Below are 72089 nucleotides of genomic sequence, written 5' to 3' on the forward strand. Positions count from 1 at the left end.
GAAAAAATCTGGTTCACTGTGTCACCTCTGCTCTATTCAAAGCATGTTGAGGGTGTGTTGAAATTTCCTGCCTTTGTGAACAGTGGGGACTGCTCTCCATCCCTGGGAACCGGGCCCAGAATACATTCACAGCTCAGGGGTCCCTGCCATAATAAAGACACACACACATGGGGTGGGCCATTCACATGGTGACTGATACCCAAAATCAAGACATCCATATTGTGGCAATGCCCCTCTTTCAAAAGCAGGAATATGCAGGAAAGAGATTCTATCTAATCTCTACCCTGCAAGAGCATATTTTAAGTGTATTCTGACCACAAAAGGGAGAGTAGAACTTATGCACATTACTTCTAAAGAGATGGTACACATTACTATGTTTGCCATTTTTTCGGAGCAACCGTTACACACATCCACTCATCAATTCACTTGACTGTTTCTAAGGACTCAGAAGGAGGAGGATGCTGACATGCCACCTGGGTGGAATGATCCCCGTGACCCTGCCATTCACTGAATAGTATACTATTTTGATTTAATTCTAAATATATTGAATTGCAATAATCTTTCATTCATGTTAGTTCTCCTGTATTTGTTTGTTGGGCACAGCCGTGTTAACATCTGCCTGACCCTCTCTGTGAAACAGGAAATACCACGTCAACTCACTTTAGATGAGTTAGATAAGGTGGGAGAGTCAAGTGAAGTGATTTAGGTTGACAGTCTCTATCCATAATACGTGGAGTGCAAGGTCATCATGGGCACTGGTATCCAGCCAGCTGATAGGGGTAGAGAGAAAGTGAAGAAGGGATACACACTTATTCAGCACCCACACTGGGTCCCAGGTTTGATTCCGGTCAAGGGTATGTACTTCGGTTGCAGGCTTCTCCCTGGCCCAGGCCCTGGTCTGTGAGTGTGCAGGAGGCAGCTAATCAATGTGTTTCTCTCACATCGATATTTCTCTCTGTCTCTCCCTCTCTCTTCCACTCTCTCTAAAAGTCAATGGAAAAATATGCTTGGGTGAGGCTAAAAAAACAACAACAATGAATTTGTACAGAAATGACATGACAAAGGAAAATGGTTTTAGGTTCCAAGGAGGCGGGTAGGGGAGGGGGGACTGGGAAGGTAAACAAACGGGAGGAAAACTAATGGAGCAAGGTTTGCAGATTCCTCTGGAGCCTTCTCTGGGCTAAGAGTCTGGAGCAGTCTCCATCCAGTAAAGGAAATACCTGCCTTTAGACAGAAAGGCAGATAGAGAGCTCTTCCTGCTTTTGCTGCTTCTGAATTGCTTTCAGCTCAAAAACATTCTTACGTCAAAGTTGCATACTTTGGGGTGATATATTCTGGTTTCCTTCACCAGTGAGGTTGTTTTCCAGGGCTTTAACATTTCGTACCATATAAACTTTACTATTCTGAGGCGAGGGTGTTAATAAGGTCTACGGTATGGAAAGCTTTTAGAAGAAGAAGCTCTGTGCTTCTCAGGGCTGTTTGATACCATATGTACGTATATACAATTATAGTTATGTCTTATTTTTTAATATGTTTTTATTGGTTTTCGAGAGAGAGAGGAAGAGAGAGGAACAGCATTGGCTGCCTCCCACTTGCCCTCTACTGGGGATGGAGCAGAAACCTGGACATGTGCCCTGGCCGGGAATCTAATCAGGGACCTCTGGGTGGCTGGGATGACGCTTAACCACACTGCCAGAGCTATCTACCTGTTTTAAATACATACACGTATACATACTTATTTTAAACAACAAAATACCTATTGCCATTATAGTCACACAATTCTTTTAATTGTGTGAAAAATGATGAGTCAATTCGATTACCTAAGGCAGTGGTCGGCAAACTCATTAGTCAACAGAGCCAAATATCAACAGTACAACGATTGAAATTTCTTTTGAGAGCCAAATTTTTTTAAAAAAATATATTTTATTGCTTTTTTACAGAGAGGAAGGGAGAGGGATAGAGAGTTAGAAACATCGATGAGAGAGAAACATCGATCAGCTTCCTCCTGCACACCTCCTGCTGGGGATGTGCCCGCAACCAAGGTACAAGCCCTTGACCGGAATCGAACCGGGGACCCTTCAGTCCGCAGGCCGACGCTCTATCCACTGAGCCAAACCGGTTAGGGCGAGAGCCAAATTTTTTAAACTTAAACTTCTTCTAACGCCACTTCTTCAAAATAGACTCGCCCAGGCAGTGGTATTTTGTGGAAGAGCCACACTCAAGGGGCCAAAGAGCCGCATGTGGCTCGCGAGCCGCAGTTTGCTGATCACAGACTTAAGGGAATTACATAGGCAACAGAAAGATATGATGAATGGGTGAATTCCATTTGATGTCATAATTCCCCTGCCTCAGGGAGGGTTTTTAAAATCAGGTGAATCTAGTGGAGCAGGCAAAGAGAAATGCAAGGGGAGAAAAGGCCAGGGAAGAGTGGTTTTCAGAACACACAAACCACCGGCTAGTGTGGCTAAAGAGTTGACCGTTGACCCATGAACCCAGGTTCAATTCCCGGTTAGGGCACATGCCCGGGTTGCAGCTCAATCTTTGGTTGGGGGCAGGCAGGAGACAGCTGATCCATGCCTCCCTCATGGAGGTTTCTATCTCTCTCTCCCTCTCCCTTCCCCTCTCTCTACAAAAATCAATAAAGACATATTTAAAATTGATAATTAAAAAAACACACAAACCTAGGTAGAGATGTACAATGAATCACCATGAACGACAGCTTTTGTGATTTCTACGTTTATTTTTCAATTACAATTGACAACTGACATTCAATATTATTTTATATTAGTTGCAGGCGTACAGCATAGTGGTTAGACACTTAATTTACAAAGTGACCCTCTCCGATTATTCTAATAGCCACCTGCCACCATACACAGTTATGAGCTCTTGTGATATTTTTTCTTTTTGTTGATTCTTTTCCAGCTTTTGTGATTTTTAAAAAGCCTTAATTTGAAGCTTCTGGGTTATTCAATATGGTGCTCACTCCCCCCACAGCCACAATGATCTCCTGAAATAGGAGTCTGTTCATATTCCTACACTCTCCTCACGACCAAAAACCAAACCAAATCAAAAACAAAAACACAGCCCGACTAGCATGGCTCAGTGGTTGAGTGTCGACCTATGAACCAGGAGGTCACGGTTCAATTCCCAGTCAGGGCACGTGCCCAGGTTGAGAGCTCTATCCGTGTGGCTGCAGGAGGCAGCCAATCAATGATTCTCTCTCATCATTGATGTTTCTCTCTCTTTCTCCCTCTCCCTTCCTCTCGGAAATCAATAAAATATACATATATATATAAAGCACAGAAAACACCACACACCGAAGACTCTTAGCAGGGCTACGCTGATATGGTGTCTTTGTCACCTCTCCGTTCCCTGCCTACACTTGAGTGCTTCTCTTTAGTTCCAGAAAAACAGGCACGTTCACACTCTGCATTTTCTCCTGTTTCTTTGGCCTGGAATGCTAGTCTCACCTTTCTTTGCCTGGAGAACAATCATTTACTTTCAAAAACTCTAATATCTGTCAGGAAACCTTCCCCGGTTCTTCATCAGAGCCTCTTATCTCTCTGCATATTTCTATTTTTAAAAATCATCTCCAATCTATTTAATATTCCACACAATTTTATTTTATTTTGAACGTCTGTTTTCTTAAACCTCATAGGACTAATCTTTGTATCCTGTCCCCTAGCAGGGTGGGGCACCCAAGAAATGTTTATGCAGCTGAAAAGAACCCATGTTTGGTCGCCAATGACCCAGTGACCCAATGACCTCCACCCTGGGCTCAGAATCCCTAAACTATCCTTCAGACTCTCCATGCTTGTAAGTGCCTGCAGGACACAAATCCCTATCGCAGGGTTTGACATGTATGAAGTCACCATGACTCATGTTACTTAGGTCATGGCTCCAAGCTGGGGCTAACCCTGATCAGTGAGAGGGGAAAGGGAAATGTAATTTTCAGGAAACCAATAGTCCAAGCCTGCGCAGGTTTAAGACAGAACCATGGGAGGCACACGAGGCCGGCCATCCAAACGAGAGCTCAGCCGCACCCTACTCCTACCTGCCCCACACTCTAGGTTTTCATGGGGACACCATCCAGGTGGGTGTCACGTCTGAGGCGCGTGGCCTGGCCAAGCCCTCACCCAGCCCTTATCCTGGAGCCAGCGGCAAGAGCAGGAGCAGGAGCTGGAGCAGCAGCGCGGCGGGATGGGGTGGGTGTCAGCGCGGGGGCTCCCCTCTCCCCAGCGGCGCGGGCGAGGCACCTGGGAGGGGAAGCCCAGGTGTTCCAGGCCTGGTACCCCGGAAACCCCGAGGGAAGGAGGGGGCGGGAGGAGATCAGTTTCTCCGGAGTTGTGCAACCGCCGAGCAGAGAGCCGGACATTTCCGCCCGCGTCCCCCGCGCAGCCCTCCCGCCTGCGCCGACCCCGCCGCATCCGAATCAAAAGTGAAAGGAGCCGCGTCTCCGGAGTGGCGTCGGCGGGGAGGTCCGCGCGCTTCCAGTTCGGCGGGGCCAACACTTTGTGACTTCACCCGCTTCGCAACAAGCCCGGGCCCCTGGCGCCCCACCCACCCCGGCCCGCGCTCGGCCGCCCGCAGCCTCCTCCGCTCTCCGCGCTTCCCTTCCCTCCGGCCTGGCCTGCCTCCCCGACGCGGAGTCTCCCATCGCGCCGCCCGTGGCCGTCCGCACCGCAAGGTGGCCGCCGCCTGGACGGCTGGCACGTGGCGCCCCCGCCCCCGGAGCAGCCCGACGCCTGGCCCCGCCGAGCGCAGCGCACCCCAGGCGGCGCGATGCCGCGCTTCCTGAAGGGAATGGCCTTCGTCCCCTTCCTCCTGGTGACCTGGTCATCCGCCGCCTTCATCATCTCCTACGTGGTCGCTGTGCTCTCCGGGCACGTCAACCCCTTCCTCCCCTACATCAGGTAGGATGGGCGGAGGGTGGACCGGGCAGAGGCGCCGCGGGGTGCCACTGATGCAGAGGCTGGGACCCGGACCCAGCGGGGCGTCTTTCCGCACCTAATGAATGGGATCTGACTAGGAGGAGAGGAGAGGCTGCCCCCTGGCAGATGTGTGAGACAGGGGGCGCGCAGCTGAGCATCAGGAGGGGTTCGGGATAGACAGAACTACACAGAACTTTCAGACTGGGGATGGGACAGAAATCTCAGGAAGACGCTTTTTTGGGCAACGATGGATGCCGTTTATTGAGTGCAAGTTGGAGATCCAGGTGTGAGCTAAAACAGCTCGCATATTTCACTTCTGCTTCCCAGCATCCTCGTGAACTGGATGTCTGGTTCATGTTTTCAAGAAAGGAAACTAAGTTTAAGCAGATGTTGAAATACCATCAGTGTGACACTGATGTCACAGCTAGGAAATGGTGGAAGCAGAATTCACACCCAAATTACGTCCCATGCCCAAAGCAACACTCCAGGTCTTTGGGAGTTGGCTTAAGCTCTCCTGGATGGAGCTGGCCGAGACCCTCCCCCCTCCCCTGGGTTCTGTGCCCCCAGAGTCAGAGCCCTCAAGCTATCAACAACTTGTGACACCTCCTGTGTTGTCATTATGCTGTTCCATTTTTCTTGAGTTTTGGGCTCCACCTTTTTAAGGTCACTTCTTCATTGCCCAGGACACAGGTCCCGATTCTCTTCCTGTGACTCCCAACTCTGTGTCTTGTCCACAGCAGTCTTTATTAGAACGATTCATCTCTATCCTAGAGGTGTGGCTTCTCTGGGTCTGTATTGGCTGGTGAGGGGATAATAAAGTTGGTGACACCAAAGTTTGTAGAGATGATACAGATTATAGGGGCTTTCCCTCCTGCAGCCTTCTGCCTCGTGCGAAATATTCTGTAATATATTCTTTGTGGGTGAGGAAGGGGAAATGAAGGTGAGATAAGAGGAGACTAGGGTTTAGAGGTGCAAGAAAGAGAGCATTCAGGAGATAGGGTAAATCTGCAGTCATTGGAGGGGTGGGGGTGTTTTCCATACAGAAAGAGGCTCCATGCATCAAGCAAACTTTCCCATCTGGCTTTGTGCCCCTGAAGAAACCTGGACTTGGTGTCTCATGGCACATCTCAGTCCCAAGTGCCATTGTCTTGCTCCTTAAAAAAAGAAAGAAGTTTATTGATTTCAGAGAGAGGTAGGGTGAGAGAGATAACATCAGGGATGAGAGAGAATCATTGATCAGCTTCGTCCTGCATGCCCCACACTGGGGATCCAGCTGCAACCCGGGAATCAAATTGTAAACTTCTGGTTCATAGGTTGCCACTCAACCACTGAGCTGTGTGCCAGACTGTCTAATTCCTCTTGATTCTGAAGCAGGATAGCTCTTCTTAGACCTGTGTTAAAAGCTTTTCTCATTGCAATGGTTTGAGTGTGTGTGCTTTTTAAAATATTTTAATAGGAATTATTTGAGTCTAACTGAAGACATACATGCTTGGGAGCAAGATCTCAAATGCTCCCCTCCCTGAAGTGCTGTGTGTGTCCCGGACCTGAAGGTCAGGGACAGATACACATCAGAAATGGGGAAATGAGCTGACAAGACGAACCACTTGTGAGATGCTTAAATCATAGACGTGCCAGGAAAGAGGTTGTACATTTAATAAGGAAAAGAAGCCTTTAGGAAAAGCAGAATGACTGGAGAAAAAGGCATGAGATTGTTCCGTTGTTGCCAGGAATCATCAGCCTACACACACACAGCAAACATGTGGATTGTTTGCCCACATGTGCCTGGGGCTTTTGGTTGTCTGAGCTCTCTGCCTCCTAGAAAACCAAGTCATTGATGAAAGGGCAAGGTGTAGGTAAGAACTAGACATCAGGGCCTGATTGGGCATGCCTGAATGATCAGTTTTGTCCAGAAATGTTCAGCTTTGTCTTCTGTGATTCATCTCTGCTGTCAATACCTCTTACTCTTCATTACCCCCACTCCCTCCATTTCCTCCAACCGCACTGGCTTCCTTCCTGTGTCTTAAATGTGCCAGGCCTCCCCGTATCTAGTCATATTATTCACCACAGCACCTATCACCTTCTAACAAACTAGGTGATTTATTTATTATGTTGGTCACCTGTCTTCCCTCTGGAGTATCTATATCTATATCTATATCTATATCTATATCTATATCTATATCTATATCTATATCATCTATATCTATATCTATCTATCTATATAAAAGGCTAATATGCTAAGTGTCTGTCCGACTGGTAGCTATGACGTGCACTGACCACCAGGGGGCAGATGCTCAATGCAAGAGCTGCCGTGATGCGCACTGGCCATTTACAGAGAAACTGCATCGCAGACCTGGCGCCCACAAAGCAACACTTGGCTTCCCCAAAGTGGGACACAGGCCCCACCACCACCCCGGAGCGACAGCCCACCAAATCACAGCCGACGTTGCCAAGAACCCATGGTGCAAAATGCAGTCCACAGCCCAGCCCTGCCCAGAAATGGTGGCTGTGAGCGCCAGGTAATGATGTCACATAGCAACGCCCGGCTTCCTCTCCCTAGCGACTAGCCTCCTTGCAGTTTCTTCAGCCCAGGAACACAACTTGCTTTATAGCCAGGTGGAAACATTTTACACTTTAACCAAATGTCTGTGAAGTGTTTTCCCATGCCTCATCTCATTTGATCCTCACAGAAGTCCTGGAGTAGGTAGATAGGAGACTCGGTAGAATCCTATTTTCTTTCATTAGCTGGAAAATGGAGATTTAGAAAGCCTAGAAACTTGACCTAACTGAAAAGAAGTAAGAAATTGTGGAACTTGAAAATAACTTCAGGTTTTCTCACTGTGCAGAATGTAGTCAAACACTGCTGCAGTTAAATATTTTATCCTTTGTTCTCCCTGTGTGATCTACAGTAATAATCTGCTTTGTGTTGATATTTACTGCTGGGTTGCTGACAATCACCTGAAAGAGAAGTTAGGGTGTTTCACTGGGCTGGAAAGTTTAGCCAAATCAGAAAGCAGGTCTAATTAAGCAAGTTTATTCTATATATATAAAAGGCTAAGTTGACTCGTGTGTGTGTGTGTGTGTGTGTGTGTGTGTGTGTGTGTATGTGTGTGTGTGATAGATATAAAGCTCTTGCTGGTGCCAATTGCATGCATATGTTTCGATCTGTCATTGTCTATCATGAATTTGACATTTCTATTATAGAGAAAGGGTGAATAGTGATATTAAAATATTTCTTCTAATTCATTTCCTTTCAATGTGAATGAATTTGTGCACCAGGCCACTAGTAAGATTCATGAAGGCTCTCAATTTTAGTTGAATTAATATTTCTCAGACACCCACTATGGATATTGTTATTCTTCCTCTGGGACAGGACAGATAGCTTTAGGGGAGGCTTGATCAGGTAGGTAGGTTATTGGTGGTTGGGTTGCAGATAGTCCTTGATTGTGGGGTTATGTCTTGATAATCTATCTTAAGTTGAAAATACCGACATAAAAAATGTTCAAACCTGTAGAGACTTTTATTTTTTTTTAATTTTTATCTTAAAATTTTTTTTATTGTTTTTTCTTGTGTTGTAGAGAATTTTAATGAGTTTATTTGAGCCAAACTGATGACATGTGCGGGGAGCAAGATCTCACTGCTCCTGAGAATAACAGTTTTGCACTTTCTTTTATGCATTTGAAATTAAGGAATTTAGAAAGATTACATGGAGGTGGAAGGAAGTAACTCAGAGATTGGACAGTTAATAAGATTATGTGCTCTCTTGAGGGTTGATGCCCCTTCAAGATGCATTGCTTCTGGTATTTCAATGGTGTGTTAACCTAGATGTGCAATGGACAGGGCTGGTTTAAAACCTTTTATTAAAGGAGTTCTATGCCTGGGGCATGACTGCCCACCATGACCTGCTCATTTAGGAATTTATGATCAGATCAGCTTGTGAGATTACTTTCCATAGAATTCCCCTTTTTTTTGGTCCAAAATATCTTAAGTTGGAAATGCATTTAGTACACCTAACTTGCTGAACACAACAGCTTAGTCTAGCCTACCATAAATATGCTCAGAACACATACATTAACCTGTAGTTGGACAAAACCATATAAAGTGTTGAATAGCTCATGTACTTTATTTAATACTGTACTGAAAGTGACAAACAATGGTTGTATGGGAACTCTCCATTGACCGTTAACACAGCTGAAAGCACCCTGGGCCTGAAGAATGTTTGAAGCATTGACCTAAAACAAAGAATAATGGCCACATGGTACACTGCAGAGTGCTGGTTGTTTACCCTCACGATCCTGTGCCTGATGGGGAGCTGGGGCCCACCGCTGCTGTCCAGCATCACCAGAATATCCTACTGAATGTTGCTAGCCTGGGAAAAGATAAAAATTTAAAATTTGAAGTACGTTTCCTGTTGAATGTCTATTGCTTTCACACCACGGTAAAGTAAAAAAAATAAATACATTTAAAAAATCACAAATAGAACCACCATAAGCCGGGCACTAGCTGTATTTAAGATAGTCCTTTCACGTGATGACCAATGGATGTTCTGATTTTCTTCTTAACAATGTTAAACACTTTGTTCAGCCAATTGGATGTCTGATTTTTTTTTTTAAACAATGTTGAACACTGAGTAAGACCCATTGCATTTTTAAACAAATATATTTTTATTGATTTCAAAGAGGAAGGGAGAGGGGGAGAGAGATAGCAACATTAATGATGAGAGAGAATAATTGATTGGCTGCCTCCTGCAAGTCCCACACTGGGGATTGAACTATCAACTGGGTCATGTGTCCTGACTGGGAGTTAAACAGTGACCTCCTGGTTCATAGGTTGATACTCAACCATGCCAGCTGGGCAAGCAATTGCATTTTAATTAAGAGCCAGAACCCTGGGAGGACCCCTATCCAGTATGACATTCAAACTGAGTTTCCTGATCATATATTATCTTATTACATTGTTCTTCTTCAGTATGTTGGATAAGTGGACAAATAGGTCTTAGACATGTAGAAAGATGCTCAATCTCATGAATCAAATTAAAACTCACTGATACAATTTTTCATCTACTAGATGGGCAGAAACCCAAATGTGTGACACACTCTATTGGTGAGACTTTGGGGAAACAGACTCTCACACTTTGCAGGTAGGAATGTAAATTGATTAAATCTCTAGAGAGGTACGTTGGCATTATTTATCAAAATGACAAAAATAGCATTACTCATAGCATTTCTTTTAATAACAAAAGGTTGGAAACCATACAAATAACCATGAGTAGAGGACTGGCTAAATAAATATACTTTATCCAAAGAAGATTTCAAGAAAAACTCTCTATATAGAATACTCTTTAATACATTGATATAGAAAAATCTCTGATACATTGTTACATAGAAAAAGCAGGATGCAAAACAAAATATGCTACCAATTAGGAGAGGTGGTGGGGCTTGAGGGGTAAAGGGCGAGGGTAATACACATGTATATTTGCTTGCATATAGAAACTAATGAAATGGTTTATCTGTGTATGATGGGTAGAGTAGGTCATGGTCAAGAAGACCTTAGCATATAAGAAATAAGGTGGAAACAATCCTTTTTTCTTTTTACACAATTAAACTTTTTACTTTGCAATAATTGTTGATTTACATGCAGCTATATAAAGTAATAGAGAAAGATCTTATATATCTTTTACCCAGTTTATCTCAAAGGTAACGTCTTGCAAATGTGGAACACCTTTTTGTATGTAGTTATTTTTTAGCCAAATGGATGGGTTTCTGGTCAGAAAATTAAAATAGAAATATGGGATTCAAACATCTACTAAATTTAACAAGTTGCAATAGTACAGTGTGATATTTCTGGATTATGAGGCCATTAATGCAAGGATGTCAAAACCAAGGGCAAACCAAGGTCAACATAAAAGGATTGGTTTAGATTTTCACAAGGTTACACCCACATTCTTGAGCACCATCAAGGTTAATTTGTTACAGTTTCTTATATTTCCTCTGTGACCAAATCCCTCAGGTTATCGTGGATCACTAGTTACTTATCAACTCCTCTTAGCTTATAAGCTACTCTCTTTTACAACTTCTTTGGCTGTGTCTCATGCTTCCAGAATGTTCTGTGGCCCTTGGTTTTGCCAATTCTGCATCCTGGTTGCATCCTTTTTTAGCCTGCTCTCACTTTTTGTCAAGTGCTGTTTGCTGTACCAAATGTGGTCTTTGGTCACTCCCATTGTTCTTCCTCAGGACCACAAACACTGCTCAGTGATTGATGGCAGAAAACTGGGTCAACTAAAATTAAACCACTTAAAAGGGGGAACAAAATGATACAGTAAACAAAGTAAAAGAGGTTGAGCCTTTCACTTAGTTAACAAAATGTAGGTTATAATCACAGTGTGCTAATTCTTATAATGTACAAAATTCATTATAATGAACGCTTCTGATAATGAACAAAAAAATGAAAATGCAAAATTCTTAAAATGAACAAAAATCTGAAAATAATTCAGGTGCTGATTTTTAAGGGAGGAGCACCTAGTTTTCCAATACTGTTTTATGGTTGCACGATCCAAAGTCCTTGATTTCACATTTGTTTTTTGAAGGGGGATAGGAAGAGGGTCATTTCTGCAGAAGTGTTTTAACTTCAGTTTTCCCAATGATAATTGTTACTCTTTGTTTAAGGATATTGATCTTGTTTATTGTCTGTCTCTCACACAAAAGTTCCATGAGGGTAGAGATATAGGGTCTCATCACTGCTGCCTCCCCAGCATTTACGACAGTGCTAGAAACATAGGGGATGCTTAGTAAATATTGACTGAACCCTAAGATCACTTACAACAGAAGGGCCAGTTTTATTTATGCCCATTTTATTAACCTTGTCAGCTTCTCTTCAATTGTTAACTGATTCTGCCAGCATTCACTGTTGATTAACTTTGGTTGTGTTTCTCTCTCTTCTTCGACCCCATTTCTACTGACGTCATGAAATTCTCCATATTTTACAAGGTTAGCAACTTTGTAATCATTCTGATTATTTATTTATCAACTCCTCCAGATGATAAGCCACTCTCTTTTATATCCTCTCCTTGGGCTGTGTCTCATGCTTCCAGAATATTCTGAGTCCCTTGACTTTTAAAGTTTTGCCAATTCTGCATTCTGCGTAGCCTAGTCTCACTTTTTGTCAAGTTCTGTTTGCTGGATTGAGTGTGGTCTTTAGTCACTCCCGTTGCTCCTCCTCATGACCACAAGCCCTGCTCGGTGATTGGTGGCAGAAAACTGGCTCGCCTAGTAAATATTCACATTTGGTAATCATACTGAGAGGGAATAATACAGTGTGTTGGACAAAGGAACAACTTTAGAGCAGACAGCTTTGGTTAGAATACAAGTCTATCATGTGCCCCATCTATGGGACTTTGGACAAGTTACTTCTTTCTGCTTCCCTATGGTTTAAGAATAGCACCGCCCTCATGAGTTAACACATGAACCCACTTAGAACTCATTAACACCCTGGGCCAAGGACATAATAAATTCTCTGTAAGCAATTGCTATTAGTATTATCAAGAGACAAGTCCACATTGGTCTGGATAGGTGCTAGTGTTAAGTAGGAAGGGATATTTGGTTGAGGGCTAAGTTTTATAAGTGATCGGTGTATTTGTGCACATAACAGAAACGTTCTCAACCAAACTCAACTTAATGAATTTGCTGGTTTAACTGATAACCTCATTCTCTGAGCAGTACATTGACTAAAGCCAGTGGACCCTGAAAACCGCACCCAGTGATGGCCACTCAGAGCTGCTTGCTTGCTGCTTTCACCTCTTTCTTTGTACCCTTATCAAATGCCAGCTGTGTTTGTTCCCAAAAGTGTTTACGCCAGTTGTGTTTTTTTATTGTAATGGTGTGCTTAAACTCAATATAAATAAACTGTTGGTCTGTAAATGCAAAAAAAGAATTGTAGTTTCTAAGAAAACTCGGTTGAGTGTTTTGGAAAGTTCCAAAAGAGACTGTAGTTTGCTCAGTAGTGTTTATGACAAATGTAAGGATTTATAAAAACTGTAAAAAAAAACCACACTAAACTCGGCCGGTGTTGCTCAGTGGTTGAGTGTTGACGTATGAACCAGGAGGTCAGGAGGTCAGGAGGTCACGGTTAATTCCCCGTCAGGGCTCATGCGTGGATTGCCGGCTCAAGATCCCTAGTTAGTGAGTGTATAGGAGGCAGCCGATCAATGATTCTTTCTCATCATTGATGTTTCTATCTCTCTCCCTCTCCCTTTTTCTCTGGAATCAATTAAAAAAACAAAAAAATAAAAACCACGGAAAGGATTTTGCACTCAAATTGCTTCAAAAATGTCTTGAGATTTTTCTTCACTTTAAAGAAACCCAAACAAAATGAGATGATGGGGAGTAGGTATGGTGTATATATCAGCCACCCAAACATTGGATTTATACTCATGTAACAGTCTTGGCCTACGTCAACAAATAGGCAAGTGAATGTATAATTCTATGTTTGTGTTAGGTATGTATCCATATACTTTTTGATGACTTCCTGCTTAAACCAACTTTTTGATTACTAACTACAATGAATTTCAGGCAACAGTGACCTTCACTTTCCTGTTCAACCGTAGCAATGGGGTCTGGATAATAAATACCCAGAGAATGAGGTTTGGGTACAGAGACCCATGTATTCTGATGTGATGTTAATGCCATACAGTGCAGTGATCATTATCCCCTAGTGTTTCTAAGCCACAATGTCATGAGGACAAAAAGGCAGGCATGCCATTTAAAACATTTAGCTAAGGAAAGTATCATCCTTAAATGATAATTTATAGTTTATTATTTTCTTAAAGAAAACATAAACCAAATTATTTAATTCTAAGAAAAGTATAGCCTGGCCAGCATGGCTCAGTGGTTGAGTGTTGACCTATGAACCAGGAGGTCACAGTTCTATTTCCATTCAGGGCACATGCCCAGGTTTTGGGCTCCATCTTAAGTAGGGGGCACGCAGGAGGCAGCCGACCAATGATTCTCTGTCATCATTGAGTTTCTCTCTCTTTCCCTCTCCCTTCCTCTCTCTGAAATCAATAAAAATGTATATATACATTTTAAAAAGAAAAGTATAATAACAAAATTGAAGATCCCAAACTTCTACAGCTTGAAAATTAATGGAGGTGATGGATGCAGTATTTGGCTTCTAAACAAGCCAACAGTAAATTTATCCTCTGTTCACTTTTTAAATTTTCCATTGTCATTTGATTACATTTCAGTTTCCCCTCACTACATTAAGTAGAATTGTGAACATTTTTTTTTCTGTTATTCCGACTTTTAAAAAGGCATTAGGGTATTGCTTCAAAAGTCTTGACTAATTCGAGCTGAAAAATTTAAATATAATGCCACAAATTTAACTTTAAAAAAAGTGTCCACTTAATAGTCCTTTTAACCTGACAGTAATTGCATTTCGCTCCATCAAGAACATGCATCGTACAATTATTGCACGCGAGAACAACTTACTAATGGCTCCAAAAGGAAGAGCTGATGCCAAGCTGGTTGTAAATATATAATGCTATAAACTCATATGGAAATACCCTATCTAATAAAAGAGTAATATGCAAATTAACCATCACTCTGCTACACCCACAAACCACGCCCACCAGCCAATCAGGAGCGAGTATGCAAATTAACCCCAACCAAGATGGCTGTGGCCACGGAGTGAGTAGGAGGCTTGGGCTTCCCCGGCAATGGAGGAAGCCAAGCTTTCCACACACCATGGCGGGCCCAGGCCTCCACTCAAGGCTACAAAGTTTCAATTATAGAAGATAAATAAATCCCAGATACCAGGGCCTCTGCTTGGGTCGCCAGGGGGCATGGCCAGCCTGCAAACCACCACAGGCCCCTTGCCCAGGCTGCCCCATGCCCCAAGGGAACCCCCACCCTGATCCGGGACACCCTTCAGGGCAAACCAGCTGAACCCCACCCGTGCACCAGGCCTCTATCCTATCTAATAAAAGAGTAATATGCAAGTTGACCATCACTCCAACACACAAGATGGCTGCCCCCATGTGGTCAAAGATGGCTTCCCCCATGTGGACACAAGATGGCCACCACAAGATGGCCAGCAGGGGAGGGCAGTTGGGAGGAAACCAGGCCTGCAAGGGAGGGCAGTGGTGGGTGATCAGGCCAGCAGGGAAGGGCAGTTGGGGGGGACCCAGGCCTGCAGGGGAGTGCAGTTAGGGGCAAACAGGCTGGCAAGGGAGCAGTTAGGCATCAATCAGGCTGGTAGGGGAGTGGTTAGGGGGTGATCAGGCTGGCAGGCAGAAGCAGTTAGGGGCAATCAGGAAGGCAGGCAGCTGAGCAGTTGGGAGCCAGGAGTCCTGGATTGTGAGAGGGATGTCCGACTGCCCATTTAGACCTGATCCTACTGGGATTGGGTCTAAACGGGCAGTGGGAAATCCCTCGAGGGGTCCCTGATTGGAGAGGGTGCAGGCTGGGCTGAGGGACACCCCCCCTCCCCGGTGCACGAATTTTGTTTACCGGACCTCTAGTGAACATTATAAAAAGAAATGGAATAGGGCATGGCAGAGAAGAGTTCCTAAGTTGTGTCCATTGAAAGTAGACAGCTCTCGATGCATGGCCTGGCTTCCCCATTACCTACAAGTATCAGTGTAACCTTGAGCGAGTTACTCTTCTAATAATAAGTACTTTCCTTGTAATGCTGTAAAGGCTAGATGAGATGTGCCTGGCTGAGTGTAAGCACCGAGGAAGTGTTAATTGTTTTTTCTTTTTTTGCTATTAGCAGCTGTAGTCCAAGGAGGATGAGTTTCTAGAGACTTCCCTCAAAACACTTCACAAATTACCACCTTCCTCTTCATCACCACCCTGATCCCAGCCACTATCATCTCTTTACAAATTCTTACTCAAATCCAGTGAAATATATTTATGCACCATCTTCCATATCTCCATCATAAAAACCCCGTGGTCATGATGCCACCATGGCGGAATGACCAAAGACTGGTCACCAGGAGGCTGAGTGCACAGGCGCAGGCGGGGACTTGATGCAGGTCAGGTGGGCGGGGCTGTGAGTATGGCAGGGGGCGGGCTGGTGGGCGGGGCACGTGCAGGTGGGTGAGGCTGCGAGCAGGGTGAGGTGGGGTGGGTGGGTGGGGCCTAATGAATTCACATGCTGGGCTTCTAGTATATATATATGACTCTGTGCTGGGATTTGTGTGTAATAGCTATAATAATGAAAGCGTAATATGCTAATTAGACCAGACATTCTGCTAGATGCAGCTGGGGCTGCGAGGGAAGCCCGGGTCCAGGGTGCCAGAGCGAAGCCAGTGCCAGCAGTCGGGGGAAGGAAGGCCTACTCTTGCATGAATTTCGTGCATCGGGCCTCTAGTCAACTTAAAGGAGATATAATAAACAGTTCATAATGGCTGTTCAGAGGCAAAAAAGTAAAATAAAGGGTGGTTCCTCAAGCTTGCTCATTTATCATTCAGTCAGGTTACCCCATCCTCATCAGGTAACATGATGGCACTCCCTAATGGTCTCCCTGGTCTACTAGTACACTTGCCTCTCTATAGTCTTTTCGTTACATCCTTTAAAAACATCAACTTTGTAATCACTTCCCAGCTCTCAGCCCTCAACAGCTGCCCCGCATGCTGAGAATAGCATTCAGAGTCCTTACCACGACCACAACCCACGGCGGCTGTCTGTGACCCCTATTTGCACATATGTGTCCTTGCTCACTTCCCTCCAGCCACAGCCACTTCCTTGCAGTTCCTCTAACATGTTGCCACCTGAAGGCCTTTGACTTTGCTGCTCTCTCTGCTTTTAATTTTCCTGGCCCCGTAGTCCTCTTCATTCAGACCACTATTCAAGTACCCTTCCAGAATACCCAGTCTTAGTAGATGACTCACCCATCACCCTCTGTCTTCTTATCCAGTTTTCTTTTCTTCACACTATTCCTCACTCTGAGACTATTTTTATTGCCCGCCCCCCCTCCCCCAAGAGTATAAGTTCCACGGAAGAGCAGCTTTTTTTTCTGTTTCATTTACAATTTTATTCTTCGTGCCTACAAAATGGTGCTAATGTAGAAAGCAATCAGTAACTATGTATTGGATCCAAGAGCCTTTGAATTTTTTGTTAGATACTAAGTTTCTTGAAGATAGTAAATTATCTTTTCATCTTTGTAGCCCCATCAACTGGCACAGTTCCCAACACTTAGGTAGTGCTTAACAATTTTTACAAAATGTTGTATGAGTGAACCCAGAGGAAACTCAGATTGCTAGAAGGAAAATCGTATGTGGTCAGTGTGAGGAAAGAGCGAATGGTTTGCATTGATGAGTAGGAAGTTCTTTTTACATTTAAAAATAGTTGGTATGGCTTTAGGGTGCCTCCCACTCTAGAATAATCATCTCCAAGTGAAGCTGCCAAAAAGTTAGCCCTAATAATAGGAAGTATTTAATAAAATGTAATGCCTTTTATTATCATACTAACTCCTTTTAAATAATTTACTTATTGTGAAGATAAAGGAAGCAATGGTCCCCTTTTCAGGTGGTATATTAAGTGTTTTTAGGTTCTAAGTCCTGATTAATCTGCCAAGCAACAGGCCTAACTAATCTCCCAAGCAAAACACCTCAGTCTGGGCATGCAGATAATTTTGCATCTTGTCATTTCAGTCTCCCCTAATAAACCATGACTCAAGCTTTGGAGTAATGGATCCCATGTGTCCAATGATTAAAAGAACAGCATTTGACCAGGCTTATAGTGTCATACATGTTTTCTTTGTATTGTTTTTATTCCATTGCCCCCATCAAGTGATTATGCACTGGCTTAACACCATAAATTAGTTTGGAGAAGGATGTTAAACAAATAACTTGGAATTTTCCATGATGAACTTAACTTGTAGAAATGTAAACAAAGGAAATACAGAAGAAAACTAATTTCCTAGGCACAACTTACCGTAGAAACTACTGTGTACACATGACACCCTCAAAAGCTGCTAAGCCACATGCAAATGAACAATAAGTTCCTAGCCCCGTTTTAATGTTCAGGAAGTGCCTCATTTGCAAGATGACAAGTGAGGAGGTGGGTGGGGCAGGGACAGGGCTGGAAACCATATTGCCTAAAGCCACAATGAGGGTGCAGCATGCTTTGCAGGCCGGCACCTCTGGTGAACCGAAACTGGTACTCAGATGCCATCATGCCTGCCCAGGCATTAACGAAGGGCTGCCAGGACATTGCCATGGAGTTCATCTCCAACCTGGACATTGATGTGATCCTGGGTGGAGGCTGCAAGTATACATTTCCCAAGGGGACCCCAGACCTTGAATATCCTGGTGATGCCAGACAGCACAGAGTCAGGCTGGACAGACAGAACCTGGGTCAGGAGTGTCAGGCCAAGCACCAGGGTGCTGGGTGTGTGTGGAACCGAAGGGTGCTCATTGAGATATCACAGGACCCCTCTGTAACACACCTCTTGGACCTCTTTGAGCCGGAGGACATGAAATATGAGGTCCACCGAGACCCAAGCTGGACCCAACCCTGATGGAGATGACAGAGGCAGCCTGAGTCTGCTGGGCCTGAACCCCTGTGGCCTCTACCTGTTCCTGGAGGGGGAGCCCACATCGGCCATGGCCATCATGAGAGCAGAGCTTACCTGGCCCTGACTGAGACCATCAGTTTCTTCTCGTTTCTTTATTCTTCTTCTTTTTTTTTTAATTTCAGAGAGGGAGAGGGAGAGATAGATAGAAAACATCAATGATGAGAGAGAATCATTGATCAGCTGCCTCTTGCACGCCCCTCACTGGGGATCGAGCCCGCAACCCAGGCTTGTGCCCTGACCGGGAATCAACCGTAACTTTCTGGTTCATAGGTTGACAGCCACACTCGCCAGGCATGAGACCATCAGTTTCAATGATGCCATGGACAGTGCCAGTCAGCTCACAAGTGAGGACACACTGATCCTTGTCACCAGTGACCACTCCCACATCTTCACTGTTGGTAGCCCGAGGTAGATGCCCTTCTGAGCACGACAGGGTGCTTAGTGGGTGTGAGGAGGGGACAGGAACCAGTAATGAGAAGAAGGCAGTGACAGCTCTATCTTTGGGCATAACTTTTGCTAGAAAATTCATTCTCACAGAGAAGTCAAGCCTCCCGACCCAACTCCCTCCCGCAACTCCCGGCTTTCTTGGCCCAGTTCATCACGGAGGTGACCTCATTACCATGTGTTGGTTGTACTGGTTATCGGGCTGCCCCACTCACACCAGTGGTCTTGTAGTTGGTCTTGACCCCACACAGGTAGGCTGTGGCAGTGTCTGCACTATCTGGCACGTGTTTGTTCATGCTGCATGTCTTGGCCGGCGCCATGTGTGGGAACTGATCCATGGCCAGGGGTTATCCAAGGTCCTAGCTTGCCATTCATCTGTTCCTTTGGGATCTGAGCTGCTGTCACCGTGGACACCCCAATTCCGTCCCCCAAGAAGATAATGAGGTTTTTGGCAGCCATCTAGTGGGCTGCAGCTTCTCGATGATGTCCAGGGTCTGGGCTGCGTGGTGGTTCCAGAAGGCTGGGTCTTCCTCCTCAAGGGGAGGATGCCCAGGAGAGCCGTAGCCTCAGGCCCAGCAGCAGCAGCCAGGCTCCTGTATGCCTGTGGGACCGTGGGAAGGTGGCGGAGCTGGGACTCCAGAGGGGCTGGGACCTGGTGAGGCTGGGCCTTGGGCAAGGCTGAGACACCAGAGTGCCAGCTGCAGAGCAAGCTCTATTCAAATATTGAGTGTTTACAAAGGCTTCTGCTTTCCGCACACACAGGCTTCTTGTGGAGTTCTTCAAACACTTTGAAGTGTGTCTTTTCAATGTGATCTGTCTTTCAATCCTTAATTTCAGAGTTGTTTTAAAACATGGGGACACTCAAGATGGGTACGAGTTGTTTCATGTTGGGAGTTCTTTTCCCATCAGTTTTCAACTGTTGCTTTACGTGGGCAGCTTGACAGTGTAAAAATGCAAACCTTGGCATTGATCAGTAGAAAACAGAACCTTTTACCCAGCTGGTGTGGCTCAGTGGTTGAGTGTTGACCCATGAACCAGGAGGTCACAGTTTGATTCCTGGTCAGGAGATGTGCAGGAGGCAGCTGATCAGTGATTCTCTCTCATCATTGATGTTCCTCTCTCTGAAATAAATAAAAACAAATAAAAAGAAAAATAGAACCTGTTGCCCACGTTTGTCTTCCCTGTCAGGTGTACATCTCCTAAACTCTAACAGTTCCCACAGGACTTGCAACCAGGGGAGCAATGGGCAGCAGCAGCTTGTCCCGATCTAACCCCCTGAGCCTGTCTCCAAGGCCCCCTTTTCTCTGACTCTCCAGTGAGCGGACAGCAGTCCCACCTCGGCTCACTTCTTTCCCCTTGGTTTCTAGAGAGCCAAAGCAGCCCCGCCTCGGCTCTCTCCTGTTGCTTCTTTTATCCTAAGCCTGTCCTTGCTTCACTGTCCCTAGCTTCAATACATGTGCTCTCAAAATCACCCGGAAAAAAGAAAAAAGAAAACAATTGCCAAACACTACTTTCCAGCTCATTTAATTACTGAATTGGTAGACTGCACCTGAAAAGTGTTTTATAGAGATAATTTTCTTATTAAAATAATTTACCACAATTACTATACACCCTCAGTACACTATTGTTTTCATAAAGTAGTGATAGGTATTAATAATATTGCTCAGCTTTTCATCATATTTTCAGCACTGTAAATTTGTGCATAAATCAAATTGTTAAAAAATGTAATGTGTTAATGTGTATTTAATATCCCAATGGTAGATATTTCAAATGTGATTTTAGACCATCATACCCACCCCTCCAAAATAGTTACATTCAGTTCTTCACTAAGAATGGACACATATCCATCAAGTTTATCGAGCTGGATTATTTTGGAAATACTACCACCATTCACTTTAAGTATCTCCTACCTTTTACAATTAAAACAAATGGTAGAAAAAAAGATTTTTAGATTTTTTCAGAGCCAAAATTAAAACACTTTAGAACAAAATCAGGACAAATCTTTGCAATTCAAAGTGACTAAAGACCCAAAAGAAGCACATTATGAAACCTGCCAGATCATGCCTATCCAGAGGTCTGAACTGAATTCCTTTTTAATAATTTGGATATTCCTTCTCTTTCTCAGTGATACAGGAACAACACCTCCAGAGAGTGGTATTTTTGGATTCATGATAAACTTCTCTGCGTTTCTTGGTAAGTACACAAAAATTATTATAAATAAATGAAAAATTCGCAGTCTCATGTGAAGGAAAATACGTTATTTACAATGTGTGTGTATATAATTTTTATTGTTATTTTAAAACAGACTTTTTATTTTTAGAACAGTTTTAGGCTCACAGCAAAATTAATCCAAAGGTGGAGATATCCCATATAGTGCCTGCTCCCAGTCTCCCCCATTACCAATTATTTGATGAACCTACATTGACACAAAGTCCATAGTTTATATCAGGTTCATTCTTCGTATGTATCATTTTTTAAAAGTACTGTACCATCTTTTTGCCTGGCCGCAGTGGCTTGGTGGTTGAGCATCGACCTATGAGCCAGGGGGCACAGTTTGATTCCTGGTTGGGGCACATGACCAGGTTACAGGCTCTGTCTCCGGTGTGGGGCATGCAGGAGGCAGCGGATCAATGATTCTCTCTCATCATTGATGTTTCTATCTCTCTCTCCCTCTTGCTTCCTCTCTGAAATCAATAAAACTATATTTAAAAAAAGAAAAGCATTAAAAATAAATAAAAGTAAAACTGTTTTGCCTGTCCCTCTCTATTGGTCCAAGCAACTGGAATTTTGCTCTACTTTGAAAATCTAATATGACTTGAACTCCAAAGTTATTTATGACCTCATAGAACTATTCTTCAACTTTCCTGGCAGTTTACCATGAGATTATGAAATGAATTTTAAATTTAATTTGATTTTTAAAATTGTGATTTATATACAATACATTTGTGTAAGCCAAAGACACCTAATACATAAACTAATGTTTCTCAGAGCATGTTCCGAAGGCAGCTTCCATGAAAAGCAGCTGGGGTGTTGGTTAAAATGCAGTTTCCAGGGCCACACCACAGATGGACTCCATCAGCACCTCTGGGAGAACCAGCAGTTTAGGGGATTTGGAGACTCCCTAAAGCTTGGGAACCACTGACTAAGGTGTTGTCTCACCTGTTAGAGAGAGGGGGAAGGGGAAGCAGGGCAGTTTGTCTCCAACTCAGGCATGATTTTCCTTTTCAGTTCCACAAGTCCCCCTGAGGGACAGGTGATAGGATACAACCCTCTCATGAGTAATTAATGTAATAACGGAAAAGCTCACTACTAGGGAGTGATCCTGGTCTGCAGATGTAACATAGAGAGCTCTCTCTCTTAGTCCTTTTAGAAGCCCTACGGAACGAGCAGGTGTTTGCCAGGGACACTCCTGTCCCTCTCTACTAGCACAGGTGGGAGGGGACAGAGATGCTGGAAACTCTACTTAGTGACTTGGCACCTTTGGAATGTGTTCATCCTTGGCAGAGAGAAAGTTTCACCCCGTACCCTTTTGTGGTCTTCCCCACCCAAGGTTTTGGAGGTGAGCAAGGAGAGGTAGACACAGTCCATCAATCTGAGTGCTCTCTTACACCATCCTTGCCCAGAGTCCCAATTAAAAAGACAGGTTATTTTGTCACCAGCAAGTGATAAATATGACTTTTGCTTTTAGGCAAGGCAGAATCTGACACGAATGTCTTTGTTTAAAAGTTTATGTAAATGATTAGCTTTTAGCCTGTTTTTATTTTTTTTAAAATATATTTTTATTGATTTCAGAGAGGAAGGGAAAGGGAAAGATGGAAACATCAATGAGAATCATTGATCAGTTGCCCCATACCAGGATTGAGCCTGTAACCTGGGCATGTGCTCTGACTGGGAATCCAACCGTGACCTTCTAGTTCATAGGTCGACGCCCAACCACTGAGCCACGCTGATCAGGCATGTTTTTAAAATTCAGCACAAATATTATGGCCATTACACTATTTCAATACATAGGGAATCTACTTTGTTCTTTTCACACATGCATGATCTTGAACTCATGGATGTATTAGAAATTATTTAGTCAGTCCCCTTTGTTAAATACTTAGGCTATTTCTGATTTTGGAATTCAAAATGCTAAAGTTAATATCCTCTTAAACATATCTTTGCATATGTGAGTTTCTCTATAAGATAAATTTATTGAGTTAAAGGGAATAAAGATCTAAAATTTTGATAGCTATCCATTTATTCAGCATTCCTGGACTAAGTGCCGACTATGTGACAGGCTTGTGCTTAGTTCTTTAATCACCAAATTGACATATTTGAGTAGATAGAAAATGAAAACATCTAAGTGATAAGAGATATAAGAAACAGAATTAAAGACAAACACAGAAGCAGAAGAAAACTTGTAATATTTATTAGAACAGTCAATAGACTAATGTACATAATGTATAAAAAGCAGCTACAAATTAAAAATGAATAGACCGCATGGCTGGTGTTGTTCAGTGGTTGAGTGTCAACCTATGAACCAGGAGGTCACGGTTTGATTCCCAGTCAGATCACATGCCCGGATTGTGGGCTCAGGCCCCAGTAGGGGGTGTGCAGGAGGCAGCCTATCAATGATTCTCTCTCATTATTGATGTTTCTATCTCTTCTTTCCTCTCTGAAATAATATATATATATATATATATATATATATATATATATATATATATATATATATATTTTAAACAATGAATAGATCAACTGAAGAGAAAATACAAAAAAATTGTAAACATGCCATTTTCATGAGAAGACATGCAAATGACAGTAGGCATACTGGAATTTGCTTACTCTCACTAACAATCAGAGAAATGCAAAGTAAACCAACAGGTAGCTATTTTTCATTAATTAGATTTCCAATCATTAAAAAGGCACGGGCATACCGAATTGTTTTCAAGCTTTGCTCTGGGAGTATAAATCACTACAGTCTCGGAACAATTTTGAGATACTTCTTGGCACAGTTTTTTGACCCAGTAATACCACTTCTAGGAATTTGTCTTTCAGAAGCACTGAAAGTGTGCCAAAGACAAGGATGTTCATTGAACATTGCTTGGAATAGGAAATACACAGAAACAATGTAGAAATCTGTCATTAGGAGGAGAAAGAAATAAATGTGGCATCTTTCTATATACCAAGATGGGACCCCTAAACATGATGAGACAGACCTATTTGTACTGACATGGCAAGATCTCCATGGCATATTTTTAAGTGAAAAAAGGCAAGTCACAGAACAGTATGTGCACAATAGCGTTTATGTGAAAAGAATAACAGCCAAGAGTGTGTGTGTGTGTGTGTGTGTGTGTGTGTGTGTGTGTGTGTCCCCACCACATTGTGGGGAGAGCAAGATGGGGTAAGGAAGGACAGTGGTGGGCATATCGGGAGACTATTGCAATTAGCAAAGTGAAAATACAAACTTTAAAAAAAGCAATATGAAATGTTTCTGTGTTTTCCCTTCAAAATGGTCAAATAAAAAAGTTCACTACTGTACCTTTCTTTCTCAGGTGCAGCCACAATGTACACAAGATACAAAATAGTGGAAAAGCAGAATCAGACCAGCTACTTCAGCACTCCTGTTTTTAACTTGGTGTCCTTAGTTCTGGGATTGGTGGGATGTATCGGAATGGGCATTGTTGCCAATTTTCAGGTATGACCTGAAGTTTTTTTGGTTATGGGGGTGATGGAGTTTGTGTGTCCAGAAGAGAGAAGCAAGAATACAAGAGTCAAGCTTGTGCCAGTATAGCTATCAAATAGTTGATGTGTTTATTAAAATGGGTTAATTTGCTTTTTAGAAACAAATACCATTTAAACACAGTCCCATCTGGTGTTTAGGTGTGATGGGGGCATGTATGCATGAGTGAGAAAGAGAGAGAGAGAGAGAGAGAGAGAGAGAGAGAATGCTTTGAGCAAAGCTATAGGCTTTGCATTGCTCCATGTTCTCAGTGATGTGGTTGATGTGTTGGGAGAATGACTTCAGCCACTGTGATGACTTCACTGTGTGTGAAAACATTTGTGTATGAGTGTGTGTGTGTCTGTGTGTGTGTACTGATTTTACAGTTTGAACCTCTGGTGTTAAAGTCAAACAATGGCACCTGATCTCTTCCTTTCCCAGAATAGGATATAGGTGCCTGAAAGTGAAATAATTTGCTCAGGGTTCCTTAGCTAATTAGTTGCCGAGCCAAAATGTAGCCCAGCTAGAGCCAATTAACTTACATGACGACTACTGAGGAGTCTGCTTGATATAATCTTACTAGTGGCCTGGTGCACGAAATTCGTGCACATTAAAAGGGGATTAATTAGAGGAAATAATTCAATATTGCTATTTGGCCTTTCTCTATAATAGAAGTGTCAGAGATGAAAGAAAATTAGTAAAATGTATATGGAAACCTTCTTCCTGTCAGAGTCTGGGGCGCACCTCGGGACCCAGAGTCAAGTCCCCACCCACCCACATGCGCCTCAAAATCACGTGAGACCCAGACCCAGCCGGCATCCCCCCAGTTGGGCTAGATCCAGACCCAGCCAGTCCCACCCTTGTCAAGCCCCGCCAGGCAGGGGACATAGCCTCAGGTCACTTCCTTCCCCTCCCCAGGCCTTCTCCCGACTATTGTCCATGTCCATGGGTTATGCATATATGCATATAAGTTCTTTGGTTGATCTCTTCCTTCTAAGAATCCTCATGCTATTGCATGCTTCCATGTCATACTATTTTGTTCATTAGATTCCACATATGAGTGAGATCATGTGATACTTGTCTTTCTCTGACTAGCTTATTTTATTCAGCATAATACTGTCCAGGTCTCTCCATGCTGTCTCAACAGTTAAGAGATTCTTCCCTTTTATAGCTGCATAGTATTCCATTGAGTAAATGTGCTACAGCTTTTTTATCCACTCATCTACTGATGGGCACTTGGGCTGTTTCCAGATCTTAGCTATTGTAAGTAATGCTCTGTGACATAGGGGTGCATATATTCTTTCTGATGTTGGTGTTTCAGGCTTCTCAGGATATATTTCTAAAAGTGTTATCATTGGGTCAAATGGCAGTTCCATTTTTAATTTTTTGAGGAAACTCCACACTGTTTTTCATAGTAGCTGTACCAGTCTGCATTCCCACCAGCAGTGTACTAGGGTTCCTTGATTATTAGAGGAAAGACTAGGTCTCTATGGTGTAAAGCAGTGATTTTCAACCTTTTTCATCTCATGGCACAAACTAATTACTAAAATTCTTTTTGCCAATCTGATAAAAAAAATAGGTATACTTTTGATTCATTCACATTGGATGGCTATCATTGTGTTGGTTGTTAACTTTTTAAAAAAATTTTACAATCTAAGGGAAAAGAAGTCAGTGCCCCTGACTAAATAGTTAGGCATTGCATGTTTTAAAAATTCTGTTGTGGCATGCCAGTTGACAATAGCTGGTATAGAGAGAGAGATAGAGAGAGAGGTGAGGGGGAAGAGAGAGAGCTCACTTTCCTATCGTATTGTCCCTCTGTGGCGAAATCAGACACTCTGTGCTGCAATGCATAGTTGCCCATGACATTTCCCACATGGTAGAGACTCTGTGACATTTCCTTACGTTTTGGGACCGTATTCATTTTGTTTCTTATAACATGTACTGGAAATTTTCTATGTGACATACTTATGACAGCATTCAGTGCTCTAGCTCATACAATTCTAATGACAACCTTCGAAGATAGGTAGTATAATTTTCCTCATTCCCAATGGAGAAGTGGAGGCCCAGAGAGGTGAATACTGACCCAAGATCATAGGAGTAGTAAAGGCAGAAGTGGCCCTTGCATCAAAGCAGTCTGTCCTGAACCTGTGGGAAAGAGGTAACCTCAATGCTACTGTAAGGAAATCTCTGGGAGAAAAAAGCATGTCATGATTCACAGAGTTGCAGCATCAGAAAGCATGATGGAAAAAAAAAAAAAAAGGGCAGGGGCTAGTAGACACTGTCTGATATCCTAATTACTTTATTCTCCAAAACATTCAACATTGTTAGTGATACACCTGCCAATTTTTAAGCCACAAAGGGCAGACTTTCGGAAGAAAACTCAAGATGGTTAGATAATTGGACTCTTGGTTCTCTTAAAGGCTTCCATGACGGGATTACATTTTCACAAAACCCAGAAATAGAATCGGTAACTTTCCTGAGAGCAAAGTGTTTGCCTTGTCATTGTTCCCATCTTGACAACTTCCTTGTTTGACATCCTGTAATTCATTTTCTGCAGGCCATGAGCAAACCAGCTTGAGCTGTTACCTTGAGAAGAAGGGGAGATGTGAGGGCAGGAGAGAGCTTTGGTTCTGGTGGGATTTTCCTGAGTAGGAAGTAAATTGTGTTTATCAGAAGTTCACAGATAGCTCCCTTTCCTGGACTGGTGGGTGGGATGGCTACGTTTAGGTATGTCCTCACCAGTTTCTGCCTCTGCTGTACTTTTCCTCGACAAGTTTCCTTTTTGAAAAGTCATGTTTTCTAAGGTTGAACACTCTCAATATCCTAGTTTTCTCTCTTTTTACTCAGTTTTCAGTTAACCAGAGAGTTTTGCAAAAGAGATCCCAAAAGGGTGCCAGGTTTTCATCTTAAACTCAGTTGAAGATTCATGTCAGATCTAAGAATCATTTCCCATCAAAAGGCATCCTATATAATAAAAGAGTAATATGCAAATTAACCATCACTCTGCTACACCCACAAGCCACACCAACTAGCCAATCAGGAGCGAATATGCAAATAAACCCAACCAAGATGGCTATGGCCACAGGGAGCAGGAGGGAGGCTTGGGTTTCCCTGGCAATGGAGGAAGCCAAGCTTTCCGCCTGCCCTTGCTGGCCTAGGCCTCCATTCAAGGCTACAAAGTTTCAGTGATAGAAGATACATAAATCCAAACAGAAATGGGGGCAGCCACAGAGCTGGAAAGAGCAGGAGGCTAGGGTTGCCCGCGGCGATGGAGGAAGCCAAGCTTTCCACACACCCTGGCCCGCCCAGGCCTCCGCTTAAGGCTACAAAGTTTCAATTGTAGAAGATAAATAAATCTCAGATACCAGGGCCTCTGCTTGGGTCGCCAGGGGGCGTGGCCAGCCTGCAAACCACCACAGACCTCTCACCCAGGCTGCCTCACGCCCCAAGGGAACCCCCACCCTGATCCGGGACACCCTTCAGGGCAAACCAGCTGGCCCCCACCCGTGCACCAGGCCTCTATCCTATCTAATAAAAGAGTAATATGCAGATTGACTGTCACTCCAACACACAAGATGGCTGCCCCCATGTGGTCAAAGATCCTGCCCCCATGTGGACACAAGATGGCCACCACAAGATGGCCAGCAAGGGAGGGCAGTTGGGAGGGACCAGGCCTGCAAGGGAGGGCAGTTGGGGGTGACCAAGCTGTCAGAGGAGGGAAGTTGGGGGTGACCGGGCCTGCAGGGAAAGGCAGTTGGGAGGGACCCAAGCCTGCAGGGGAGAGCAGTTGGGGGGGACCCAGGCCTGCAGGGGAGGGCAGTTAGGGGTGACCAGGCCTGCAGGGGAGGGCAGTTAGGGGCAAACAGGCTGGCAGTGGAGCAGTTAGGCATCAATCAGGCTGGCAGGGGAGTGGTTAGGGGGTGATCAGGCTGGCAGGTAGAAGCGGTTAGGGGCAATCAGGAAGGCAGGCAGGTGAGCAGTTGGGAGCCAGCAGTCCTGGATTGTGAGAGGGATGTTCGACTGCCCGTCGGACATCCCTCGAGGGGTCCCAGATTGGAGAGGGTACAGGCTGGCTGAGGGACACCCCCCTCCCCCATGCATGAATTTTGTGCACTGGGCCTCTAGTTTTTGATAAGAGAGTTTGTGCTCCACAGGCCAAATACAGCTCCGTGATCAGGAACTGTCAGGGTTAACGTGGGGCCTGTGCAGTTTGCAGATTAAGATCCTAAAGGAGTGTTGACTTGGGCCAGGCTGAGGAAGCAAATCCCCTGACAGTGCTGGTGGGAGGGAAAAAGTACGTAAATTCAGAATGTTGACTTAGCGTGGAAAAAAAAGTGGAGTGGAAAGAACCAGGATTCTCAGAAGATTATTCCTGGAAATGACTCAGCAGTAGATGCCTTGCTTTTTGTTTATTTTCCCTTGACCAAATGTGCCTAACTAACATTCAAGGGGTGAAAAGAACTTGTTTTTCTTAATTGTTTTTTTTTTTGTTGTTGTTTAATATTGTTTTCTCCCCAGTTTTGAGATATCATTGACATATTACATTGTATTAGTGCAAGGTATATAACATAGTGATTCAATATATGCATACAGTATATTGTGAAATGATTAAACAGTAAGTTTAGTTAACATTTATCACCTCCCATAGTTACTTTTTTCCTTTGTGAGGAGCACTTTTAAGATTTACTCTCTCTGAAAAAAAAATTTACTACCTTAGCAATTTTTGGAAATACACCTTTATTCAATATAGTCACCATGCTGAACATTACATATAACTGAAAAGTTTTTACCTTTTATTTTTATTTTGTAAATTTATTTAAATATATTTTTATTGATTTCAGAGAGGAAGGGAGAGATTCAATGATTCAGTGAGATTCATTCAGAGATTCAGTGAGAGAGAATCACTGATTGGCTGCCCGCACATGCCTCCCACTAGGGACTGAGCCCACAACCGGGGCATGTGCCCTGACTGGGAATTGAACCATGACCTCCTGGTTCATAGGTCTATGCAGTATGATTTTTTGTGAACAGTCGGGATGAAGAACACAGTGGGGCTATGGAAACCTGGGTGGTCAAAGAAAAGTCTGGAAAACAGGTGTGGACAGTGAGTTGTGGCCAAAATCAGGCTTTCGTGGACAATACTTTAACTTGCCCCTTTGCAAAACTCAAAATTGTAAGTTCAAGTAGGGACTCAGTCATTCAATCTAAATGTCATTGTTATGCTGGAAGATAGGTGCCCATTGAACATTTGAAAGGAGCTTAAAGTGAGCTCTTTGATGGCACCCTATGACCACATTTGGGGTACACCAGGCTTTCTGCCTAGACTGGATATAGGGGCTGCCTTCCTGTTGAAATGACTGGGGGCCAGGGACTTGATTTGAAGTTGTCTTAGCATTGCAAGAGCAGTTTTTTAGATTTGGGGTAGCTTGGGAGGGACAAATAGAGATTAGTGGGGAGCAGGGAGCCTAAAAACCCCAAGCACCCTTGGCACTTTAGCATACTTTTGTATGCAGTTTATCAAATAAGCTGCATTGCAGACCTGCAAGGCAGAAATTAATACACCCATTTTACAAATCAGAAATTGAGGTTTTAAACTAAGGTTCCAATGGTGGAGTCAAGATTTTTTTACTCAGGTCAGCCAGACTCCACAGCCCACCATCCCCCACTTTGCCCCTCTAAGGTAGACATCACTCTGTCCTCATCCCACATGCCCAAGTTTCTGTGGAACATTTACTTCATTGTGGGGGAAGGCTTTTCTCTTGGTAATCTTGTTCAAGCAGCCACATTCTCTTTCTTTTTAAAAAAATATATTTTTATTGATTTCAGAGAGGAAGGGAGAGGTAGAGAGAGAGAAACATCAATGATGAGAGAGAATCATTGATTGCCTCCTGCAGGCCCCACACTAGGTATCGAGCCCACAACCCAGGCATGTGCCCTGACCGGGAATCAAACCCGGGACCTTTCAGTCCACAAGCCGACACTCTATCCACTGAGCCAAACCAGTGAGGACCATCTTTTCCATTTGGGGTCATCTGTGCCAATGGATGGCTTCCAATAGCCCAGAGGGAGGGAGTGCTCAATCACGGTGTGGACAGACCCACTTGGAATAACATACATGTGTCTTTCTCCCTAGGAGTTAGCGGTCCCTGTGGTCCATGATGGCGGAGCCCTTCTGGCCTTTGTCTGCGGTGTGGTGTACACACTCCTGCAATCCATCATCTCCTACAAGTCATGTCCTCAGTGGAACACCCTCTCCACCTGCCGCGTACGGATGACCATCTCTTTCATTTCCTGCGCAGCTGTCATCCCCAGTATCCTTTTCACATCTGTCAGTGTCCTTACGAGCGTGACACCTTCCCCTACCAGCCCCCCAGCAAAAAAACATGAAAAAAGCAAGGGTTAACGGCCAAGTTTCCATATACTTCAGAAGAACCATTGGGAGAAACGTGTAAATCGTTGAGAATATGTCTCAACTTGGGTCAGCTCAGATAAAAACAATGTTGAGGGAGAAGAATGTTTTGAAAGGAGGCTGGGAAGATGTCAGGAAACATCAGTTTCTGTTGACTTTCCTTCCACCGGGGTCAGTTTTAACAGCCATGTAAAATATTTGTTTTTCTTTGGAGTACTTGGCTAAAGACATCAAATATTGACACTGTACTTAAAGGAATAGCTCTGTGAAGTCCTAGGAGCTCAGACTCTTCCTTCTCAATGGCTGTAGGTGATTCGATGTTTTCATTCACTCATTCACATTAAGAGGTTTTTAAAAGCTCTATATTATCTATTTCTAAGTCAATTAAAGTACAGGTACCTTTTCTTTTTACTACTGATTTTATTTTCAAAATTTTATCCCATTTTCTAATTCAATGTGAAAAGAAAAAAATGTATCTATCACATTTGTATGTTCTGATTTAGAGGAAATGAAAGCGCGCTATCTCTCTTTCTGTCTCTCTCTGTTTCTCAGCATTAAACAAAGAACATAAAAAAGCTGTGGTCTCCCAAGGGGTGGAATATTTCCCATCTTTTGAAATACCATCTGCACTCCTATCAGAGAAAGCTGCAGGGTCATGAAAAAGGGTGATTATGTTACAGGAAAACGGGAACTATTCTGTTCGCATGTTGTTCATTTGGGTTGGCCTGTGGTGTAAAGTGGGCAAGCGTGAGTGAGTGTACCATGTGCTTCTGATATTAAGCTCTGCGTTGCTCTTCTGAGATAGAAGCTATACAAAATGCGAAGTCTGCGCCTGGTCTTGGGGTTTGTTTTGTTTTCATTTTGGGGAAGGAAATTTTTAATTACAAAATTTGTAAGCACAGAGGAAACAAATCTTACCAGGAGTATTGAGAAATTTAACGACAAAATAGATACCCTGGTTCCTAAGATAGTTCCTTCTCAGTTTTCTTGTCCTGTTTATGGATTGAAGACATCCATGCTTTCTCTTCAAATACGTTTCCTTCAGACCTTTAGCCTGAAACCTTCCCTTGCTTTTAACTCTGGAGACAGATCTCTAAATATTAAAATCAGAGAGAGTTTTAGCACAATCATCATTTCAGGCCTCAGAGTTTTGAATACTATGAGTTCCTGTTTCTAGAAGTTCTTAGTTATGCCAAGGGGTTGCAGCCCCACACAGAAGCAGGGTATGTCCCTATATCCCGTTACCTTGAACAAATTCTTCATATAGAAAAGTCTTTGGCATTAAACATGGTATTTACATTCTCTTACAAAAATTTCAAAGCATCTGTAAAATGCCTTTGTTTCTCTTTACTGTAGTATTTCTATGAAACGGCCTTATTTAACTACTGAAGAAACTGAGGCACATTAGAGTTAGGCTTCTAGGCCTTTCCTGGTGCACTCTGTCTTGCGCCGGCTTTTAGAGTGTTACTTTCACAAAGTAACAGCACAAGGTCCAGGTTCCCTTGCTTGAGACATGTGCTCTGAGACTCCCCAAGACTGCGCTGTTTCCTGTCCTCTGCTTTTGCCCCCTGCCCTTTCCTGGCTGAATTCCACCCCCTCCACCTTGTCTTTCTGGCCAGTATGGTAGTCACAGGCCACATGTAGCTATTGTGCACTTGAAATGTGGCTAGTCTGTGTTGAGATGGTTTATGGTATAAACCACACCCTGGATTTCAACGACTTAAAAAAAAGAGTAAAATATCTCATTAATAATTATTTGTATTATTACATGTTTAACTGGTAATATTTCTTATCTATTGTGTTCAAGGGGCTATGTCATTAAAATTAAATTTCATTTGTTGTTTTTTAGTTTTCTTAAAATGTTGCTGTTAGCCGAGAAACAACGCCAGAATGTTACTGGCAAATGGACCTCAGTTCAGCAACCTCAGTACTTGAGTTCTGGCTAATAAAGAATTCAGAGCCAAGACTTAAATACAAGCAGAAGTTTATTTAGAAAGTCAAGAGGTAGAAGTGGAAGAAGTGAGCCAGCTGGGCTGCGTGGGCTCAGAAACAAGTTACAGAGGCAAAAGAAGGGCCCTTGGAGCTTAGAAAAAACAAAGGCAGAGAATGCACCTTGGGGAAGGAGAGGGGGAAAGGCTCGGTGTGTTCCCCAGAGAGCATGCACTGGGGAAAAAAGGGGGTGGGGAAAAGCCCTGATATGCTCAAGAAAGAGATAGAGGGAGGGAGGCTGGGTAAGAGGGAGGAAGAGAGAGTTGGGTTCTCCATCCAAGGGTTTTTATCCCCTCTTTAAAGGCAGGGATCTTAGGGGAGGTCCTAGGGAGGATCTCAATAGAATATTCATCAGCTTTTCCAGGTGTGTCTTTTCAGGGTCATGGTTGATAGGTGCCAGGGCAGGGGGTCAGTAGCCATCAAAGCTGGTCCTAATGTTAGCCATGCATTGCCCCTCCTGGCCTTACTGCTTTTCTGGCCTGGAGCTAAGTCCTAGATGTTATCTACAGTTTGACCAAAACTCTGTCTCTGTGGTCAACACACCTGAGGCTGTGCTTCCAAAATCATTTGATACGTGCCAGAACCCCATTGTCTTGAGGACTTAATGCTTAAGGGAGTGGTCATGCAAGGAGTCATATGAGACTATTCTCCGCCCACCTTGTTCCTCCTCTAAGTGTGTGTGTGTGTGGCGGGGAGGGGGGTGGGGGGGTGGTCTGCCTCATGACTAGTGAGACATGAAAGGCTCAATAGGGAAGGAAAGGTCACCCTGGGGTAAGGTCCCTGTTTTCCTAGTTTTGCTGGTTGCTAGGTACCCGGGCTTTCCGCCCTGGTGACATTCCATACCTGGCCTATGGCTCCTAGTGTGCTCATGCCTGTCTAACTGCCTACTACACAGCGACTACAGTAGAAAATTTAACATTGCACATGTGGCTGGTGTTGTTTTTCTGTGGGGCAGCTCTGCTCTAGAGGGCTCTTCAAACTTCATAACTTAGAGTAAGTTCAACTCAGGGAAGGCCTCCCTGACACCTCAAACCCCATTCCCCTCTGAATTAATACTTTTTCCTCTGCCTCATCACAGTGCCCTGTTCTTGTCTCTCACATGGCACAGCCCTGGGCTTCCTTCGACAAGACTGTGAGGTTTCTGGGAGTTGAGACCAAGTCTGTTTAGACAGGGTTTCCCCCCTCTTCCTTCTCCCCCTGCAGCACAGTACCTGGAGCCCAGAACAGGGAACTAAAAAACAAATAAATGAAAGAATTAAGAGGCTTTAAAACTATTAGAAACAGAAGTATGGTCATAAAAGGGTTAGAGAATTTGCTATGCTTTATTTAAAAAAAAACAGAGAAGTGTTCAGCATTGCAAACTATGGGGGTGGGGGTAGGGAGAGGAGGTACTGATCCCGAATTTAGAGGAGGCTCTAAACTTGGCATTGAGGCAACACTTTGAATTTTTAACTTTTTAAGAACATCTCAGTTCTCTCTCTTTTGCCTTCAAAGTTCAGTCAAATGGATGTCACTGCCTTTGTGCAGACCTTGCTGTCCACAGAGGGCAATGGACTCAGTGCCTGGTATTATTAGGCTGGCCCCAAGGTGTAGGACATATCTCTTTGATTTTTAAAATACATTTTAATTGATTTCAGAGAGGAGTGGGGAGGGAGAGAGAGATAGAAACATCAATGATGAGAGAGAATCATTGATCAGCTGCCTCCTGCATGCCCCCTACTGGGATTAGCCCACAACCCAGACAAGTGCCCTGAACAGGAATTGAACTGTGACCTCCTGGTTCATCAGTGGATGCTCAACTACTGAGACATGCCAGCTGGGCATCTTGACCACTTTTTAAGTATAGTTCACTGGTATTAAATACACATAGTTGTGTAACCATCACCACCATCCATTCCATAATTTTTTCATCTTGTAAAACAAAATCTACACTTATCCTATATAATAAAATCCTAATATGCAAAGCAGAACAACCGGTTGCTATGTTGTGCACTGACCACCAGGGGGCAGATGCTCAATGCATGAGTTGCCCCCTGGTGGCCAGTGTGATCCCACAGGCACCCACCGCTCAGCCAGAAGCCGAGCTCACAGCTGGTGAGTGCAGCAGCAGCGACAGCAGCAGTGGGAGCCTCTCCCACCTCCACTGTAGGCGGGCGGTAAGGAACGAGGGGTCCCAGACTGTGAGAGCCCTGGACTGCAAGAGCCCTGGACTGCAAGAGGGATGTCTGACTGCCGGCTTAAGGCCAATCCCTGGCAGGCAGGCATCCCCTGAGGGGTCCCGGACAGCAAGAGGGTGCAGGCCGAGCTGAGGGGGCCTCCCCACCCCCCGTGCACGAACGTCATGCATTGGGCCTCTAGTTAAACAATAATCCCCTATTGTCCCCTCTCTCCAGGGTTTGAAACCACTGTTCTACTGTCTATGATTTTGACTACTTAAGTACCTCATAAAAGTGGAATCATATAGTACTTATGTTTTCTAATGGGCTTATTACACTTAGTTTAATGTCTTCAAGGTTTATCTATATTGTAGCATATTGCAGAATGTCTTTCCTGAATAATATTCCATTGTATGTATATAGCACATTTTGCTTATCTATTCATCTGTCAACGGACACTTGGGTTGCTTCCAAGGTTTAGCTATTATAAGTAATGCTGCCATGAACATGGCTGTACAAATACCTCTTTAAAACTCTACTTTCAGTTATTTGGGGTGTATACACCAAAGTGGAACTGCTGTGTCATATGGTAATTCTATTTTTAATTTTTTGAGGAATCTCTGTACTGTTTTCCACAGTGGCTGCCCCATTTTACATTCCCACCAACAGTGCACAAAGGTTCCAACTTCTCCACATCTGCACCAACACTTGTTGTTTTCACAATCTAATGGGTGTGAAGTGAAACATGTTTAACACTGTGTAATTATACTATTAGAAGAATAATCTAGTCTTAACATTAAAGGACCTATTTTCTTCAGTACTTTCCTTAACACTCTCCTTTTTTTAGTGATTACCTGTGCTTCACTGATTTCCATAACCAAGCTGGAGTGGAATCCACAAGAAAAGGTAAAATTCAAGTCATTTTCAATATGAGTGTCAAGACTGGTGGTATGAGACTCTGGCTGTGTGAAGCCTTCTTAGAAAGAAAGGATCACTGCCATTTCTTAGAACAAGTTGCAAAATATGAAGTAAGTAACTTACTGTCCAACTATTTGGCAATTCATGGGTCATAATTAGCTATTGGTGTAATCCCAAATGATTCCTGGGATTATTTTCGAAATTTTAAAAAAATCTTTATTGTTGAGAGTATTACAGATGTCCCTATTTCCCCCCACTGTCCCCCTCCATCCGGTTCCCACCCTGCTTCAGGCCTTCCTCACCCTATTATCTGTGTGCAAAAGATCTTTGGGTAATCTCTTCCCCCACCCCTTCCCTCTGAGGGAAGTAAATTGAAAGAATATTATTGGATGAATATTAGTTAGAAGAAATGCCTGAGATGGATTGAAGAGGAGGGAGCCTAGAGTTAGGATGACAGAGAAGGCAGTTCAGATTTCAAATCAAGATCAGCCTAGATTGATTGGAAGTAATAGGGGGGAAATATTTGACGAGCACTGGCACGTGACTAACATGAGAATGAAAGAACATGATGAATCAAAGAGGACTTCTTGGGCGAACCAAAGAATTTGTTCCCATGAACAGAGAGAGATAAGATCCCTGAGAGGATAGATTATTTCCTGGGGGACGTGGATGGATTTGGTTTTAGAATTGTTGAATCTGGGGCTATAATAAAACATCAAGGAGAAATGTCCAGTTGGACACATGGGACTGGACCTCTGGTGGGATTGAGAGCCATCAGAGCATAGGGTGGCATTTCCAGACCAAAGATCACAACACCCAGGACTGAATGTTCAGATTTGAGATGGACTTGTGCCATTAGATACTTACAGCGGTGGTTCATCTCGATGCCATATGGAAAATGAATGACACCCTGGAGAGAAGAGTTGGTGAAAGAATAGCAGGAGTGGGTGTTTGTTTTATTGGTCTCTTTTAGGAACATTTTTTCAAGGGAGAGGTGGAGTTACTGATGTTATCCAAAATGCAGTTTCAGTTAGGAATGCTGGAGTTAAAAGCCAATTGCAGGAGGTTAAAAAAATGATGAGAGGAGTCTTTCCTTTATCCAGCTGTCCATGAACATTTGGAGGTGAGAGGGAGAGGAGAAATGAGATGATGAAGGCTATAGGGAAGAGCATGGTCAGAGGAGGATTCTGGTATACAATGGGAGCCTGCAGGAGACAGGGAGAGACTGAAGATGCTGAGGAAGAGAATGATTCAGAAAAATTTTATAAAACACTAGAGGCCCAGTGCATGGATTCATGCACTGGTGGGGTCCCTCGGCCTGGCCTGTGCCCTCTCACAATCTTGCACCCCTCAGAGGATGTTGGACTGCCGGTTTCAGCCCTATCCCCACAGGCCAGGCTGAGAGACCCCACTGGTGCACGAATCCGTGCACCAGGCCTCTAGTATGCATATCAGATCTTTGATAAATTTCTTCCTGCCCTCCCCCCCCCCCTCCCCTTCCCTCTGAGATTCATCAGTCTGTTCCATGTTTCCATGGCTGTGTGTTGAGCGTCTGCCCCTGGTGGTCAGTGGGCATCATAGCTACTGGTTGAATGGTTGCTTAGGCTTTTATATATATAGACTAGAGGCCCGGTGCACGAAATTCGTGCATGGGGGGGTGTCCCTCAGCCCAGCCTGCACCCTCTCCAATCTGGGACCCCTCGAGGGATGTCCGACTGCCTGTTTAGGCCCAATCCCAACTGCTTGCCTGCTTGCCTTCCTGATTGCCCCTAACCACTTCTGCCTGCCAGCCTGATCACCACCTAATCAGTCCCCTGCCAGCCTGATTGATGCCTAACTGCTCCCCTGCCAGCCTGTTTGCCCCTAACTGCCTTCTCCTGCAGGCCTGGTCCCCCCCAACTGCCCTCCCCTGAAGGCCTGGTCACCCCTAACTGCCCTCCCCTGCAGGCAGGCCTGGTCCCCCCCAACTGCTCTCCCCTGCAGGCCTGGGTCCCCCCCAACTGCCCTTCCCTGCAGACACAGTCACCCCCAACTTCCCTCCTCTGCTGGCCGGGTCACCCCTAACTGCCCTTGCCAGCAGGCTTGATCGCCCCCAACTGCCCTCCCTTGCAGGCCTGGTCCCTCCCAATTGCCCTCCCCTGCTGGCCTGATCGCCCACAACTGCCCTCCCTTGCAGGCCTGGTTTTCTCCCAACTGCCCTCCCCTGCTGGCCATCTTGTGGTGGCCATCTTGTGTCCACATGGGGGCAGGATCTCTGACCACATGGAGGCAGCCATCTTGTGTGTTAGAGTGATGGTCAATCTGCATATTACTCTTTTATTAGATAGGATAGAGGCCTGGTGCATGGGTAAGGGCCAGCTGGTTTGCCCTGAAGGGTGTCCCGGATCAGGGTGGGGGTTCCCTTGGGGTATGGGGCAGCTTGGGCGAGGGGCCTGTGGTGGTTTGCAGGCCAACCATGCCCCCTGGAGACCCAAGCAGAGGCCCTGGGATCTGGGATTTATTTATCTTCTACAATTGAAACTTTGTAGCCTGGAGTGGAGCCAAGCCTTCTGCTCGCTCCATGGCGGCAGCCATTTCTGTTGGGATTTATGTATCTTCTATAATTGAAACTTTGTAGCCTTAAGTGGAGGCCAAAGCAGGCCAGGGCTGCAGAAGCTTGGCTTCCTCCATCGCCATGGGCAACCCTAGCCTCCTGCTCTCTCCAGCTCCATGGCTGCTGCCATTTCTGTTGGGATTTATTTATCTTCTATCATTGAAACTTTGTAGCATTGAGTGGAGGCCTGGGCTGGCAAGGGCAGGCGGAAAGCTTGGCTTCCTCCATTGCCAGGGAAACCCAAGCCTCCTCCCTGCTCTCTGTGGCTGCAGCCATCTTGGTTGGGTTTATTTGCATATTCCCTCCTGATTGGCTGGTGGGCGTGGCTTGTGGTTGTACTGGAGGTACGGTCAATTTGCATACTACTCTTTTATTAGATAGGATTGCTATCTGAGAGTGAGACCTCACAGCAGAGCAGCCTCAGGTGTACTTTACTTTTCAACCACTCGGGGGAGACCTTCCCCCACAAATCAAACAAAAATCAGCTGCTGGGAAGGGTTCATCAAAGCATATCCCAGGCTGCTTTAAAAGCCTTTTTATTTTTCATTTCTTATTTAATCTTAAAAATGTTAAGTACCTGTTTTTATATTCACTCCATAAATCACCATGCCACTCTTAGATTGCCTTCTGTTCCCAGTATCAATAAATAAAAAGAAAGTCCTTTGCATTAATTCACTGAATGGAATAAGCATTTAGGTACTGCCTCAAATGAATGTGTACTGCTTTAGGACTTTCATAATGCAGACTTGTGCATTGGCTAACTTGGTGGGGAGGGTGAGAAATAGAATGTCACTGTCTCATTTTATGGAGCAAGGAAATTAGAGCTTTGCCTATACTCACACATGGGTAGTGGAGTCTGGACTTCTGGTTCAGCATACTTTCATTAACATCATGCTAAAGAAATTTCTGCCAGCATTTTATATGCCATCTTTATTGTCCCGGGATGATAAGGGGATGAGGCAGATCCCCTGGTTCTGTCACCAAAAGGAGGCAACTTCTGTTCTCTACCACGTAGTGTGAGGTGGTCAGGTTCTCCCCAATGTGACCTAGATAAGGAGAGTGGGTGGATGGTGATGTCCTGGAAGGGGGAGAGTAAGGAGAGGTGTCTGAGAGTTTGATGTTCCTCAATTAATCTTTGCGGATGAAAGCTGGATCAAAGAAAACAACTGTCATCATGGAACTGACTTGCAATTCAGTACCATTTGTTTATTCACATTTGTAATCTATAGCAGAAAGCAAAGTGGGGGTGGGGAGGTGGGCGGGGAGGAGGTAAAATAACAAAAAGCAACAGGTCATGGTTTGAAATCAGACCTGCAGTCCACAGGCCTGATTTGGCAAATGGGCAACGTCAAAATGCAGGTGTTAGTTTTTACTTAGATGGGGTTTAAAAATGCTTTTTAAAAAGTTTCCAGCATTTCAAATCAGGAGATCACAGACACACACACACACACACACACACACACACACACACACACACACACTTTTGTTTTCACTTTTTACAAGCAACCGTGGTGTCATATTTTCCCATTTGGTGAAAATGGAATTGAGCTGATAAGCATGGGCTTCCTCCCCACTTCCCTCTCTCTTTGCAACTATCAGTTCCATTGATTTTTATTAATCTCCTGGCTTCCATAGGCAGCTGACCTTGGAACCCCAGTGAAAGCCATTCTCATTCTTGCTGCCCATTCTCTCCTTCCTGCCCCCAAGAAGATAGTCAGCGACTGTGTACAGATGTCCTGTTAGCATTTGCTTTGTTGCTATGCTTACATATAATGTTAAGGCGAACTATTTCCTGAACTGACATTTTCTGTAGCAGCAGAGACCACAAAACCCAGGGGTGACAGTTAGCCAATTTCCTCTCGATACGTACACTTCGTCTTTGGAAAACTTGGGGATTCCCAGCGTCTGGAGAGCAAGTCCTGCTCCACATGGGAAGTTCTGCCTTCTGTGGAGTCCACATTGGCTTCCCAGTCCTAGCCATATTTTTTGGCCCTTCTTTTGCTTTTTGAAACTCTATAAACAAGCCTTTTTTTTTTAAAAAAAAAAACAACAAACAAACATTTTTATTGATTTCAGAGAGAAAGGGAGAGAGAGATAGAAACATCAACGATGAGAGAATCATTGATCGGCTGCCTCCTGCACACCCTACACTGGGGATGGAGCCTGCAACACAGGCAAGTGCCCTGACCGGGAATCGAACCTTGACCTCCTGTTTCATAGGTCGACGTTCAACCACTGAGCCACACCTGCTGGGCTATAGACAAGTCTTAAAGCGAGAGCATAGAAGAGGGAGAAAGTACTTGGGGAATAATTGTACCCATGTTCTAACTGGGCAGGCGCCCTGCCATTCACCTGCAAAACCTTGCTGCTGTATTTGCTCCAGGGGTTGACGGATGCCCCCAGACAGCCTCCTCTGCTCGGAAGTGCATTCATTTAGGTCCGTGGTCGGCAAACTGCGACTCGCAAGCCACATGCGGCTCTTTGGCCCCTTGAGTGTGGCTCTTCCACAAAATACCACGGCCTGGGCGAGTCTATTTTGAAGAAGTGGTGTTAGAAGAAGATTAAGTTTAAAAAATTGGGCTCTCAAAAGAAATTGCAATCGTTGTACTGTTGATATTTGGCTCTGTTGACTAATGAGTTTGCCGACCACCACTGATTTAGGCTAAATTGTGTTTCTTTCCCATTGCTGTTAGGATTATGCATATCATGTGGTGAGTGCGATCTGTGAATGGACAGTGGCCTTCGGTTTTATTTTTTACTTCCTAACGTTCATCCATGATTTCCAGGTAGGTATTTATCAATTTCAATGTTATAAATTGCTGACAATTAGGATTGGAAAAATCCATAGAAATTTCTTGCATAAAAAATAAGAGCATGATTTGCCTTTCTTTTTACTATTATGTGTCTGGAAAAAATATGTATTGTGCAACTTAGTTTATTCCCAAAGGCATGCGGCTTTAACAGCTCTCCCAAACAAGGAAGTTTCCAGTGTCCTCTGCTATTTGATGTTTATAGTTATACATCCTGATTTTTTTTTTTAGGAGGTCTCATTTACTGGTTCCAAATTATATGTCTTTTTATGTTGTTTTATTTTATTTTTATTGTTGACACTATTACAGATGTCCCACATTTTCCCCCTCTTTGTCCACCACCACCCATCCCCCACCCCTGGAGATACATCTTTTTATTTATTTGAATTTTTTATTTATTGATTTGAGAGAGAGAGAGAAACATCGATTTGTTGTTCCACGTGTTTATGCATTAGTTGATTCTTATATTTGCCTTAACCGGGAATCAAACCCACAACCTTGGTGTGTTGAGACACTGCTCTAACTAACTGAGCTACTCAGCCAAGGCCATATGTCTTTTGAAAAAATAAAAGTATGTTGTTGAAAAATGTCTCCAAGGCAGAGAGAAGGTGGAACCTTATTAGATTTGGCCACAGGTAAAAAAATCTTACATTTTGCAACAAATGAGTTGGGACTAGCTAAAAATATATAGAAAGCCAAGAAACTTCTTAAGGACTCAACTCAAGCTTAGCACCAATCATGGTGAGGTCATGTCTTAGGGGCTGCAAAGCTTTGGGGACTTGAATAGCTGGTACTGGACTTGCTGACCTTCTTTTAAACCTTTCTTTGCTTTTTTAATAGAGTGTCACCCTGAGGATATCCACAGAACTTAATAATGACATCTGAAGAAAGAGGAATGATATCTTACTCGTGGCAAGTTGCAGGCAGTTTCTAGACATGGCATGGGGGACAGATCGGGTATGAATGCTGCCCTGTAGTGGGCAGGCATCTGTGGCACATCCAGGACTTGAATTTCACAAAGGATTCCCAATAGTTGTCCTATTTCTAAAGGAATGTTTTCCTAAAGAATGTAGAGCACTTATGACGTAGCAATGTTTTTATAATTTTCTAAACTGGTACTTTTTTTTATATTCACAAGTTCATTACACAAAAGATAAGGTGTTATGGAAAATGGAGAGCTCTTATTTTTGTACAGGTTCTGTTTTGTTGTTTCTTTGTGTGTGAGTGATTTCTGGAAATACACTAAATGAGGAATTTATTAACAAGTAACCTTGGGATATTTTGAGAATAAACTGTATAATTTCACATGAGGGCATTTGTATAATTCAATTGATAGTGATCATTAAGATTTAGTTAATAAAATAACACTAGCTATGACACTGATTTTTAAATGAACTAAATGAGCAAAATGCTTCTATCGAAAAGCCTTAATACCACCATACGCATTAGCGCTCCACAGCAAACCTCAGTTTTGAACTTCTCCCTTGCTCATAAGAACCAGAGGCTTTTCCTTTGCTGCTGATTGGCAGTTTGTAATGGGCATACTTTAAAAAAAAATTTTTTTTAAATTGATTTCAGAGAGAGGAAGGGAAAGGAAGAGAGGGATAGAAACATCAAAGATGAGTGAGAATCACTGACTGGCTGCCTCCTGCACTCTCCCTATTGGGGGATTGAGCCTACAACCCTGGCATGTGCCTTGACTAAGGAATCAAACTGTGACCTCCTGGTTCATGGGTCCATGCTCTGCCATGGCTAGGTGGGATGATTCAGCAGTGCTGGTTAGAAATCACAAAACCTTTCAACAGCAGAGTAACATGGAGGTGAGCAGCTAAAGGGAAAACCTCCCCGGATTCGTGTTCAGCAAGGAGGGAAAGTGAGTCTCAGCGACATTCGTGGAAGGCGGGATTATGGGAAGGAGACTTGCACTTAATACCAAACCTCTGCCAAGTTACGACAGACCCAGGAATGGTTATCAGGTCCCGCTGCGGAGCACTGAGGGGATACACGGTGTGTCCCATGCTGTGGGTCCCCATGATCACCCTGCAACTGGAAGACTGATCAAAGCTATGTCGAGCAGTTGTTTTTCTGAAGGGAGGAGAAATGTCACATGCCTTTACCATGGAAACTGTAGTTCACGGTTGGTCCCCCTTTGGACAGACTTGTTATCAGCACCTCATTATGCATGGTCTTTCACTTTTCCACATCTCTCTGCGAGATTAGATTGGGAGCTCCTTGAGGGCAGAGTGTGTGCCTCACTCGTTATCCTTACAGCTCCAGCATTTAACCAGGCACCTCCTGGTACACTGTAGGTGCTTAATAGTCAGTCATTGACTGCATGAATGAATGAGAGAACACATAAAGGAATGACTAGGGATAGCTGTAGTGCTGCCTACTGAGATGTACTCTGTTCGCCAGTGAAGTGATGAATCGATAGTTGTTGACTGTTTTGTTTCATGTACTGTAAACATTTCAATGGTTTGGGCTTCTCTATTCTCTGACAACTTACTTCACGCTGGATAGTTATCACAGAAATTGTTACCTGGGCTAGACAAAATGGTATACCTGGCCTGGCCAACGAGAAGGTCAAAACTCACTCCAGACAGCCACTTTCTGCTGATCCCATACAACCTTTAAACTTGGTCTGTTCCACATTTCGGTATTATTTCTCATTTCCACGAACTTGCATTTCCTTGGACTTCATGGCTGAAAGAGTCAAATAAAATGAAGTATTTCTTGATTTTAGCAATTTGTGTCTCTGTTCAATTATAATATGTCGCCTGGGTACAACAATGATATGTATTTACCAGGGAAACAATTCTAGCTCTTTTGGATTTTATAAAGGTTTAATTTAAACCTTACGTTTTCTTAATTTATGTAACATGGCATGAATGGTTTATCTTTGTAGAGATTCATTTTATTATTTTATTTTTTTAAGTTATGGTTCACATTCAATATTACTTTATGTTAGTTTCAGATGTACAGTATAGCAATTAGATAATGGTATAATTTACAAAGAGATCCCCTCAATCTTTCTAGTACCCACCTGGCACCTTTGTAGAGATTCTTGAACATTAGTATTAGGAATTTGCATCAGTCAAGACTTTCAGAGTTGAAATACCACTCAAGTTCATTAGAGGAAAAGGGGTATCTATTCACTCAAGTAACAGAGGTACAGAGATGGAACTGGCTCTAGGGATGGCTGGATTCAAAAGTGCCACCAGGACTCTCTTTATTCTCTCGTGTCAGCTCTGCTTTCCTCTCTGTTGGCATCATTCTCAGGCAGGCTTTCCTCTGGTCGGAGTGAAATGGTTTCTGGAAACCCCAGGCCTACAACCTGTCCAGTGGGAAGGGAGGACTTCTCAGTAGTTCCAACAATAGCTAGCGAGTTGAAACTCGTTGTCTGCGATTGGCTAGCTTGGGTCACATGCCCATCCAGTAGCCCTGGAAGGCAGGATGCTCTGATTTGTCATACCTGGGTCACATGTCCACCTCTGGAGCAGGAAGGAGCCAATACCCACCCAAACTACTAAACTGATGGTGGGTGAAAGTTGTTTCTCAGAAGAAAGGGTTGAGAAATGGATCTTGGACAAACACAAAGCAAGATCCTATTGTGAAATTGAAGTCCCCTCGCCCCACCCCCATATGCCAGAAAAGCCACCCTAACTTCTTTCAAAGTAAACCAAAGTGTACTTGCTGACAACCTTTTCAGGTTGAAAGAAAAAAATGTAAGCCATGTAGGTAATAAGCGTGCTTTCAGCTAACTTCAAAGTTATGTTTGTACTTTTTTCAAGCCTCTTGTGTTCTTACTTAACCTCTGTGTACTTGGTTAGGCAATTATCACATGTTTCGCCCTAGCTGGTTTGACTCAGAGGATAGAGTGTCAGCCTGGGGACTGAAGGATCCCAGGTTCGATTCCAGTCAAGGGCACATGCCCAGGTTGCGGTCTCAGATCCCCAGCAGGGGGTGTGTAGGAGGCAGCCCATCAATGATTCTCTATCATCATTGATGTTTCTATCTTTCTCCCCCTCTCCCTTCCTCTTTGAAATCAAAATAAAAATATTTTTAAAAATTATCACATGTTTCAGATGAGGAAGGCAAAGAGAAGTTCAATGACCTGCAAGAGATTCTACTGCCAGATGGCAACAGATTCCAGTTGGGAATCCATTTTCCCCTAATTTCTAATCAAGTGGGTCTTTTTTTTTTTTTTTTTTTAAACACACAAGAGGATTCCACAGAAATTGTATTTCATAAACCACATTAAGTACATCAGTGTTTTGCTGTGTGTGGGATTCCACACATTCCTCACATGTGGCATTATCCCATGTTCCCATTTTTTACTCAGTTGGAGACATACTGGTCTGGTGTTTGGGTCTGGAATGGGGAAGGAGGAGTGTGAGGGAGATAAGTGGTATCCCATTCTCTCCCACCCTTGATTCTGGCAATTGGTGAGCCCAGTGGTCTCCCCACACACATACTCTTGGTCTGACTCTGAGTGCCCTGCATTTTCAAGGCCAGAGAGTCATGCCTCTGTGTCCAGCCGGTTGCACAAGAAGCAGCCACAGCCTCAGCCCCAGAGATGCTTCTGATTCGTCTGGGTCACCCTAGCAGACTCATCTTCTAAAAGGAAGGGCAGCAGAATGCCCAACTGATATTGAGGCTGGGGTGGGAGTGACCTCCAAAATTCGATGCTTGGGAAATGCTGAGGGAGATTCCAACTATATGCAAACACAGAGCACTCCTGTTTTCCCGGCTCACCATACTGGGGTGGCAAGAAAATGTCTAGATAGTGGGTACTCAACAGCTGCAACTCACCCCACTCTCTGAGCCATTGGTTCCTATTTAAAATGTTCAAATCAGTAATATTCACATGATTCAAAACATCAAAACAATATAAAAAGGGGTTCTGTGCAAAAGCCTTTGTATTTTTCTCTACCCACATTTATTCAACCCCTCTCCTTGCAGATACCCACCTTTTATGAAAATACAAGCAGAAACACATTTTGAAATGTTTCCATTTGAACTTCTATCCCCAAAGTAGCATACTGTAGTTTTGAGCCTTCCTTTTTTTGACTAAGCAATGGATCTTGGAGATGTCTCCTTGTCAATACACAGAAATCTTTCTCATTTCTTGGTTCTATTTTACACATGTACCGTATTCCACTGCAGGGCTGTGCCCTCATTTATTGAACAAGTCCTCTTTTTGATGAACAATCTTGTGGTTTTCACATTTTTGCAATTACAAGCGGATGACCTCATAGGTACATCATTGCACATATGCCCAAGGAAATCTGTGGGAGAAATTCCCATAAGGGGGAATGCTGGGACAAACGGGAACTGTATCTCTAATCTGACCAACACTGTCTATCATCTTGCCTTTAGAATCTTCTCACTTGAGTATTTTTTGTTTGAAAATCTTTCCAACACTTTCATACTTTCTTCTAAACTAAGGATGCCAACTATAAGTTCACTTTTCCTTGGTGACTCATTGATTCATCCACAGGCACAGCTGCGGGTTCTGTGGTAGACAGTGTAGGACAGAGGCCAGCTGACTTTGTCACTGCTCTATACACACTCTCCCTCTCATCTCCCTTGATTTCAACACCTGGGGCGGGGAAGGCCAGGCTGTCTGCTTCCCCTTCTGCAGACAACAGAACCAAACTGCCTTCTATCTCCATCCTCTGGCTCTTCCTTTTCATGATTAAGAGTGTCTCCAGCTCTTGTGGGCTTTTCATTGTGAGCTCATGCTTTTGTCTCTACCTTTTCTCATCTTGTCCCTTTTCTACCCACTTTTTCTTTGGGGTATCTCTTTGAAGGGCTGCCACATCACTTACACTTCCTTATCTTTTTGAGAACATTGTGCTTTTATAGACATTAGTCATCAACCACGATATTCTCGAAAAGGGACTCATTCATTATAGGGCACTGGGGAGTCTACAGACCACTTGGCCCTCCCTGACCTTGTAGGTTGGTGGTCCGTGCGGGATGATGCACTGAGTGGAGGACACCAGCAGTGCAGGGTACACAAAAAGAGAAAGAGAGGAAACTCCAGCTTTGAGAAACTTAAAAGATTTAGAAATCATAGATTTTAATTTTGCTTAAAAGTACCTTCTATGTAATTTTTTAAAAATTAATAAACGACTTTTTACAGCAGTTTTGGTTCATGGCAAAACTGAGTGAAAAGTACAGAATTCTTTTACATTCCTCACCCTCTCACATTCACAGACTTCCCTACCCGAATGGTACATTTGCTATACTTGGTGAACCTACACATTATCATCCCTCATAGTCCATAGTTTACATTAGGGTTCACTCTTGGTATTGCACATTATATGGAGCTGGACAAATATATAATGGCCTGCATCCATTATTGTAGTATAATACAGAGTATTTTCACTGTCCCCCAAAAATCCTTTTGTTATTTTGAAAAAGAAAATGTTATTTGGAATTACCTATGGGGAGGCATCCTATTTTTTTCCATCACCAGGTATTCAGGGACTCTGGCTTAACCACCAAGGACATCTGTCTACCTGCGTGCATCATGTTCCATTAACACTGAGCACCTACCATATTGAAGGCACATTTTTATAATTAGCCCATTTTAGTAAAAATTAAGGTGCAGTGAGGTTGTCACCAAGTTTCAAGTGATGGGACAGGACAAAATCCAGAACTGTGCCTCCTACAGTCAACCTTTTCCAATAGGACAATGGGATTATCGACCATTATCATGTGATTATGAATTAATTTTCTGGGGTCATATAATACAAATCACTAAGGAGTGAAATTCCTACACTGGTAAGGTCAGAAAAATGAGTGAAATATTTGGGTTGTTGCTTCAAAAGGGCAGATCCTGGTTGAACGCTGTGCATCTAAGACTTGGGGGCAGGAGGTAGGTAGTGGGTGTCAGGAGTAGAAATATAATAAGCGGAGGGTGGGAACAGGCTAGAAGGGGTCAATGGGGGAAAAAGGAGATATATGTAATATTTTCAACAATAAAGATTAAAAAAGAGAGAAATGTCATAGAGAGAGGGGGCTTGTATGCCACACCCAGTCTTTGGTGGGAGTTTGAGATTAGCTCTCCGGCACCCACAGAGAACCCCTGAGAAGGAGACTGAATGTCCAAGACTTCCATTGGGCAGTAAGATTAAAGTTCTGGGGTCTTTGTGTCTTTTGCTTCTGGTTGGTGCAGTGAGACAAACTCCAGCCACCTTCTGTCTGGAAAGATCTGCTCTTTGCTCTCAAGTGGGGAGTCACAGTGGGACTCAGAGGGATGACATTTGGGCTGCTCACAGGATGGTAAGGTTCACACTTGTAGACGTGTGGGTCTGGTGTGTGAGACACTGAGTTATCTGAGTCTCTAACAGCAGGGACCAGAGAAAACTTCAGGACTCAGAGGAGTCCAGGGTTCCAGCTCTCCTGCTCAGCAGGCTTCTATTAGCACGAGTGATAAGAATGCCTGGAAGACAAATTTCACCTTCTTGAACAATCCTTTTGCTCTGGGTCAGCCCAGAGTAGCAAGTTCCGGGTACCACCCAAGACATCTGATTTAAGGCGAAGAGGGATGTATTTAGAATTGGCCAGTGCTTTGACAGCCACTAATAAAACCTTTAACACAGGTATTAAAATGAATACTGAGCTCAGTTCAGTCTGTCATTTCCTCTTAATACTTGAAAAGCCACCGTTGTGTTTGAAAGTTCCCTCAAAAGGCTCTAGTGGGTGAACTTATTCTTCCGTTTGACTGCACTTGGAACCCTTAAGTAAGAGCCTCCTTGTAATTGAAACCGGGAAAATCCTGGCTCTCTCTGGCCAAGAGAAGAAGCAAAGGTATGTTCTGAGGTTTATTAAATAATTACCTAGTTGTTGACATGTGGTGGGGGAGGGAAAAAGCCAAGGTGCTGGCAAGTATGAAGAGAGATTAGTGAGAATTTGGGGTCATGTGGCTTATAAACCAGGTAGAACATTTTGATGTTCCCTGACCTTCAGCTCAGGTCGACCAGGAGATGTTCTTCTGCCTCAGTTAACCAGCCTGTGGTGTGGTACATCATTATTTTACCTGTCAGATGGCCGCAGTCAACTGTGATCCTACTACTCCTAAGATACTCAAAAGTCCGCTAGCTGTTGGAAGCACACATACCAGTGACTTGGGGGTGAGAAACTGGGGAGAGAAAAACCCAGAAGTAACCGGCCATGTTGACCTCCCACTTGAAGTTGGTATGATGGCAGAATAGGGCCAGTTTCCTCATATAATAAATTGCTCAGAGATTAATACAATTCTGAGCTTCAGGGAGGGAGGATGTTCTCAATTTGGTGATAACATCCATCGGTATTCCCAGATGTCAGCCATTTGTATCTCCCGTTTTCCTTCCTTGGAATTTTTGTCATGCTGTGTGTTGCAGTTTACTTGACACTTTTCCACGACTCAGTTTTAAACTTAAATGTTTTTAAAGAAAAACCTTTTCTCTCACTGCTGTCCTCCTGGACTGCTTAGCTTGGGGAATACCATCCACTGTGTCACCTAGGGCAGAAACTTGGGAGTCATAACCTAGACTCTTCACTCCCATCGCATGTTTCATAAACTTTATTTCCTATGTACAGGGTAAACAGTAATGATCATCTAAACCAGGGCATATGGGGGAACGAAAGGGGCACTATTCATAAGTGTACCCAGAGTAAACTGAGTTTGTCTGAAGCAAATGGGAATGTGTGGTCAGCCCTAGATGGGGTCTTGATTCCTCTTCCTCCTCTCCATTTCCACCCTCACTACCATAGGCCTTCATAATTTGCTTGGACTAGTGCAGTAGCTCACAACAGTTTACTTGATTTCAGTCCTGGTCCTTTCCAATACATTGTACACCCTTCATACACATAGTTGATACATCACTCTCTTACTTAAAATCCTTCAGTAACTACCCATGACTTTGGGATAAATTTTAGATTCCTCAGTGTAGCTTAGGAGGCCTTTCACAAATCTTGTTCCTTAAAAAAAATTTTTTTTTAACATCCGTTGCTTCTTTTTTATTCATATATTTAAAAAATATGTTTTTATTGATTTTAGAGAGAGAGGAAGGAAAAGAGAGAGAGAAAAAAAGCATCAATGAGAGAGAAACATTGATTGGCTGCCTCCTGCACGCCCCCTACTGGGGATCGAGCCCACAACCTGAGCACATGCCCTGACAGGGAATCAAACCTGCAACCTCTCAGTGCATGGTGCCTGCCTCATAGAATTGTCCTGAGGAGTCACTGGAGCAATGCCCATAAAGTACTTGGGATGATGGGTTTTTCTTATGCCCATGGAAGCTTGAAAAGCTTACCCCTAACGCAATGCTTGGCACAACCAGAGTTCAGCATTGTGTTTATTATTACCCTTTACACCTCCTGTTTGACTGCAGCAGTGGTTTCAGCCATGGCTGCACATTTCAATCACACGGAGAGCTTGTAAATTGCTACTCCCTGGAGCAATTAAATCAATTTCAGGAAATGGGGCAGAGATACAGTGCTAGATGATTCTGAAGTGCAGCCAAAGCTGAGGAGCTCTGTGCTATGGCACTGGTTCACAAATCTCAGTGTGCATCAGAATCACCTGGAGGCCTTGTTCAAACTGTTCCCGGGGCCCACCTGGAGTCTCAAGTTCAGTAGATACAGAACAGCCCCCTCTTTATTACTTTATTCCATCTTTTTTTTAAAAAATATATTTTATTGATTTTTTACAGAGAGGAAGGGAGAGGGATAGAGAGCCAGAAACATCGATGAGAGAGAAACATCGATCAGCTGCCTCCTGCACACCCCCCACTGGGGATGTGCCCGCAACCAAGGTACATGCCCTTGACCGGAATCGAACCTGGGACCCTTCAGTCCGCAGGCCGACGCTCTATCCACTGAGCCAAACCGGTTTCGGCTTTATTCCATCTTCTACCTAGTGGCTCTTTCATTTTCTTTGCAATCTACATTGGTCTACCCACTACCTGAGCTCTTTTAGACTCACTACTGTAGGATTTCTTGAAAACATTTGCCAACAGCCTTCTTCAGGCCAATGGTCTAAAAATTCTCCAACCTATTCCAGCTTCAGACAGTTCACCGTGTCTCAAAATTCTTCTTTGAATTCAGAGCCTTTACTCTGCGGGTTTTCTTCTTTCCTTCTCCCTCCTCCAGGTAGAAGTAGGGGGATTCTCATGTGGGATTCCCATGACCATTTTCTTGGGTCCCTGTATTTACCCCTTAAAAAGAACATGGTCATAGGAGTGAGATAGACATTTGGTTCATATCTTGTACTTGGGCAATTTGCTCAAGCTCTGAATCTCATTGTCCTCACTGGTGAGTGCTTGGGAGATGATAATGGGGCCCCTATAAGTAATGTATTCCTGACACACAACACTGAACTATTAGCTACTGTAGTGTTTCACCTTTAACAAGAACAAGGTGAAATCTTGACCTTGAAGAGAACTCCAGGATTGGGAGTAACCCATGGGATGCAGAAGGCAGAACCAGAGATATCAAAAACACAGCATAAAGGAATAAAGCCAGGATTTACCAAGAGGCAAGAAAATGGTCTCAACCAAGTACTTTCTAGGAGGCATGGGCAGACAGGGAGGTGAGAGATGGGGCCTGACCAAGGGAACTGACCAAGAGATTCCCTGTGACTGCATTAAAATGTGAGCCTACGGGCTGGTCCGTGCACAGGAAGGGTATTTTAACAGATGGGCTATGGAATGGCCCCAGAGGAAACCCACAAGGGGGTTCAATCCCACCAGTGTGAAATTCAGTCCCTCTGGCAAGACACAAAGTGCTAAAGAACCTACTATAATTTGCACCATTTATTATAGTCATGTGCAAAACATGACCATGAGAGTTACACAGAGCTCTTGTTACAAGATAAGGTCTCTGCGTGCGGTTTCCCATCGATGATGTTATTCAGCAGGATGGCTCACATGCTGAAATTTGAAACTCCTTGGGTGAAGAATCCCTTTGCAGGCTGTACCAGATGTTGCTTGTGTAGCTCCTGGAGCCCAGAAAGATGAGTTAATCCTTGAAGGAAATTATTCTGAACTTGCATCAAACTCAGAGGCTTTGATCCAACAGCCCGTGGCAATAAAAAACAAGGCTATCAGAAGAGCTGTGGGTGGTAGTCCTGTCTCCGAGAAAGGACAGGGCCACTGGCCAAAGGCTGCATTCCAGAAGGCCTCCAGATGCAGAGCCTTGAGCAGGGGGCCTCCCTTAGTGCGATGTTGTGAAAACCCTGCACTTTAAACACATGCAGTCATAAACAAGAACATCCTCACCCTTCCAAGACCCTGCAGAAATATCACCCTCTCCAAGATGCTTCCCTGAATGTTCCAGGTTTCACTGACCCCCACTACCTTCTACCTTCTTTAACTTTCATCATCCATAGCACAAAGCTTGCTACTTGTTGCATTTGTATATTTCTTTAGTTATAGGGTAAGTTCCTAGAGTTCTAAACGAAGTATATTTTATCGTTTTTGTATCTCTGAGTTCTTAACACTATAAGAAGCATCATGTGAGTCATCTTTTCATCCCTAACATCTAGCACAGTACCTGATACATAGCAGGCAGTCAATAAGTGAATAGGTGCTTATTAAATGAATGAAATTATTGGCTTATGGCTGAATTGGATTAGCATGGAAAAAATATATAAGGGAAGATGTAACAAGCATCTCTTGTTTCGCTTGTCCAGTTCCTCACCCTCCTACTTCCTGAAGCTTCCTCTCCTGTGGCCCCACCTTCGTGGTTCCCACAGGGGGTACCATGTTGTTTCATGATAGCTGGAGTTGACTTTCAATGAGTCCTTCACTGGGATTTTTGACTTGGAACCAGAGAGAGTGTTAAGATAGTCTCTTTCTAGAGGCCAAAACTAGATAGATATTCTGGTAAATTTGGGAGCTATTGAACCCATATTTTTCATCCCTTGGAGAAATCTGATCACTAGCTAGAATGAAGGATAAAACTAATGAAGTGAGTGACTGAAGGCACTGAGACAAGAAGAATCAGAGAATCCTGGGTGGTCCTCGATTTCCTGGCTTCAGGTATTCCCATGCCCCAGGCACATTCCTGCCTTTGGGTTTCAAGGATATCACATTATCTCTCTTTTTAAAAAAATATTTTTATTTATTTCAGAGAGAAAGGGAGAGGGAGAGAGATAGAAACATCCATGATGAGAGAGAATCACTGATTGGCTGCCCTCTGCACACCTCCTACTGGGTGGGGATTGATTCCGCAACCTGGGCATGTGCCCTGATCAGGACTGGAACCATAATCTCCTTGTTTAGAGTTTGATGCTCAACCACTGGGCCACACTGGCTGGGCACATTATCTCTCATAATAACCCCCTCTTTTGCTTACATAAGTTTGAGTTAGGTCTCTGTCACTTGTAACCTCACAAGTTCTAAAGAATATAGAAATGCCTGCTTTGTGATAAACACCCAATAAAAAAGAATGGATGAATAAAATCTCCTTATGTCAAGTTATGAAGTTTGGCAAACTAATTTTGCAAAACATCCCATCTTTATTTGTGGTTTCAATAAATTCCTCTTTGATGTGCCTCCCAGAGCTAGCACAGTGCTGATTATAGAGAAGGTACAAGGTATACATGCCATTTCTGGTAGGTTGATTCTTCATTTTTCATTTTCAATGACTTTTTATCCATGTGTGTGAGAATCTCAGATGCTTGGCACTGCAATGCCATCTGTGCAGGACAGAAACCATCCGTAAGGACTTTCTAAAGGGCACATACAGTGAGTGATAGTCTCTGAACAGCAGCCACAGATGGAACACAGAGGATGTCTCCATGGGCAGGGGTGCTGGGAAAACGCCTTCGAGTAGCTCCATGCAGAGAAGATGGTAGTAGAGACTTACTGGTGTCCACATTTTCTGAAGTTCAAATCTAGGCATATGGCCGAGTGCATATGAGGAAATTTATGGGAACAGCTTATTTGATGTTGCGTGGCCAGCTCAGCATTTCTGTTTACCATGTTTGTAGAGTTAAGCTTTAGCATCAGACCTTTCTCTAGACAGGCTGGTCTACTTACTGCCACCCAAATAGACCATGTGGGTTTTATCCTTGACACATCTGCTCACAAAATTCCTGGTGCTAGACACCTCTCCTGCCCTTACTTCATTTACTTATTTTTTTAAAGAGAGGGTGGAGCTCTCATTTAGAATTGAGGGTCAGATAAAGAGCTTCACAAATAAGAAAAGACTAAAGGGAGTTCATTGCCACCAAACCAGTATTACATGAAATGTTGAAGGGGAGAAGGAGGAGAAGGAGGAGGAGGAGGAGGAGGAAGAAGAAGAAATAAAAAAACAACAAAGTGGCAACAAATACATATCTATCAAGAAATTGAATCTAAAAACAAAAATAAATGAACAAGAAATCTAATGAACAAAATAAACTGGTTAATAAAATAGAACCAGAAGCATGGAAGCATGGAACAGACTAACAAATCTCAGAGGGAAGGGATTAACCAAAGATCTTACCTATGGACATAGATAGTAGGGTGGTGAAGGCCTGGGGTGGGACAGGAACTGGGTGGATGGGGGCAATGGGGGGAAAAGGGAGACATCAGTAATACTCTCAACAATAAAGATTAAAACAAAAACAAAACACAAATATACCCAGCCAGATGAGGCAGAACCAGAACTTGACCTCTAAACCTTTGCTCTTACCCAGTCTTGCCCTTCTATGTGTCATTCAACTAGCACAAAGCTGTGTGCATAACAAGTATTTGTTGAATTAAGGCTTTTTAGAAAACAATAAAGTTCTTCAGAAGATTCAGAGAGAAATTGAATTGAAAATACCAGAAGCAAATTCTTCTTCCCAAAGAGTTGGAACATGCTTTGACAGGGTTTTACCTCACTTTCCCAATATCCTTGGCTGAAGGAAATGCCATTCCCCACCCCCAAGGAAACACCGTTTATGGAGACAGAAATGCTAAGGCTCAACTATAAGGGGAGGCATTCTGGTGAAGGAGTAGCTCTGGGAGCATGGGCGCCTCCGGAAGGGTCTTCATGGTGGCTCTCCTAGTCACTGGCACCTCCCTGGGACTCCCTGATTCTGTTAGTTCTTCCCCAGTGTGTTCTCTGGAATACTGGCTCTGCAAGAAGTTTGTGTAAAAAGTGGTTCTGTTGTCAAGTACTATGGAGAAATTGCATTTCCCTTTGGGAGACACCCAACCCATATTAAAGGCTCTGAGAAGGCCAGCAAGAAAGAGCCTAATTATTTAACATTTACTTAATGCTTGTTTAACCCAGGATTTAGTACCTCATGTTGGTTTCACATAAATGCTAATATCTCTCAGAACCAATATCTACACTTAGGTTAAAAAAAAAAAAAAGGCAATTGGCTAAATATTCTAAAGATTCTAACATTCTGCATGAAATAATAATAATTCGATGACTTAGTAATGTAACTTGACTAGAAACTGCTCCTATTGCACAAAAGGTGGAATCACTATTTTGAATTTCTGAGATTTCCTTGTCAGAAAAATTGAGAGGGTGTAAGATGACTTAGGTTTAGCCTTGTACACAGCCCCGTGAGTTTCCTAAAATGGACAATAGGGGGCACCCGTGGACTGCAGTAGGGCCATTCCTCCCCAAACTGGGCAAAAAAGAGGGCAAACCCAAGTTGTAGCAACAAAAGCAATTCCTTTTCCAGCTGAATGGAAAGCTACTGAGAGCCAACTCCTCTCCCCTTTGGATCTCTCTCTCCCTCTTCCTTCTTTGGAGAAAAAATGGGAGAGAACCAGGATAGGTAACATAGCCTTTTTGCCCTTTACCTTTACAGGCAGAAAATCATCGAAAGCAACTCTTTTAAACTGCTTCTCATTGGTTGTGTCCATGGTGGAAATTCTTATGGGACTCACTTCAGAGCCTATGAGTTGAAAAGGGAATTCTTTTTTCCTTCATCCATTCTCTTATTTTGAAGAAAAAAACAATCCAGGTGAAGAAAAGAGCAAACTGCATTAGGATATAAGTTCTTTTCAATTTATATTTTTTCTCTAAACTTTGGGTTTAGAGGACACAAGAAGACTTTCTAAAGATGTGGCAGGCTATAAAAGGCTTGGGGGCAAGAGGACTACACATACATTGTCTCACTTATCACCTCTGACATTTTCATGGGAAGAAGCAGGCAGACCTCCTGTTCAAGTCAACTCAACATATTTGGGAGACTGCTTCTAAGGTGATATTGTCATTTTTTCCTACATCCTCCCTCATTAACTCTCCCCTGCCCCTCCCCCACAAAAAACTGTCCCTACACAGACCCTCCCACAAAGGAAAGAAATGTTATATAAACTTTAAAATATTTTTCTTCAAGAGAAAGCGTAAATAAGATTCAGGTGTATAATAAATATATATCTGTCAACAATTGAATCTACAAACAAAATGAACAAGCAGAACAGAAACAAACTCTGAGACAGAGAACTTTTTGTTGTTTGCCAGATGGGGAAGGGGCTGGGGGTCAGGGGAAAAGGTGAAGGGATTAAGAAGTACAAATTGGTTCTTACAGAGCAGTCATGAGGATGTAAAGTACAGCATAGGGAATACTGTCACTAATATTCTAATAACTAGGCGTGGTGCTGGATGGGTGCTGGATTTATTGGGATGGTCACATATGAAGTTATGGGATGTCTGGTCACTCGGGTGTACAAGAAAAAAGACTCAGGTGTATAGTCCACAGAAACTAACAGAGGACAGAGAAACCATGTTCCTCTGATAGAAATTTTCTACATTGCAGGCGCAGAGGAACTTTGAGCTTAGAGGGGCTTCAGTTTTCACCTAATCTTATCCTTCCACTGTGTACATGAGGGCACAGCGGGTCCCAGGCCATGCAGGGACGTACTAGCCTGGCCCACGCCTGAGCTTCTAGCTGCCTGCAACATTCCGTTGACTAGCACTGGAGCCCACTCAATAGAGATGTCAAGTGCTCGTCTCCACAGACAGTAAGACTCACAAGCAGTAGTCACATCCCACACAAAGTGCACTCTGCGTGCAGCATCTGGTTTTTGACAATCCTATTCGTGTCCCATTGAGAACAGGGGAGAAAATGGAATGTGAGAGGGGGTGCCGGGCCAGCAAGCAAAGCCCAATACATCTGCCTGATTTCTTTTTTTAAAATATATTTTTATTGATTTCAGAGAGGAAGGGAGAGGGATAGAGAGATAAGAACATCAATGGGAAAAACATCAATTGGCTGCCCCTTGCATACCTCCTACTGGGGATTGAGCCCATAACCCAGAATCAAATCAGTGACCTGTTGTTGGTTTATGGGTTGACGCTCAAACACTGAGCCACACCAGCTGGGCTGCGATTTCTTTTTTATAGAAGTGGGGGAGGAGGACCAGAATAGTTACAGAAATGGACCCAAATCACTGAACTAGTAAGTTGGGATTTGCATTCAGGGCTGTTTTCACTGCTCATAACCATATAGCATGACGTCCTGTTCTTACTTGCTGTTTTCTATCATGGCAATGCTCAATTCATATCCTTTATCTGTGAAAGATATTTTTTCTATACTTTCTTCAAATTTGCACAGATAACAATATTCCACAGTCACAATTGTGTTTTCCTTTCACAGTCATTAGAGTAAGCAAATTCTTGCTGGTATTTAACATACATCCACCCAGATGAATAAGAGCCACAGACCTGCCCTCGGGGAAGGTGGGAAATAGTCACACCACAGCAGCTTCCCAGCCCTGGTTCCAAACTGCTTCTGTTAAAAGAAGGGTCTATTCAGAACATGTGCGCTGTCATGAGGCCTCACACCCATCCGGATGCTCTACTCTGGGTCCTTCTTGGGGGAGCCTGGAACATCATTCAAAATCAAGCCTCTTTATCCTGATTGCTATCATGATGGATCAAGGCTTTCCTTTCACCCCATTCCTGAGCTGAACTCTGATCCAATCCCTTTTTCAACGTATATTCTAGGATACACACACACACACACACACACACCCTATATAATAAAGAGGAAATATGCTAATTGACCATCACTCCATCACAAAGATGGCTGCACCCACAGCTGAGGCCAAGTTCCCATAAGGAGCCTTAACGAGCAATCAGCAGGGACCTGAGGCTATGCCCTCCCCTGCCCTTGTGGGGCTTGACAGGGGACCTCAGGCCATACACCTTACTCTGGCAACAGGCTGGGGGACCTCAGGCCGCACTCCCTGCCCCAGTGCCAGGCCAGGGGGCCTGAGGCCACACCCCCTGCCTAGTGGGGCTTGATGGGGGACCTCAAGGTGCATCCCCAGTGCTGGGTTGGGGGAACTCAGGCCGCGCCCCCACCCAGTGGGGCTTGATGGGGGACCTGAGGCTGTGTCCACCTCCGGGTACTAGGCTGGGGTACCTGAAGCTTCGCTGCCCCCCTCCCCTGCCTGGCAGGGCTTGACGGGGGACCTCAGGCCATGCCCCCCACCCAGCGGGGCTTGACAGGGGATCTCATGCCGTGTCCCCCACCTGGTGGGGCTTGATGGAGGACCTCAAGGCATGCTTCCCACCCTGGTCTGGGCTGGGGGACCTCAGGCCACACCCCCATCCTGGCGCCTGGCCAGGGGACCTGAGGCTTAGCCCCCTGCCCAGCAGGGCTTGACAAGTGTGGGACTGGCCAGGTCTGGATCTAGCCCAATGTGGGGGGTGGAGGGGGGTGGCCGGGTCTGGGTCTCACGCGATTTTGAGATGCATGTGGGTGGGCGGGGACTTGACTCTGGGTCCCATGGTATGCCCCAGACTCTGACAGGAGGAAGGTTTTCATATACATTTTACTAATTTTCTTTCATCTCTGACACTTCTTTTATAGAGAAAGGGCAAATAGCAATATTAAATTATTTCCTCTAATTAATCCCCTTTTAATGTGCACGAATTTCATGCACCGGGTCACTAGTATATATATAATCCCCACCTAAGGATATTCCTTTCATTGATTTTTTAGAGAGAGTAGAAAGGAAGAAGGAGAGAGAGAGAGAGAGAGAGAGAGAGAGAGAGAGAGAGAGAGAAAGAGAGAGAAACATCAACGTGAGAGACATGGATTGGTTGCCTGCTACATGGGGATCAAACCTGCAACAGAGATACGTGCCCTTGACTGGAATCAAACCCATGACCCTTTGGTCTGAGGGCCAACACTCTAACCATTGAGCAAAACCAGCCAGGGCTAGGGCTAATATTTTATGTGATCAAATACAGGGCCTATCTACTCCTGAGCCATCAGGAACCAGATAACAAAATGTATTATATGGGGAATTTGGGCACCCTTTTTGATCCTTTACAAAAAAACAAAACAAAACAAAAAACACAGAAAACAACAAAACAAAACAAAACAAAAAACAATGCAGCCTGGGAATCCCTTTGCAAAAATGTATGGGTGTAGGACATGATAGAAAAATGGAACACGGCAATACAACAACTTGCACTGAAGAGCAAGTAAAGGTTTTCAGAAAAATATAAGGAATTTGGAGCTAAAAGATCTGGGTGTGACTCTTACCACAGCTCCTGACTAGCTATGTGATCTTCAGCACATTACTTATCCTCTTTTTCTTAAATTCCATTTTCTTCTTCGTGGAATGCAAATAATAATCCATAACTCATAGAGTTGTTGAAAAGATTCATGCGAAGTGTTCCATAAAATTTTTAAAGATACTACTATTAGCACTATTGCTTTTGCTGCAGCACTAAAAAATGTCTACCTCTGAGTTGAGAGAATAACCTCTAATGTTACTCCTTTTGGGCACACTTTTATCCTGGATGTTTACTAAGTGCCAGACTTTACATGTTTTAAGCTTCATGTGTATCAGCTCCTTCCTAATCCTAGAAGGTTGATGATGTCTTTATTACCTTCATTTTTCAGTTGAGTCGGAGAAGTGAAGCAAATTACCAATAGCTATGAGCTAATCATAGTGAACCTATGCAATCTAATTCCACAATGCATGCTCCTAGGCACTAGATCAGTTAGGACTCATTTTGGAAGAGAGTAACAGAAATTCAAAATAACAGTGGCTTAAACTAGGTAGAAGTTTATTTCTCTCTTATGTAAAAGCCCAGAAGTTTGATAGTTCACAAGACTAGACATGAGGCTCGGCTCCATACAGTGCTCAGGGCTCCGGGCTCCTCCACTATTTTAGTGCTACCAATATGTAGTTTCATCCCCAATATCCAAAATAGTAGGTTCTAGAGCTTTAGGCATTGCATCTGTATACCACACAGCAGGATGGAAGAAGGGACAGGACAGAAAGGGGCTACAATACATGTCAGTTTTTTATTGTGGACTGCTCCTGGATGTGACCATATGACATTTGTACCTACATGCCATTGCTCATAATAGCAAGGGGAATGGGAAACGTAGTTGTTATGATGGATGGCTTTTTGGCCAGTTAAAATTGGAGGGTTTTGTTACTAAAAGGAAGGGGAGAGATAGTCAGGGCTAGGGGACATAAGGAGGAGGTGGAGGAGTGGGAGGTGAAGTTGGAGAGATGGGCAGGACTGAGTGATGAGAACTTAACAAGACACTATAGCTCACCATTCTAATTTTGGGTTCATCTCGCATTTCAGCAGGGACCAAGGGGAGGCAGAGCTGTTCCCTACAAAAAAACAGTATGGCCATTGCCTGGCCCTCTGAAACTTTGTATAGGCACTCTCAGAGTACAACGCAGGTGTCCACTTTGGTGGTGGACTTGAGGCTGGTTCCAGTCTGAGACCTATTAGCTCATGAAGTTAAAACAGAGGCTTGGGAGTGGCTTCTGAGTCTTGTCTCTAGAGAGTCCAGAGAGAGGGTGTGGGGTGGGAGGACACCAGGACAGACCACAGGCTCTGAGTGGCCCTGACTGGCTTCTCTGGACTTCCAGAGAGAGCCTGGATGCCACACACCGGAAAGTAACTCCATGGCTTCCAGAGCACTTTCCCATATGCTATTTTGCTTGAAAAACACAATAAGACTGCAGCAGGGGTTGCTCTGCTTCCTATTTTGACAATGAGGAAAATGAAGTCATTATTCCCCCGTGATTGATACTCAGTAGAATGAGGTGGGTTTTTTTAAAATGTCTTTACAAAAGTACTAGGTGATCCTTATGTTCAAATAACCTTGAGAAACACCATGCTCAGGGTGCTGAGTGATAAGGGGGTGGGGGTCACGTCTAGAGTGGCAGACGAATTAGGAGATTGTAAATGCTATGGTGACTTAGAGTTACATCTTTCATCATTATCATTGTATCACTACCTGGCACATTGTAGATACTCAATAAATATTCGGTGAAAGAATGAATGAAGACTTAGGTATCAGCCTCCTCAGATCCCATTTCCTCTGGTGCCATGGAATAATCCTAGAATGGGCTCACATTATTACACACTTAGTACCAACAAGGTAGGGAATACATACTATTAAAACCCCCATATTTTATTTTATTTTTTTTATTTTTATTTTTTTAAATGTATTTTATTGATATTTTACAGAGAGGAAGGGAGAGGGATAGAGAGCTAGAAACATCAATGAGAGAGAAACATCGGTCAGCTGCCTCCTGCACACCTCCCACTGGGGATGTGCCTGCAACCAAGGTACATGCCCTTGACCGGAATCGAACCCGGGACCCTTCAGTCTGCAGGCCGACGCTCTATCCACTGAGCCAAACCGGTTTCGGCAACCCCCATATTTTAGAGAGAGAAACAGGTTAAATGACTTGCCCAAGATTACACCGAAAGGAGCACCTGAACCAGGATTCAAACTCAGACTCTCAAATATTATACTCTGTTGTTTATCCAATAGAGAATAACTATTCAAGCAATGTCAGCAGATTTACCAGAGCTCAAATCATTCCCCATGAAACAGAACAAGTCTATTTCATAGGTATTTACTATGACAGTTAACACACAGATATGAGTCTTGTCCCTCAACACTAGTGCTATAGGAAAGTTCCACTCTGCTTTGTAGATGATTTGCTCCCATTGAAGTGCCAAACTGGACTGGCAGAGAGGAATGTATATCGACTTTGAATGTTCACTTGTGAGCACACATCTGATTTTGTTAGTGGAGAAGAGGGCAATCATAGTGAACTCTTAGAAGCAGACATTCTTTTTTTTTTTAATTTAATTTTATTGTTTAAGGTATTACAAATAGTAGTACATTTGTCTCCTTTTTTTTTCCCCCCATTGACCTCCCCCCGGCCTCCCCTACCGCCCCCTACACTTGCCCACACCACTCCCACTCCAGTGTCTTGCCTCTGTTGGTTGTGCTTATATGCATGCATACAAGTCCTTCAACTGATCTCTTACCCAAACCCTCCCCTACCTTCCTGCTGTAGTTTGACAGTCTATCCGAAGCTTCTTTGCCTCTATTTTTGTTCAACAGTTTATAATGTTCTTTTTTTTCCATATTTTTATTAAGGTATTATATGTGTACATATCTTACCATTGCCCCCCCCACCCCACTCCCATACATGCCCTCACCCCCCAATGTTTTGCATCTGTTGGTTACTCTTATATGCATGCATACAAGTCCTTCAGTTGATCTCTTATTTCCCCCACCTCTCCCTAACCTTACCGCTGTAATTAGACAGTCTGTTTGATGCTTTACTGCCTCTGTAACTATCTTTTTGTTCATCAGTTTATAATGTTTTTCATTATCCCCAAATGAGTGAGATCATGTGGTATTTTTCTTTCATTGACTGGCTTATTTCACTTAGCATAATGTTCTCTAATTCCATCCAGGTGCCTACAAATGGTAGTAATTCCTTCTTTTTTATGGCAGCATAGTATTCCATTGTGTAGATGTACCATAGTTTTCTGATCCAGTCATCTGCTGACGGGCACCTAGGCTGTTTCCAAATCTTAGCTATTGTAAATTGTGCTGCTATGAACATAGGGGTGCATATATCCTTTCTGATTGGTGTTTCTGGTTTCTTAGGATATATTCCTAGGAGTGGGATTACTGGGTCAAATGGGAGTTCCATTTTCAGTTTTTTGAGGAAACTCCATACTGTTCTCCACAGTGGCTGCACCAGTCTGCATTCCCACCAGCAGTGCACGAGGGTTCCTTTTTCTCCGCATCCTCGCCAACACTTGTCGTATGTTGATTTGTTGATGATAGCCATTCTGACAGGTGTGAGATGGTATCGCATTGTCGTTTTGATTTGCATCTCTCGTATAATTAGTGACTTTGAGCATGTTTTCATGTGTCTCTTGGCCTTCCTTCTGTCTTCTTTCGAAAAGATTCTATTTAGGTCCGTTGCCCATTTTTTATTGGATCATTTATCTTCCTTTTATTAAGTTGTATAAGCTGCCTGTAGATGTTGGAAATTAAACCTTTATCAGTGATACCATTTTCAAATATGTTCTCCCATACTGTGGGGTTTCTTGTTGTTTTGCTGATGGTTTCTTTTGCTGTGCAAAAGCTTTTTATTTTGATGTAGTCCCATTTGTTTATTTTCTCTTTGGCTTCCATTGCCCTAGGGGCAGTATCACTGAAAAAGTTCTTTTGGCATATGTCTGAGATTTTGCTGCCTGTGGATTCCTCTAGTATTTTTATGGTTTCTATAATGTTCTTTATTATCTATAAATGAGTGAGATAATGTGGTATTTATCTTTCACTGACTGGCTTATTTCACTTAGCATAATGCTCTCCAGTTCCATCCATGCTGTTGCAAATGGTAAGAACTCCTTCTTTTTTACAGCAGCGTAGTATTCCATTGTGTAGATGTACCACAGTTTTCTAATCCACTCATCTGCTGATGGGCATTTAGGCTGTTTCCAAATCTTAACTGCTATGTAAATTGTGCTAATATGAACATAGGGGTGCATATATCCTTTCTGATTGGTGTTTCTGTTTTCTTGAGATACATTCCTAGAAGTGGGATTACTGGGTCAAATGGCAGTTCCATTTTTAATTTTTTGAGGAAACGCCATACTGTCTTCCACAGTGGCTGCACCAGTCTGCATTCCCACCAGCAATGAAGGAGGGTTTCTTTTTCTCTGCATCCTCTCCAGCACTTGTCGTTTGTTGATTTATTGATGATAGCCATTCTGACAGGTGTGAGATGGTACTTCATTGTCGTTTTGATTTGCATCTCTTTTCCAGCAACAAAGATACAAGATACAAGAGCTGACCCCTTTTCTGATCTACCTTCTCAGGAACTACTGCCCCTCTGTACTTACTGCTCTAGCTATGGCATGTGTGGGGAAGGAAAATGGTTCCCATTGCCTTCTTTTGCTGACATTCTTTTATTATAATACACTCAGACTGCATAGGCAAATGTTGCCTCATAGCATGTTTGACATTAGCAGCCTTCGTGTGTTTTCTCCCAAGTTCTTAATTTGTCTTAGGCGCCGGCCAGCTAGCCCCTGCACTGTCTGATCACTATTACCCCAGGGAAGGTAGGCCTATATGTAGTCAGTTAGTGGGTGTCATGAGAACTTTACTTTTCAGCTACTTTACCTGAAAGAAGAGTAGAAGAGAGGTATATATGCTCCTTGGAGATAAGCAACTAGACTGGGTTTGGGAATCCACCCCATCACCCCAAGTGATGAGAACAGTTGTTGATTCATTGACTGACTTAATCTACATCCCTGATATTTGGTGGAAATGAAGCTTTTTCAAAGAGCAAGACATGAAAAAAAGAAGTGGAGGTGTGAGTATGAATACAGAGGGTCTTGGTAGTAAGTGTCCATGAAGTGGTGTTCATGATCTGCCTCACTGCAAATGGATTGTTTTCTTGTTACAGTAGAAATATGACTTATGATTTAATACTTCCATGATTTCTTAGACTTTCGCTATTTATATCACACTTCAAACAGTTATACTTCTTGTTTTCTGAGATATTTGCTCATACCATTGGGAAAAGCATTTTGCATTATACATAACCTCGTCTCGTCATATCCCTATCCTCCCTCCACATGCCACACTTAAGTTTTCCCAAGTTATAACTCTGTCAAGAAAAAGGAACTATAGGTCTGCATCTCACCTTCCTGTGATATCACAGAACATGATAGAGGCCAGCAACACATGGTTAAGCCCTTAACCTGTGAAATCTGATACTATCTCTGGGTTGATAATGTCTGAATTGAATTGAACAGTTAGCTGGTGTGACAGAATTGCCTGGTCTGGTGATCCTCACTGGCACATCTGGTGTCAGAGGTGGGAGTGTGGTAGTGGTATGAGAGTGAAGGGAGACACATGGGAGGGAGATTGAGTTTTTCTTACTCACAGAGCCTGGTGCAAGGGAAATAAGTCATTGTTGTTTCAAGTCTCTGAGATTGGGTGGTTTTGTTAACACAGCAAGCCTCACTAAGAAAATTCCTTTTTTACTTTACTTTTTTACTGAAAAATATGGTCTGCAGTGACTCATAAGTCGCCAAGTGCTAAGTCCTGCCTGTAACAAATACTGCTTTCTTCTTCATCCCATAGCATTCTCTTTCTCACCCCCTTTCAATTATAAGGTGGAATATTACAAAATCAGGTTGTCCCAATGTAAAACAGTTCACAGATCCAAACACTGCACCAGTCCTTTTATAAAGGCCATGTCCCCATTTTCTGGGAATGTTCCAGTGTTGTTACCAATTTAGGTCTGAAGACAGGTTGATAAAACGAGCGCATCTCTTCTTCAGTAAGAGATGATTTTAGCACTGGTGGAGAGTATAGATGGTATGTTTCAGAATCACCAACCAGCATAAAGTCCTTGTCATTCTGAATTTAAATATAATAGTTTCACCTAAAACCTGGCCAGACGTGTTCATAAACCATATGTAGAGGGGGTTGATAATTTATATACAATATACCTAGTTCTTCAAAGAAAATGTAGCTTTCTTTCTCATTTTTTATACTAGAGGCCCGGTGCATGAACATTTGTGCACTCGGGGGTGGGAGGGCATACCTCAGCCCAGCCTGCGTCCTCTCACAGTCTGGGACCCCTCGGGCAATGTCCACCTGCCAGCAGGGAGTGGGCCTAAGCTGCAGTCAGACATCTTAGTGCTGCTGAGGAGGTGGGAGAGGCTTCTGCCACCGCCACTGCTCTGGCACCCATCAGCCTGGCTTGTGGTTGAGCAGCGCTCCCCCTGTGGGAACACACTGACCACCAGGGGGCATCTCCTGCATTGAGCATCTGCCCCCTGGTGGTCAGTGTGCATCATAGCGACCAGTCTTTCCCAGTCGTTCTGCTGTTAGGGTCAATTTGCATATTACCCTTTTATTATATAGGATATTACTTAATCTTCCTTATGAGCCCCATCCTGCTGAGTAACAAGCACACTTACATTTAAGTATCTCAGTATTCCCTCCCTGTCTTGGCCTGCAGATGGCCTGTTAGTACCTGGGTTTGCTTATTGTGTTGTTGTGGAGGTAGGCAGGTGTTCTAGTTCCATGCTGCTCCTTGGATTTTCACCATCTTTGAAGAGATGATTTTTCTGTGTACCTGGTCACTCCTTGCTCTACTGGCCCTTTGAGACATCTGTGACCAGAATACTCTAGGTCTTCTGTTTCTCAGTTTAGTCATGGCCTGGGGGCTTCTTAGTAAACCTGCCTCATCTCAGCTCTCTGGGGCTGTATATTTCTTTGAAGTATGGAGGTTTCTCATTTGGTTTCCAGCTCAGGTAGTCTGCCCTGTAGCCCATACTTTGGCAACACTCTGTTGAACTTGCCAGTAGCACCATAAACTGCCTTCTATGTCCTTCACTGGGCTCTTGGGGGACTTCTGACCCATGGGAGCCAAGGACAGCTGGGTTTACCCATACACAATGAGGCAGACCAGATTGGTAGAGGGGACACTCTGTTTCCTTGCCATTGCTGTTCTTGTGCCTAAGAGGAAGTATATGCGCTAGACATCCTGCCCTTAGCTTTGGCGAAGGTCACAGAAGGAAGTGGGCCATGGTCAAAGGGTCCTGTGAAGGAAGTGGGCCATGGTCAAAGGATCCTGTGGGCTCCTCAAACTGGAATGAGATTATCTCCTGCTTCTCCCAGATCTTGGGCCATGTTTGGGAGCATATTTACCATGTGTTTTTCATTTCCCCAGCATAGAATGTGGGAGGTCAGGATCACACAACATTTCCTTCCTATTCCCAAGATGCCGCTGAACTCCCATCCTTGAATTTTTTGTTCTGATCCTTGCTGACTTACTTGAATGGCTCCCAGCACACACCGTGCTATTTCATACTTCTGAGCCTTTGCCTGTGTTGCCCTTCCAACATCCATTTCTTCTGAAAAAGCTTTTATTCATCCCCTAAGGCACTACCCTGGACTCTTCCTACAAGATGCTCACTCCCTCTTGGCACTTTGCATGATGCACTTCATCAAAAAGGTTGTTGTGTCTGTCTTCACCATGAGTATATAAGGAACCAGGGCCAGGGATCCCATCTGAGGCATCTTTGCTTTCCTGATGCCTGGCACAGAAAAAGTATTCAAAGAATGTTGGTTTAAAAAATTACGCCTTGGGTAAAGGGTACATGGTATCTGTCTGTTTTATTTCTTACAACTGCATGTGAATTTACAATGAACTAAAAATAAAAATATTTCATTAAAAAAACCCCTCCTTAATGAATAAGGCCAATTATTCACTAAAGCTCCTTGGTTGCCCTGGTAGAACACCAGAGTCCAAGGTAAGTTCAAGGCCTTTATGAATTTTCCGGACATAAAGGGGGGGGGGTGGATGCTTTAAACTGTTAGTTGTCGGGTATCCTGGACCTCACTTGCCCTTAGAAATACCAAGTTCTGAAAAGCTCTGAGAGACTTTGAAGTGCTTGCTAGCACAAACAAATTATATCAATTGTAAAAAAGCCCCCCTTTAAGCAGATGAATTGGGCAAGTGGCCTCCTGTAGGCTTTGTAGGTAGAAAGTATCTGTGTGTGGAATGAAAGCATGATATCCCCTCCTCAGCTAAGAGAGTAGTGCAGGCCAGAGTTCAGCATCCTCTCTCCCTTCAGCCCTGCACCCATGTCAAAGCCTAACCTGCACACAGCAGCCCAGGCCTGAGTAATTCCCTAGGTTTGCCCTCTCACTTCAAAGAGCCAATGGCCATGTTTCCATACCCTCAGAGTGTCTGCTCATGTTGAAACATCACTCAGGGGTGTAGCAAAAACTTAGCATTCTCTGTTAATTTTCTTAAAGAAATCAATGTAGGTATGGCTCGCTCTCCACAAAAATTAGTTTACCTTTAATGAATATCCCCTTCTTTTGGGTTTGCTCCTAGTGGGAGTTCTTGTCAGATATAGTTATCTAGGCGGGGGGTGGGGCTTCTTGTTCCTTGGGGAAGGAAAGAGAGAATCCAGAAACAAGTTTGGCCTCTTGGTGAGTGGCCCTAGAACTTTGCTGATTGGAAAGACGAACCCATGATAGTAAAGGTGCTAAGCTGCTGCCTGGAGTGGGGTGCAGAAACATCCTGTCAGTCTCTTCTTGCCTTAGGTGCCTATAAGTGTATTTACATTTATTATTGCCTTGGGTTTCTTTTCCACAAGCCTGTGAGCTCCTTGTAGACAGGGATCTTGAGATCACACTTGCGTGCTGGCTAATTTCTGGGGTCTGATGCTGTCACACCAGGGCAGCACAGACACGCACTAGGGCAGCACTGACATGCAGCAGAAAGTGAAGTATGGTTTATAGGGCAAGCTTCCGCACACAGAGGCAGCAGAGTGCATGGGTGCCCTGGGTTGCCACCACCTGACACAGAGATGTGTATTTGACCAACCAGAGCTGGATGCATGCCAGAGACAGCTGCAGAAGAAGGATCTTGTCCTGTACTACTCTACGGATTTATAGGAAAAGGATGGCAGAGAACAACTGGTATACAATAATATTGGAATTTCCTAATTTAACGAGAGGTCTTGTTCAAAGATGGAATCAACATTCAGAGATCAGCTTCCGGAATCAGTCTGTACCTTCTTTGAGCTAACACAGACTTGCTCAGCCAACCTCTTGCTAAGCTACCAAGAGGATGGCTGGGATATGTCTCTTCTTTTGCACCAAGTAGGTAATTGGACACTCAATGAGTGTTGGATGCATGAAACTATTATTATTAGGAGGAAACTCAAGTTTATTCCATTTAAATGTGATCTCCTCCCACACTCTACTAGCTTTAGGGGTAGAAGAGTTGGGGGATACTTTCTGTGCCTGCCCACTTTATAGGGAAGGGAGTGGACAGGTTGTTTTTGCATCTAGATTCCTAGAATGGAAAGCAAGGGCCCTGCTCTCTCCAGCTAGGTTGAAGTGGTAGCCTCTGGAGAGGATCAGGTGTAGAGGAACCAGGTGGGCACAGCTTTCTGCCCCGCACCACAGCTTGGGCAGAGTAGCCTCCCTTGTGCCCAGGAGCATTCTGGAAGAGGTCTGGTTAGGTATGGCAACCATGCCGTCTCCGCCAAAACATCAGGGCCCATGGCAGCCATGTGCTGACCGTTGAGTACTCTTTTGGGCTCCAGCATCCTTGAAGTTCTAGACCGGCTGTTCTGGGCTTGACATGGAGAAGATGAGAGGCTCCTACTGCAAATGAAGGGCAGAGTTTGGGGTAAGAGTCTGTACCGCAGGATGGCCGGCTTCCACAGTCACAGCCACTGGTGGCAAGTCTCTGGGGGACTGAGGGAGCATCATCTTTTGGAGGCGGTGATGTCAGGGCTCAGGCAGTGTGAGGGATTCTCATCATAGTGGAGCTGGAGCTGCTGCATTTCCTTCCATGGGTAGTAGGAGGCACTGCAGCTTTAGAAGGCAGAGGATGAGCATTGGACAAGCTTCTACCCCCTCCCCACCATTCCCCCCAAATTGAAGAGACTCCCAGGGTGAGATGATCTGTGACCTCCGGTGATGATTGGACCCATGAACTTGCCATGCCAAGGATGAGGAAATGTAACCTCTGCCTAGGGTCAGTGTAGCTCATCCACCACTACCACTGCTACTACTACTACTACTACTACTACTACTACTACTGGCTATTCACCAGGCACTCTGCTAAAAGCTGTAGAAGGATTTTTTTCACTTAACCCTCAAAATAGCCCCATGAGCTAGTCCTGCTGCAACTCGGGAATCTGAAGCTTAGGGAGGCTACGTAAATTGTTCAATATGAAATGGCTTGGAATGATATAGCCTGGATCAGAACACAGCTCAGTTGGACTCTAGGCACCACAAACCTCAATGTTATTCTGCATCCGCCTCAAATGTCTCCACAGCAAGTCATCTACTGATGCTGAGACGTCTTCCTTCAGAAAGCGCCACCTGGCAGGAGCTGTGTGTATCCTGTTCACCAGCGTGATCCCAAGGCCTAGGCCAGTGCTTGGCCCACAGCTGGTCCTAGATACCCATTTGTGGGGAAAAACAACAACAACAACAACAACAACAGGGATATGGACGTAGCAGGGAACCAGCAGTTTGTCCTGAGCCTCTTCCCGAAGTGAGCTGAGTCATCTTCGTATAACAGGTCAAGGGAAGGAGGCCATGGACTGTCAGGGGGTCTGTGCTTTTAGTATTTCGAATTCAAAACAAGCATTGTTTTATGATCAGAATGGATTATCCTGACCTGCGATCACATCTTATCAGACTCTTCTGTATTTGAAATGTTGTTGGTACTATTACTTAATAAACTGGAGCAAGCCATAAATTCCACCGGTCTACAGAGACTGCAGTTAGGTTCCCAGTACCAAAGTGATTTTGATTATTGCGTTGGCATATACCCTTACACATTCCTAAATCAGTGGTTGGCAAGATTCTGAGAGAAAAAAGAAAAAAGAGTGCGCGCGTGTGCACATGCCCACACACACACATACACACACATCTAGCAGCTTCAAAGCCTCTCACACATTAATGGGTTCCTAATGCATTACATGTCTGTAATTATGAAAGAGGACAAAGGAATGGAAAGAACCTTATTGCTTTAAACAAACAAAAAAAACAACCATATATATTCCTTTCAAAAGTCAATTTTTTCAGAAGAGAGTAGAAAAAAAAAAAACGAACTTAATTGTGTGTTTCGGCAACACAATAAGAAATCAGAATAAATGTAGGCAAGGCACCCCATGAGGCCAATCACGGAGTGAGTTCACCCACACTCCAACAGCAGGCGAAGGTGGAGAAAACAACCAGCAGAGAGCAGTCGGAGGGACAAGGCTAGCTCATAGTAATAGGGCTGAGCGTGGGGATGCAGGATGGGGGGGCGGTGTTCTAGCACTCAAAACAACAGACTATTCCTATCATATTCCTAAAATCCGTATCGTGAAACTTGTTTATATTATCCTTAAATTAATTGTTCTATGTTCAAATTTCAGGGTCCTGGCCAACAACCCACCAACGATTTCCTTGTTCATAACATTTTCTTTTCTTGGTCCCTTGAAAAAAAACACACAAATGAGTTTCTCCAGTTATAAATCTGCTCTGAATGTCTTCTTATGTCACAGAAACTGGGAGGAGGTCATCTTAGGACACTGGGTGTAATTGGGGGTGGGGGCGGGGGGAGATTAGGGCCCTTGGGCCAGGGACCAGGAGGTTTTGTGATTATGAGGCAACTTCTGATTCCATTAGCTGATGGTTGACTGACATTTTGGAACAAGATTTTGCAAGAGATGGGGGAAAGGAAAAGCAGGAGCATGGGAAGGAAGAAGCACTCAGGAGA

The 72089-nt window shown here is 43.8% G+C and overlaps 1 protein-coding gene across 1 annotated transcript; it reads left to right on the plus strand.

Moving 5' to 3' along the window:
* Window positions 1-4357: 4357 nt before the first annotated feature.
* On the plus strand, window positions 4358-44271 carry DRAM1 (DNA damage regulated autophagy modulator 1). The gene is made up of 7 exons (XM_080659476.1): window positions 4358-4913; window positions 21076-21143; window positions 24488-24630; window positions 30788-30965; window positions 36056-36114; window positions 41413-41505; window positions 42370-44271. Exons 1-7 carry the CDS (start codon window positions 4783-4785, stop codon window positions 42412-42414), a joined length of 717 nt encoding a protein of 238 aa, XP_080515602.1. The 5' UTR covers window positions 4358-4782; the 3' UTR covers window positions 42415-44271.
* The last annotated feature ends 27818 nt before the right edge of the window (window positions 44272-72089 follow it).

Source organism: Plecotus auritus (assembly GCF_963455305.1).
Source record: "Plecotus auritus genome assembly, chromosome: 3".
NCBI classification, from domain to species: Eukaryota; Metazoa; Chordata; class Mammalia; order Chiroptera; family Vespertilionidae; genus Plecotus; species Plecotus auritus.

Coding starts and splice junctions, on each gene's coding strand:
- DRAM1 (XM_080659476.1), top strand. CDS start 4,783: ATGCCGCGCTTCCTGAAGGGAATGGCCTTCGTCCCCTTCCTCCTGGTG. Junction 4,914..21,075: donor CCCTTCCTCCCCTACATCAG/GTAGGATGGGCG, acceptor TCTCTTTCTCAG/TGATACAGGAACAACACCTC. Junction 36,115..41,412: donor AGTGGAATCCACAAGAAAAG/GTAAAATTCAAG, acceptor CATTGCTGTTAG/GATTATGCATATCATGTGGT.